General features: G+C 42.8%; 1 protein-coding gene and 1 pseudogene across 6 annotated transcripts; one reads left to right on the forward strand and one right to left on the reverse strand.

Moving 5' to 3' along the window:
* Positions 1–8,738: 8,738 nt before the first annotated feature.
* LOC116631331 lies at positions 8,739–8,970 on the reverse strand (annotated as a pseudogene).
* A 3,132-nt stretch (positions 8,971–12,102) lies between these two features.
* CYSLTR2 (cysteinyl leukotriene receptor 2) lies at positions 12,103–43,011 on the forward strand. Of its 6 annotated transcripts, XM_032403039.1 has the most exons (5): positions 12,103–12,237; positions 31,910–31,982; positions 35,031–35,191; positions 36,491–36,563; positions 39,491–43,011. In XM_032403039.1, exon 5 carries the CDS (start codon positions 39,492–39,494, stop codon positions 40,527–40,529), a length of 1,038 nt encoding a protein of 345 aa, XP_032258930.1. In that variant the 5' UTR covers positions 12,103–12,237; positions 31,910–31,982; positions 35,031–35,191; positions 36,491–36,563; position 39,491; the 3' UTR covers positions 40,530–43,011. The 6 variants fall into 6 exon arrangements, with proteins under 6 accessions (XP_032258930.1, XP_032258931.1, XP_032258933.1 ...); XM_032403040.1 differs by lacking the exon at positions 31,910–31,982; XM_032403041.1 differs by lacking the exons at positions 12,103–12,237; positions 31,910–31,982 and adding an exon at positions 12,283–12,326.
* Positions 43,012–71,917: the final 28,906 nt, after the last annotated feature.

The following is a 71,917-nucleotide window of genomic DNA, read 5'->3' on the forward strand; positions in this document are numbered from 1 at the left end:
CAAAGTAGCTGTACCAACTTGCATTCTCACCAACAGTGTAAGAGGGTTCCCCTTTCTCCACAACCTCTCCAACATTTGTTGCAAAGTATTCTTTAAATACTTGAATACATGACGCATTTTGTGTTAATGTTTTCATGGGCCATCTGCTTTGTTCATTCTACTGAGCATGCCCAATTGAAGAAGAACATGCTGCCCCCCCTTTTCAGGGCTGTTGAGACAGAGAGAAGCCTGATAAATTAAGAAAGCTGTAGTGCCAAATGAATGAGTGCCATGGAAAAGCTCAGCAATGCTAAGAGGAGCCCATCCTTTCTGTAAGTAGAAATCCCCTAATACCGATGGATGGTTTATAATGTCAGAGGGATCTCTGGTGTGTGTCCCAGGCATTTGCTAATGGCAGGAGGATGCATAATTACTTGGCATCTCTGAAATGTGGGCACCTCATTATTTAGGTGATGTCTCATCTGACAATATCTCAAAGGATCATCGCAGTGACTATGTGGATATGTGTGGGGCAGTGCCTGCGTGGGCTGGACGCACGGAGGGTGCCCGGGCACTGACTGTGGGGGCGTCTGTGTGTGGTGAACACATGCCCCTCATGGAGCGAGGAGCTTGTCAGAGAAACCCATCCATCCGCTCACACGGGCGGGGGTGATATAGTTGCCAGAGACCAACCAGGAACACAGAGCCCACTCTGAGCTCTTAAAACACAGAACGTTTACGCTGTGCTGGAGGAGCTGAGACCAGAGGGAGATATGGTAACACACAGATTCGCACAGTGAGAGGCTATTACCATGAAGGCTGCAGGGACAGAGGGAGGACATGGCCTTCCCCGAGCTCAGGGGTCGCCTTGCAGGCCACAGAAGAGACACAACTGCCACCGGAAACACCCCCTGAAGAGCAAATGGGGAGAGATACCCTGGCTCCTCGCTCCCTTCTTCCACACCCCACTTTCCACGAGCGCCAAATCCAGCCAGAAGCTGGGATGACTTGAGGGACTGAGGTGTGTCGCCTCCAGGGCTGAGCCTGCCGCCCCACCACAGAGAGAGCAAAGCAGAAGGCGGGGTGGCAGTGAGGAACGGGGCTGAGGGTAAGCAAGCCCAGGCTCCAGTTGCCCAGTGGGCTTCAGAGCCTGCCTCAGTGGTAAAGGGACCAGGTGAATGGTCTGGCTCAGAGGTCTTCATCTGGGGCGACAGTCTATTTCCAATAGCTCTTGCCCTCTTCTTCTTGTCCCCAACCTTCCCATGCCTCTCTATTTCCTGCTCAAGCTGGGCCGTCCTTCTGTCTCTGGGGGAAGGGAGGAGAGACCACAGGCCCAGGGTGACATCAGGCCATCACCGTGCTGCCATTGTGCCTGTTGTTTAAATGCCTAAGCACAGGTAGGACCTGGGCTGGCCAAGCACAGAGGGGAATCAGGTAACGCCACCACTTCTGCCGCTCTGCCCAGAACTGGGCAGAAATTGCTCACAGGATCTCTCGGGGAACCCCAGGTGCTCTGTCACAGAGCCTGGCCATAGGGTGAGAGATCAAGAGAGTCCCCCCACGCCTTAGCTACCTACATTAATTCTTAAAGCTCTGGCTTCAGACTCAGACTCAACCCAGGGAAGGCAGAGAACAGAACATTCCTTAGGGTTTTCTGGTAGCACATTTGCTATTTTTCTCAAGAGTCTTTCTTCCATCATCCACCACGTTAAACTTCATGTTACAAAATTCCCCCTTACATTCTATTATTGGAACGAACCCAGAGCATCCACAGTGGTCTATCACCCTGAATTTGGGAAAAGCTTTATGCATCAGGGGAACAAAAATAACCCTGACAGCAGTTTAATCTCCCAACTACAGTGCATCCTGTTGACGGAATAGAATTCAATCATTAAAATATTTAATCTCAAGTGGGAAAATGCTTTAAGGTGTTAGTGGGGAAAAAGCAGGATACAAATTTACGTCAAACAAAGGAAACAACAAATGTGCAAATAACAGCACAGAAAAATGCCTAGAAGGGAATGAACTACAATGTTGTCTTTTAGGGGATGGCACTATGATTTTTGTGCAAAGAAACTAAGTTTAGCCCAGAAATTCCTTGTATTATTATCTTTGTGTCCTCCTTCCTTCCCCTCCACCACGGAGAGGGTCCCAGTGTGTTTCTAAGACCATACAACTAACCTGCCAAGATTGGACCAGACTATCTCTTGACTCTTCAGGATTCTTGCCTGGCCACCTACCACCTCAGGCCAAGGTGGGAATTAAGAAGGCACTCACTGCCTGGACCAAAGCCATGGGCTGTAGGTAGGGAGTGTTGAGATCCTGTTAAGCAGGGCTCATGACACCACTGTTGAGATTTGGAAGAAACCAGAAGGGACTGATGAGCAATTACAGATTTGAAACTAAACTAGCAAGTTTCATTGAATTCTCTTCTGTACCATGCATTTTGTTGAGGCTCTAATTCTCTGTTGTTGGTTTGGTTTTTTTTTTTTTTTTTTCTTTTAGGATGCTACATTGTTAGGCACTAATTTATCCCAAGTGACTTGACTATTTGCTTCTTCTGAAAGGCCTAGGATAAGCAGCAAGAGATTTTACGGGTCTTGGTGAGGGGTGGCCGAAAAGGAGAAGAAGGGGTCTGATGGTGGAATGAGGGTGTAAAGATAACTTTGGCCCCCTCCACACAGAAAGCTCAGCCTGAACCCAGTTGTAAGAGCTGTACCATGGGAAATGGACCTGCTCCTTCCCAAAGGCTGTTGACTGGGTCTCTGAAAGTTCGAGTCTATTGACTCTCATTCTCATGCAAATTCTGCAAGGGAAATTCACCTCCTGTTAGAATTTCTAACTTGGCAACTCATCACCAAAGTGTTCAAAAGCACTTTGCAAAGGGGAGGTGTGCGGGTTGGAGGGTGTGCGTCACATGACCAACACACAGCACATTTCTCTCCATCTCCTCCCTGCCCCTCTGATTAAAGCAGACTGGAGTGGCCATTAACGCTCACTCCAGGCCATCTGCCTCTCCAGAGAGCTGATCCCGCTCTGGAAGCTAAGTTGTTCCTTTGAAGGGAGAATCAAATATGAGAGGTTAAAAATCAAAACATTAAAATAGAAGGATTTTTATTTTAGTAAAAAAAAAAAAAATCCACTGTGGATTAGTTAAACCTATTGGTCAACTGATCACTTTCTCCTTGCATTTCAGGTCTTCATGGTTGGGGAAGGTTAGGTGTATGAGTTCCCCAGGGCTGCTGGAACAAATTACCATCACCTTGGTGGTTTAAAACAACAGAAATTAATTCTCTCACAGTTCTGGAGGCCAAAAGTCTGAAATCAAGGTGCTCCGTCTAGAGGCTCTGGGGAATTCCTTCCTCGCCTTTTCCAGTTTCAGGTGGCTTCAGGAATTCCTTGGCTGGTGGTTGCACCTCTGTAACCACTTTACATGGCCTTCTCCTCGGGGTGGCTCTGTCACACGTCCTTCAGCCTCTCTGTTACAGGCATAACTGCGACTGCATTTTGGGCCCACCGGGATAATCCAGGAGAGCCCCTCTCGGGGTTTTTTTTCCAACAATTTTCCTTTTTTTTTTTTTTTTAAGATTTTATTTATTTATTTGACAGAGGGAGAGACAGAGAGAGAGGGAACACAAGCAGGGGGAGTGGGAGAGGGAGAAGCAGGCTTCCCGCCAAGTAGAGAGTCCCCCCACGCCTTAGCTGCCTACATTAATTCTTAAAGCTCTGGCTTCAGACTCAGACTCAACCCAGGGAAGGCAGCTCTGATGCGGGGCTCAAAGCCAAGCAGGGACCCTGGGATCATGACCTGAGCTGAAGGCAGACGCTTAATGACTGAGCCATCCAGGTGTCCCTCTTCTCGGGATTCTTCACTTAGTCACAGCTTTTGCCATATAAGGGCCATATTTGTTAATTTTTCCAAGTACCAGAGAGCCCACACTGGGGAAGGGCAGAACTTCAACTCTCATGGATGCTCTGTGGGTAGTTTTCTTGTTTTGGTTTGGTTTGGGTTGGGTTTTTAAACTTTGAAACATGAATGCTAGGGAGCAGCCCAGTAATTAGATTTTGCAATAGTAAACTAGTAAAGTCCCGGGTAGGCTTTGTTTCACTCAACATCAAGCAATGCCTGAGGAGTGATTGCTCAAAGGATGGCTCGGAGGGAAGGAGGTCCCAGAGGGTAGGGTGTAGGTGGATTTATCCCTCGAAAGCTGCTGGGGCTGTCACCACACTTCGGTCCTAGTAAACCATGCTGGCTTTGCCTTTTGTATATTTAAACTTCTGTGTATCCAGTATAAGTAAGGAATAAACATTAAAACTGACTGTGTTAACATCTATCCAAGGATTATGATTTGTAAGCAGTTGAGCCACTGTGAACACAATTTACTCTGATTCAGAATACTCTGGGATTAGGATGAGGACATAGCTTTGGTGTCACCATTCAGCCCACTACACTGGGTAATTTTTTTTATCTGTTTGTCTTATCATCTGTCCCGTGCATAAACTTTGGTGCTTTCTAAATTCCCTGAGCTTCACTTCTATCCTTTCCCTTTGTTATTGACCTAAATATAAACATGACTCCCACGGACTTCTTCCTTGGTGTTTAATCTTGCATCATGAAAATAAGCTACATTCTCTGATGCCCTAGCATTTTAACAGTAGTTCTGACTTTGTAGGAATCCCAGGTTTGTGTTTACAAGAACATACCTGCTAGATTCAAGCTTATGTCTCTACAGCTCTGAGTAAAAGGTTCTGTGACTGGTGCATCAGTGTAATCAGCAAGAAATTGACCCTGAATTTCCCTAATTCACTTTGTCATCCAGGATCAACTGAGATCTCCTTCAAAATCAGAGCTGATTCCTATCTTTCCTGCAGGAGTTCTGCAGGCCCTGAAGAGTTCCAGACAAGTTCTCTGCACTGAAACATGCTGTGCATGAAACAGGCTGACTTTTTTGTTGTTTTTTCTCAAGGTTGTCAGGAACAACAAATTAGAAAAATATGTTGATTTATTTCTCTGCTCTCTCAGGATTTTATTTTTCTGTTTGAAGAAATGAAACCTTTCCGTTTCTACTCTAAACAAATGCCTTCATTCGCCATCCTGGAAATCTCGTATTACAGTGAGATTTCATCTCTATGTTATCAGGCAAAGTGGTACAAAGAAAGACTTTCTAATGGGTCCTTTGCAGTGAAGTGACTGCCTGCTTTTGGAATGCTTAGAAGTTCCAGACTGGTCTAAAAATAAAAGAAAGTCTTGGGGTGCCTGGGAGGCTCAGTTGTTAAGCATCTGCCTTCAGCTCAGGTCATGATCCCAGGGTCCTGGGATCGAGTCCCACATCGGGCTCCCTGTTCAGAGGGGAGCCTGCTTCTCCCTCTCCCACTCCCCCTGCTTGTGTTCCCTCTCTCACTGTGTCTCTCTCTGTCAAATAAATAAAATCTTAAAAATAAATAAATAAATAAATAAATAAATAAATAAAAATAAAAGAAAGTCTTGATGAGATTTCTCCTCTACCAGAGGTTTACAGAGTTAGAGGTAGAGGGGATAAAAAGAGGTTTTCCTTCCTTGTCTTTCTAACCACTGAAGAGAGTCTTTTTCTGCTCCTTGGAAACCTGATACGCAAGAGTTAGTTCGGGGTGTGTAGGGTTAAATTTTTTTCACTGTTTTTATTTTAATGAGTCGGACATTTGTCAATTTGCTAGATTTTGGGGGGAGGAGAATGAAAACCTACAGTGATTGCTTGTAGACTTTGTTTCTCAAACTGTCTTTTTTTTCCTGAAGGTGAGAATAGTAATGTGATACTTGTACACTGTTAATGTCCACTTGGGTCAATCAAATACTAGAAACAGAGTCCCAGGCCCGGGAATGACCTTGTTCTCCAAGCTGCAGCTGTAGCCGCAGCCCCCTCTCCACAGCTCCACAAAGAAGCGGCACAGATAAGCCCCCACCCTCACCCCCGGGGTTCTGAGGTGTCAAGGTCACCTCACCACACTGTCCTGTGCACAGCCGTTGCTGGAGAGCTGTGGGATAGTCACACAGTGGTTCTAGAAGCCTCTTTCCTCTTCATATTCACAACTGCGGCAGCCCAGAGGTTTTGAGGAAGACCTTTTTTTTTTTTATCCTCCAAGTTTCAAGATTTTTGTCACCTGTGGGACCTACAGATGGGATGAGGAAGGATTTGCCATTCCAGCTCCTATCACCAGGCCAGGGTCAAGGCTGGGAGGGGATGGGGCCAGGTGCTAGAATCAGTGGTTTCCAAGGTTCTAGGAGACCTAGGGTGAGGGTGTAGTCAGAGCCAGCCTGTCTTTACTGTGGCCTTTGGGCTGGCAGAGGACACTGGTGGAATGGGGTCCAACGGGTGGGCCCTGGGAACTGTTTGCAGCTTTTTAGGCCCCCGCCTCGGGTTCTGGGCCAGCACCGAGCTCCTTAGCAGGTCCAAGCCTCCGCTTCTTTGGAAGAATCGTGTTGATTTGTAAGGTCTGTTACAGCTCCAGCAAACAAACTATAAGCAAGCAAAACAAAGTCTGCCTTATTTATTTTCAAGGAAGCATTTTCTGTTTTCTATCCAACACAACTAAACTTACCATTTTGTGCTACTCTTGGGTCCTAAAATAGGGCTCTTTATTTTGGGAGATAAGCAAACAATTCAGTTTGGTGCATGGGAAGGGAGCAAGAGAGCCATGAACAGTACATGTGACTTGGAAGGGAGGCTGGAGCGGGTCCATGAAGGCAGACAGCTCGTACATGGGCATGAGGAACCACTGCTCTGGGAGCCATGCTTTGGAGGACCCCTCACGGGTCCTCCTCTAGCCCTTCCTGTCCCAAGGGCGCCGGGAGTCTGTGGAGCTAACCTCCCCCAACTTTGCTGTCTATAGTGTGCTCAGGATACTTGAGAATTCACCAGCCAAATGTCCCCAAGGGCTGTGTGTCCGCCTCCCCAGCTGTGTCAGAGCATATAGTTTGTGGAGCTGTCTTGTCCTAGTGGTGGTCAAGGGCAGCTCTTTGAAGGGGCAGGGGTATGGACAAAAAAAGGTGGAGTGTCCACAGGCCTAAGTGTGGGGCTCCTGATAACGTGTGCAGGAGCCAAGGGTGGGACCAGGACACAGGCAGCTGCAGACATCTGAGGTGGCCAGAACCCCAAGGAGTCGGAGAAGTCTACACAAACATATTATAGGAGTTCAACAGCTTACAAATATATGATATTAAAGAAGTAGAGATGGTGATGAACACTATAAAGCAAAATAAAGCAGGTTAAGGTGGGGATAGAGTGTGTAGAGTGGGGAGCTCTTTTAGAAAGGGAGATCAGGAGGGGTGCCTGGGTGGCTCAGTCGGTTCATCGATTGCCTTCGGCTCAGGTCATGATCCTAGGGTCCTGGGATCGAGCCCCACATCAGGCTCCCTGCTCTGCGGGAATCTGCTTCTCTCTTTCTCTCTCCCTCTGCCCCTTCCCCCTGTTCGTTTTCTCTCTCTCCCAAACAAATAAAGTCTTTAAAAAAAAGAAAAAGAAAAGAAAGGGAGATCGGGAAAGTCATCTCTGGGATGGTGGCATTTAAGCAGAGACCCAAATGAAGTGAGGGAGTCAAGGGGCAGGGACATTCTGGCCCAGGTGCCTGGAATAGCAGTAGGAAAGGGACAGAGATGAAGTTGTACAGATATGTAGGACGATGGGCTGATAGGTCAGGCCTTTGTAGACTGGAAGGATTTTTTTTTTTTTTTTTTTTTTGATTAAGAGGATTTTTATTCTGAGAATTTCGGGAAATCATTACAGAGTTCTGAGCAGGAGACTGCCATGATTTGATTTACTCTTAAAAAACTTGACAGTAGGGGGCGCCAGGGTGGCTCAGTTGTTAAGCGTCTGCCTTTGGCTCAGGTCATGATCCCAGGGTCCTCTGATCTAGCCCCACATCGGGCTCCCTGCTCCTCAGAGAGTCTGCTTCTCCATCTCCCTCCACCTGCCGCTCCCACTGCTTGTGTGCTCTCTCCCTCTCTCTCTATCAAATAAATAAATAAAATCTTAAAAAAAAAAAAACAACTTAGGGTAGAATAACAAGAGTGGAAATGGGAAGACAGGTAGGATGTTAGACAGCATTCTTTTTTTTAAAGACTTTTCCAATTTATTTAAAAAATTACTTATTTTTAAAAATGTGGTAAAACATACATAACATAAAATTTACCATTTTTAAGTGTACAGTTCAGTGGCGTTGAGTCCATTCACACTGTTGTGCAATCACTATCCATCTCCAAAACTTTCTTCATCTTATAAGACTGAAGCTCTGCACCCATTAAATAACTCCTCACTTCCCCCTTCCTTTAGCTGCTGGCAACCACCCTTCTACTTTCTGTCTCTATGAATTTGACTACTTTAATTTTTTTAAATTTTATTTTTTTAAGAATACGAAAGTATTTTTATTTTTTCATTTAATGATGCAAAACACAAATGCTGATTTGACACCCATTCCCGTATCACTTTTTCTGTCACATTTATGACTCAACAGATTGGTGGATCCAAGGAACTGGTATAATCACTGTACGGGGGCGCCTGGGTGGCTCAGTTGGTTAAGCAACTGCCTTCGGCTCAGGTCATGATCCTGGAGTCCCTGGATCGAGTCCCGCATCGGGCTCCCTGCTCGGCGGGGAGCCTGCTTCTCCCTCTGACCCTCCCCCCTCTCATGTGCTCTCTCTCATTCTCTCTCTCTCAAATAAATAAAATCTTTAAAAAAAAAAAAAAATCACTGTACGGAGCAAACTGCATAGGTGTTTCAGTAGTTTATTCCAACCCACTTCTTCTTTGGTACGCTAAACCATCTTCATCAGGTTGTTTGATGAGATAGATCCGCAAGAAGATGGAGGTGGCCAAAGGTCAGTCCAACTCTCAGCCAGTCGGGTCTGTCATGTGGTGGCTTCTAAATGTAGAACTTTGATCACACTGAGGAGCTGCTTGGGAGCCCAGCCAGACCCAACAGCTTGCGGAAGGGGTGCGATAACGCGGGTGGTGCCATCTTGCCGGGGGGGGGGGGGGGGGGGGGGGGGGCTCCCGAATTTGACTAGTGTAGATACCTCATATAAGTGCAATCATACAGTTTTTGTCTTTTTGTGACTGTCTTATTTCACTTACCATAATGTCTTCAAGGTTCATCCATGTTGTAGCACGTGTCAGGATTTCCTTCCTTTTTTTTTTAAGATTATTCATTTATTTATCTTTGTGAGAGAGAGAGCACAAGCCAAGGGAGGGGCAGAGGGAGAAGTATACTCCCTGCTAAGCAGGGAGCAGAATTTCCTTCCTTTTTACTGATGAATAATATTCCATTGTATGCATATAGTATATTCTGTTTATCCATTCACCCATCAGTGGACACTTGGGTTGCTTCCACCTTTTGGTTATTGTGAATAATGCTACTATGAACATGAGTGTACAAATAGCTCTTCAAATGTACCTGGGTATGCGGTAGATGCTTTCACTTCTTTGGGGTATATACTCAGAAGTGGAATTGCCGGATCACATGGAATGTAATTCTATTTTAAATTTTTTGAGAAACCACACACATCCTACCAGCAATGCACAAGAGTCCAATTTCTTCATATCCAAGAGTCCAATTTCTTCACATCCTTGTTAACACTTGTTATTTTCTTTTTTTGGTAATGGTCATCTTAATGAGTAGGATGTAGTATCTTATTGTGGTTTTGACTTGCATTTCTGTAATGATTAGTGAGGTTGTATATCTTTTCATGTACTTATTGGCCTTTGTATATTTTCTTTGGAGAAATATCTATTCAAGTCCTTTGCCCATTTTTAAATTGGGTTGTTAGTTTTTATTGTTGAGTTTTGGGAGTTCTATTTTTATTCTGGACATTAATCCCTTATCAGATATGTGTTTTGCAAATATTTTCTACCATCGTGTGGATTGCCTTTTTACTCTGTTTATGTGTCCTTTGATGCACAAAAATTTATAGTTTTGATAAAGTCAAATTTGTCTACTTTTTTCTTTTAAAGCCTGTGTCATATTCAAGAAATCATTGCAAAATGCATGAACCTTTCCCCTATATTTTCTTCTAGAGTTTCATAGTTTTAGCTCTTATGTTTAGGTCTTTGATCCATTTTTAATTAATTTTTTGTGTATGGTAATAGGTAAGGGTCCAGCTTCATTCCTTTGCATGTGGATATTCAGTTTTCTCAGAACTATTTGTTGAAAGTGTTTTCTTTTCCCAGTAAATGGTCTTGGCACCCTCATCAAAAGTTATTAGAACATATATGTGAGAGTTTATTTCTGGAATTTCTATTCTACTTCATTAGGCTATATATCTATCTTTATGCCAAGACTATACTGCTTTGATTACTCTGTGTTGTAGTAAGTTTTGAAATCAGGAAGTATCAGTCCTCCAACTTTGTTCTTTTTCAAGATTGTTTTGGCTATCTGGGAGTCCCTTTAGACTTCATATGAATTTTAGAATAGATTTTTCTACGTCTGAGACAAAAAAACATCTTTAGGATTTTGATAGAGATTATATTGCATTTGTAGATTGATTTGGGTAGTATTGATGTCTTAATAATATTAAGTCTTCCAAACCATGAACATGGGATGTCTTTCCATTTATTTATGTCTTCTTTAATTTCTTTCAGCAACGTTTTGCAGTTTTCAGTGTACAAGTCTTTCGTCTCCTAAGTTAATTCTTTTTTTTTAAGTCTTTTTTTTTTTTTAAGATTTTATTTATTTATTTGACAGAGAGAGAGACAGCGAGAGAGGGAACACAAGCAGAGAAATGGGAGAGGGAGAAGCAGGCTTCCTGCTGAGCAGGGAGCCCAATGCGGGGCTCGATCCCAGGACCCTGGGATCACGACCTGAGCCGAAGGCAGACGCTTAACGACTGAGCTACCCAGGCGCCCCTCCTAAGTTAATTCTTAAGTATTGTTTTTGTTTATTCTTCTTGATGTTATTGTAATTAGAATTTTTTTTTAATTTCCTTTTGAAATGTCCATTGTCAGTATATAGAAATGCAACTGATTTTTGTGTGTTAATTTTGTATCCTGCAACTGATGAATTTGTTTATTAGATCCAACAGTTGTTTGTGTGTGGAATCTTAAGGGTTTTCTACATACAAGATTACATCGTCAGCAAACAGACATAGTTTTACCTCTTTCTTTCCAATTTGGATGTCTTTTAGTTCTTGCTTAATGTTACTGCAGCATTCTATCCAAGAAATGATGAAGATTTTAATGGGGGTGGGGGAAGTAAGAAATGGTTGGATTTAGGACACATTTTGCAGGTAGAACGAATAGAATTGGTTGGGCTTGGATATTGGTTGTGGGAGAAAGAGAGGAGTTAAGAATGACTTCTAGGCTTACAGATAGAATAACTGGCTGAATCATTGTGATGCCATTTGATTAGATGGGGTAGATGCTGCTGTGTATGCTTGGGAGGGGCCATGTTAAATGTATCCATGGATGTGGACAATATAAATAAAAGCAAGAGAATACGGTAGGAAGAGGTCAGAAGACAGACTTCTGAGGCAAAGTCACATTTAGAAAAGGAGTAGAAGAAAAGCATCAGAAAGGAAGGCAAGAAGAAGCAGCCCAAGGGGTAGAAAAAGAATGAGGAGAGTCAGAGAAACAAAAAGGAGAAAGTTTCAAGAAAGTGGCCTTTAATTGCACAATGAATTGGGGAAGGAAGATGAGAACTGAGCAGGGACCTTTTATGTGAGCAATGAGGAGGTCATTGGTGACCTCCCACAGAACATTTGTAGTAGAATGGGGAAAGCCTCTGCCCATGTGCAAGTAAATCGGAAAAAGCAAGTCGGTGATGGGAAGTGCTCTAAACAGCTCTAAAGTGCTATACCCATAAGGCATGTAAGGCAGCATTGCTGTTACTGTTGTTACAGACACAAAAACCTTTTAGGAGAACTAATAGCCACTTAATACTCCTGAGTCTAGCCCATCACATCCCCAAGATCTGTTGTGAAAGATGCTAATCAAAACAGTCATTAGAGGGACAGGGTTAATCCAGTCTTCTTCCTTTTAGATGTAGTCCCTAACTGCAATAGTTCCTCTTCTTAAGAAGGAAGCCAGACCAACGCCCCCACCAAGTCCTATAAAGCCCAGACAGACCAGCTGACCAAAGTTCCTTATTCTCTTGCTATTAGCTGAAACTTTTTATAAAATAAATTTGCTGTTTCACTTTTCTTTTAAATAAGCAAGCTGAATTACTTGGAGGAGGAAAGCAGGAGGAATAGAGGAGACAGAGCCAAGGCAGCCGGAACACAGAGACCTTCGGGTGAGCATTTTTATCTTTGTTTCGTTCATTCGTTATTGAGAATTGGACCTTGCTGATCACTTCATGGTCAGAAGCATGCCTTCTGAAAAGTAAGTTTATTTTGTTCTACTGTAAATTTCTTTCTACCATATACATGGCTGTTTAAAAGATATTGGGAAAGTACAAAAAAAGGAGAAGAAAGCAAAACCACCACTGAGCTAATCTCTATTGACATTTGGGGGTGGGTATTTCTTTCCATTCTTTTTTGCATGTCTGCATATAATTTTAGTTTGATTTCCACTGTTGTGTCCATACAGCATGGATTACTTGATGTTCATTTTTTCCATTAGAGCATAAACTGTTTCCACATTGCTGTAAATTCTTCACAATCCTAATTTTAAATTGCTGGATACTGTTGCATTGAGATTTACCATACCTCGCGCAAGCATTCCCCTGGTTTTGACCAGATAGCATCTTTCCTATTTTTCATAGATTGGGTCATTTTATTACGTAAAATGTATTTTTTCCCATTCAGGGGAGAGAAGGTTTTTTGGGGGAGAGGAGGTTAAATTTGAGAATGTAAGTGTCAGTGGTTTTGCTCGGAGGTTAAATGAGAGGGAGAGCATGTGTGAGAGTGTATGTGTGTATCTGTTTATTACCCTTTGGGACCTGAATTTGGTTTAGCTGCACATTCAGCCAGAATCACCTGATTCTGAGGAAATTAAAAAGTATCCCTAGAATAACTGAAACTTTGATTTTGGAGATAAGCCAGTCATCTGTAGTAGTTCTTGTTCTGTTTTGTTTTTTTCAAAAAATTTCCCAGGTTGTTCTAATGGGTGGCCAGCATAATAATAGCTGTCATTCATACCTAGGTCATTTGAAATATTTTCCTGTCTCTGACACATACCTGAGATCAATACATATTAAGGGAAGGAGAGGTACAATTTCAGGCAAGCCACCCAAATCTCCCTTTGTATACTATATTAATAATGCAAAAATAATTTGTAGGAAACATAAAATGAACAAAACCTTTAGAAATTTTTTAAAAGATTTTATTTATTTATATGAGAGAGAGAAAGTGAGAGAGAGAGAGAGTGTGCACGAGTAGGGGGGAGGGGCAGAGGAAGAAGCAGACTCCTGACTGGGCAGGGAGCCCAACCCTCTATCCCAGGACCCCAAGGCTCCATCCCAGGACCCCGGGGTCATGACCTGAGCTGAAGGCAGACAGACGCTTAACCGATTGAGCCGCGCAGGCACCCCAAAACCTCTAGAAATTTCTATCATCCACCTTAACCACATAAACTCTTGTGATGAGAATCTACAAATTTCAATTTACTAATGCTTTAAGGAGATGGATTTGTTTCCAGTGCATTGGCTAAAAGTTAGAGAGGTTGGGGCTCCAGAATGCTCCAAATGAATCAAAATTATGCCCAGCATCTGTTAGTATTCTGCCTTCCTACCAGCCTGGGGTCATAAGGGGTACAACAGAACATAAACAACACCAGTTCTGGAAGAAAAATAACATCTTTTTGCAATGTGCTCATTGCTATGTGTCAGGATCACCTTGGGCATTTTTAGTATCTCATGTGTATTCCAGACTCAGGGACTCCCATTTTTCAAGTTTGTCTTACACACACAGACATCTGAGGCACACTAGTCCTCCAAGGCTAAGCCTGGAAGATAAAAGCCAAACAAGGGCTTGTACCATTATCCAGGGGGCTCTCCTGAATGCAGTAGCCAAGCTGGCTGATGCAGAGAAAGGCAGGCATTTGTTTGGGTTGCTCAGCTTTGCTATAGCGCCTTATCAAATGATTGTCAGAACCTCCAGCACTGCATCCGTGATTTTCTCGGGGCACTGACCGTTGCCTTCTTTGTACTGGACTTACTTATGTGCAGGTCTCAATCCCTCTGCTGACCAAGAATGCTTGAGGATGGAGTCCTTGCACAAAACCTAGCACATGGGTTCCATTAAGAATAGACGGAGGGGCACCCGGGTGGCTCAGTCGTTAAGCGTCTGCCTTCGGCTCGGGTCGTGATCCCAGGGTCCTGGGATCGAGCCCCGCATCGGGCTCCCTGCTCGGCGGGAAGCCTGCTTCTCCCTCTCCCACTCCCCCTGCTTGTGTTCCCTCTCTCGCTGTGTCTCTCTCTGTCAAATAAATAAATAAAATCTTCAAAAAAAAAAAAGAATAGACGGAAAGGTATAAATAAATTAATTCAACAATAAATGTGAAGGTTAGTTAACAGCTTATGTTTATCGCTGTTGAAACTATTAACTTCTTTATATTAACTCAACCATGGAGAAAATGGTACAATGTCTGGCAATATTTAAATGAAAACTTCTCCTATTGGAATGATGACTTGGTGGTGGTTTGGGCTGACGCCCTTGACGAAGAAAGAAACGGAAGCTGGAGCAGTGAGTTGGAACCAAAGAATCACAAAGGTGGAAGGGTCCTTAGGAAGAGCCAGGGTCAGGAAAGAAAGCTTTTTGCATCTCTAGTGTTTGAAGAGAGATTTTAAGGAAAGGGGGAAGCAGATTTGAAGAAGAACAAGAAGGAAGAAAAGAGGAGAAGGGAGGGAGGACAGGCCAGGGGAGGGACAGAGAGAAGAAGCAGGTGGAGGGAAAGAGAGGGGAGTGGAGCCTATTTGCTCCAGAGGTTTTAAGATTAAGCTGGAAGAATTTAAAAGGATCCAGTCCACATACCTTTATTATACATTATAGAAACAAGAATTCTTTATCACTACAGAAAAACTATGTCCCACGTAAGGGTCCTTCTATGAGGCTGTGGAGATAGCATTTTACCTTGTTTGCGCCTCTAGTACGGAAGACGTGATTGTCTACAGAGTACTTGGGGGCATCACAGAATCTTTAAAGGAAGTTGGTTTCTTTTTATTTTGCGTTTTACCTTGACAATAATTTTGTTCTCTTATAAATTCTCTGAGAGAATTGAAGCCAGTTTTCCTTGTTAGCTGTAGCAGACACAGATCCTTACCAGGAACTTGTTTGGCATAGAGTGCGAAAAACAGCTGTCAACCCTCAGATACATAAATAGTGTCCCTTTCTACAGTGTTTAGCACAGAGCACCATTTGGGTCTTTTCTGTCAACCCCCCATTACCCTCATGCTGTTGATTCTGTATTCTTGTCCCTAGAACCTATATTTGAAGAAACAGTAAGTTTGTGAGGAAAAATACGCAAACATCATTTTGCTGCAAAAGACCATTGGGAGTTTTTTTCCTTAGAAGATATTTATTGTGAGACATAAAATGAGGGAGGTGACTAATACCTTCCCCAGCTCATTCATTGGTTGTTTACTGGAGCACATTTATGTGCCACAAGCTGTGCTAGGGCCTGGGAATGCAGCAGTAGACAGGTGAGACCCCATTCCTGCCGTTGGTGGAGAACAATCTGGTGGGTGGGGATAGACAGGAACTATGGCTGCCCCCAGGGGTAAGTGCTGGGACAGGAAGCCCATGGCGCTGCAGGGCCAGGTGGGGTGGCAGCCAGCCAAGACCTGGAGGGGTCAGAGAAGGCTTTTTCTGGAAGAAGTGATGTCTAGAAAGAAACCTGAGGCGTGGTAAGAGATGGCCAGAGGAGCTGGAGCTCGGAGTGAATAGACAAGAGTGAGCCAGGTGTGTTTCGGGCGTTGAAATAAGTTCCATGAGGCTAGAAATGGATTTTAGTGAGGGAAGTTGTGGGGAGAGAACATGCTGGTTGACAAGATCCTCATTGTGATATGCCTGGAGTTGAACTTCATTTTGATGTGATAGTGGGTTTTAAGCAGAAGTCAAATGGTAAGATATGCATTTTGGAAAGGTTACTCTAGCCACTGTGTAGAGAATGGACTGAGAATAGCATGAGTGGAGACAGGAGACCTTGTCCTTTGTGCAGGGGAAAGATGACAACCTGTACTGGGACCACCATCAGCTGGTCCCTGTGATGGAAAAGAGGTGTTAGTGGAGACGGGTGCGTAATGAGGCCGGGTCTGTCTCGGAGGAGACACTGGACAGCAGGGCAGGCCGGGGAAGGAGGAAAGCCCGTGGTTTGCTTTCGTTCCATACTCTCTCCTCTTTAGGTTACAGATGCCCACTGCGCACACGCTACTGGCAGCTTCCTAGGGCACTTTCCTGGCCGATTCCCCTGGTTTTCCATTTTTCCAGACATATCGGAACATTCTCTCCTTATCTGTTGGTTTCTTACTCTCCTATGCAGATGGCCTACACCCGGCATACTAAAAAGTTCTCAGGCTCTTCTTACCTTGGCAACAGACAGGGTTGTATGAAGCATGATAATGCATTGACTGTGTATGAGTGCCAGGCTCGGTGCAGCTGTGTTGGAGGCTTTCACCTGTGTTGCCTCCTTTGGCCTTCTGGATAATTCTAAGAGGTTGAGTACTTGCTGATGCTCACACAGTTCGCAAGGGGTAGAGCTAGGATTTTGCTCTTGTTGTGATTTAAAGCTTTTCTATGATATCACAATACCTCTATATCATTCCAGGAAGCAAAGGCTGTTTAACAAGCTACTTTTGTAAATAATTTCTTGGCTCTTAGAAGTGAATTTAATGGCGGAATATGAAATGCCTCGGTAGGAGGGAAGAGAAAGAGAGGCAGTTTTAATTTGAATGAGTGGGTTTGGGGGAGCCCCTGAGTCATGTCATATAGTCTCTTTGATTGCGGGCAAGGATAGTCCTAAGGCTGACACAATTCCTAGGAAATTATTGGACTGTGTTGGGTGATGGCTTCTGAGATGACACTTGCTGACCTTCTGTCTTCCTTCTGTCTTTGATGAGAAGACTGGAGGATTAGAGGCAGATGTAGAGTGGCCCTGCAGCCTTCCTGAGCTCAGAGACCGGGTTAGCCGCGGATACCACCACATCTTCCCAGATACACTGGTGAAGTGCACTAGGGGACAAAACATTGTTGAGATATTTTTATAAAATTAAATCCATAATCAGTGTCATAAGTTCATTTGTTCTATTAACAAACAAGGACTGAGAAGTTACAAGAGCCAGGGAAAAGACAGCACTTAGTCAAAATAATGCCTAAAGAAAATGAAGTCATATCTTCAAGGGGCTCAGAGCAGCCCTTACACACTCAGTTCTTTGCATTCAATTTGTCTTTGTCGTGGTGGCTGAGTGTTACTGGTTAGGAAGAACACGGAAGAAAAGCTAGCTTTGGGAGAACATTAGAGAATGAAACAAGGAGATTAAGAAGACAGAGGTGGGAAGAAGGATGTGAGAGATAATGCCATGCATCTCACTCTTGCGGGCGGAGAGAGGCCCCCTCACATGCTCGGATGCCAACTTTCTGCTAGGGTTCAGCTACCACTATGCCCCTGGGGATAAATTGTTCTCTGGAAGCATTTGTACCCTCAAAATACACAGGAAAGAATGAAATTGTGAAAAGAGTCCAATTTTAAGGGGCAGTTATCCCCAAATATGTCCAAAATACATCGGCACCTTTTTGCACAGGAAAATTATCCAGAAAGGAACTTCACAGGGAGAATGTGCAAACAAGAGGAGAAGAGCAAGCAAGCAAACAGTGGAAGAAAGCTTGTCAGCAAAGGGTAGAAAAAAGGCAAATCTTGCTAACCCGTAAGTCTGATGCTGATATCTGACCTCTGACACTTTCGACATGGTCACTTTTCAGCCATGCGGACCTTTGCCCAAATGTGGCGATACACATTATGTTCTTAAGGTGCCTCTTCTTCTGTCTGTCCATGTACGTCAGTGGTGGTGGTTGTCATTTTACCATACATTCTGTGGTCTGAGCAAGGTTCTCCTTTCGGTGGAAGAAGGCCACAGCCAGTGGGTGCTGCATGTCTAGCCCCACCCCCAAACTGGGCCTAATAGTCAACATTTCAAGAAGGCCCAGCAGCTTTAGGCAGAGCCCAGGCCAGGAAGGCTCTGGTGGCTTCCCTGAGCTCTCAGAAGTCGGGGAAAGTGCTAGAAGGAGAGGAAGGCAAATGCAAACTGAAGGGCACATGAGGATCCGCAGCTGGGCGAAATCATCGAAAAGCTAACAACCCAACTGCTGTGATTTTAAGAAAATGTTCTAATTAGGAAACTTAATACGATAAGGTGTCTGGTCTTTAGAACTAAAATTAGAAACCAAATTAATGAAATGCAGAATTTTGGGGGTTTCTGAACTTTCTTGGAACATTCTGGAATTTAGTCAGCAGGCAGTTCAGGGAGACGGACCAATCAGCAGTATCCTCCTTTCCGATCCCGGCGGGTTGCTGAAGAATCTGAGGAGAGATGGCAATGGGGGCTGGAAAGTCTGGTTACAAAAGAAACCACTTAGGTCAGACAATTACAAGGGAGAAAGTGCTCAGCACGCTCGGGAGCCCACAGAGATCCCCGGCCTATTGTGACAACTGCTTGTGAAAGCTTTCCCATCCTTGCGGTAAGGGCTCACTCAGGTCTTCCCCAGATGGGAAATGGGCCAGATCCAAAGACTCTTGCTCAGGGATTGCAAGCTACTCCAGAAACCCGCAGCAATCCTATGAACAACCACACGTTGAATTTTCTGCCGGCCGAGCTCCAGGGCGAGTCAGGCACAGGTTGGTGGGATCTGGGAGGACAGAGCTCTGTGAGCTTTCCAACTTCCAAATGTGGAGTCCTAACTAGAGGATGAAAACTAGACAGTAAGACTCTGCATCGGTCACGGAGCAGAAACTCCAATTATCCTTCAGGGTGAATTATCAGGCCCTAGGACTCTGGCTGAAAAGTCCCCCTGGCCCCAAAGCTGTTAAGGAGAATCTCTGCAGTACAGAGAAAATGAATTAGAGAATTTCCTCCTCAGGGAACTTGCAGAGCCATAAACACTATTCAGCGTTTACTGGTTTACAGCAGATCTGGGCCAAGGTGTTGACTTCTCAGTGGCTATGAGGCATGGGGAAATAAATGGCATTTGGAAAACAACGGGGCATTAGCTTGGTGGTTCGTGAACTGACTTGCACTTTGGGGCACTTTGAGGCACTTTGGGAGAGACAGGGCAGAGGAGAGATGGGAGCAGCAGAATGCTCCAAAGTGCTGACTCCATGGAAGCGGGCCCCTCTGTGGTTCACCCCTCCTCCCCGCCCCCCATTTATTCTGGAAGCCTGGGGACCAGCTCAGTTCCTCATTCAAAAGATCTTGTAATCTCAGTTCTTTTTGTCTCTATTTCTATTTTGGTCTCTAAAACTTAATTTACTTTATCCCTTTGGAAAAATTCTGAAAGCATAAGACTGTTCTGAGGAGGCAAGAAAGTATATGAAGCTTTACGTGTCTGCCATGACATTTGGGGCCAGTTTCAAGTAAGAACTAAGCTAGCGGTCTTGCATTTCAAGAATCAGGCACTCGATGATACTTCCCTGTTTGGGGGGATGTATCAGTTCAGCACTCTGGGGCCTCTGGGATTTCGAGGGACAAACATGTTGTAGAATCTTCTGATCCAAAGGGTTGCATCCTCTCTGCACAACTTGGGGGGCTCAGTCTGTGATCCACACGGTGCTTTCTCTCGCCCCAGCCCTGGTCTGGGCGCCATTCAAGCATCATTGCCCTTCAACCTCATAGTAACCCTGTGAAGGGGTGGCTAGTATTATCACTGCCCCCATTTTACTGAGGAGGAGTGGAGGCACAGGGCGATGCAGTTACTTGCTAGTAACTAGTCACAGCGCTAGTGAGTGAAAGAACCAGTGCTCACATCCGGAGTCTCTGCCTGCACCTGCTGCCCTCCACTGCTTCCCCGCAGCACAGACACCATATTTATTTACTTTTAAATCAAATCATCTCTCAGGCTCGCTTTTATATTTTTACTAATACTCTGAGAGCCTTTTCGCCTTTTAAATCGTTTCTCTAGGCCCCAAATTTGAAGTTTAATCATAATAGTTAACATTGTTGAGTGCTCAAACTGTGTGAAATACTTCACACTCATCGTGCCATTTACAGACAAGGAAAGTGAGGCGCAGAGAAGATAAATCACCTGCAAAAAGATCCCCACGCTCGTAAGTGGCAGATCTAGCTCCAGACCTCACCCCAACTCCCTCCTCTGAATATTTCTGTGAGCTATATAAAGAATGTCCTATTTGCCATTCCACAGTATGCAGTAGCTCTGGGGGCTAAAATCTAAGTTATACTCTAAAGTCGTCAGAGAAAACGAAGAGCATGGGGGGGGGGGTTGTGAACTGCAGGGTGATTATTAAAGCAGAAGCCTCATACTGTGGAGAACTTCAAACTCATGGTGACATGGGGGAGGATGTAGACATAAGTGAGGGGGAGAGGGAGAGGTCTGACGGGGCCGAGAATTCCCCTGGACCATCAAATCTCATGGTTCTGTGATGTTTTAGCTGCTTTACTCTTGCAATGGTATACAGGTCAGGAGATGCTAATGGCTTCTAGGCATCAGCTAACAAAACCCAAGGTTACAGTCGTGACTTTGTACGTAGAGAGGAAGGATAGAATTCAAGGCACATCATATAAAAATAATGGAGATAACTCTGTCCATTGATTGGATGTGAGATATAAAAGAAAGAGAAAAATGAAAGAAAACATCCCCCAAATGGTCACCAGCTATATTGGTCCACTCCAGCTGCCATAAGGAAATATCACAGACTGGGTGGTTTAAATAACAAAAATTTATTTCTCACAGTTCTGGAGCCTGGAAGTCCAAGATCAAGATGCTGACATGATAGGTTTTATTCTGAGACCTTTCCTCTTGGCTTGTAGGTGGCCACCATCTGGCTGTGTCCTCACATGGCAGAGTGTGCTTCTTCTCCTAGGACACTAGTCCTACTGGATCAGAACGCTACCGTATCACCTCATTTAACTTCAATTACCTCCATAAAAGCCCTGTCTCCAAATACAGTCACATTGGAGGTTGGAGCTTCAACATATAAATTTTGGGGGCACACACACATTCAGTCCCTAACACCAGCTGAGTGGGATTGATTTGAGAGGGAGGATAGACCCAAGTAAGATTTGAGGTAGAGACAGAATCTCCAAATAAGGCTCTCCTGTGGACGACTAGAAATGTAGGAGTATAGCTTAGGTTAGAATTTGGGAGAAACCACTTACATTTTCTAGATCTCAGAGTTCTTTTTCTTTATTTGTAAAATTGGGATAAAAATGCCAACTCAGCCTATCTCAAAAGATAGTCAAGTGGAACAAATGAGGTAACTGAGAAAAAAAAATTCTTTGTAAATTTTAAGATGAAAATATGGTATTTTCATATGTAAGAGACCTCTGGGAGTCGGAGGCAGAGAGATGGGGTATCGTCTCCATGGTGGGTGAGTTCTTGGGGGGTTACAGAGAGTGGTGAGCTGAGGACCCCAGTGGGGCTCCAGTGGTGGTCCACAATTGGGTAAAGAAGAGATAACAGTGGATTCAGAAGGGCTGAACAATCAGGAAATGGAAAACCACAAGTACTCAGGACCACAGAAGACAGAGAAAGAGTGGAGGTTTCACTGATAAGACCTGAAGATCAAATTCTAGAGTAACTGAGAAGGAAGTTTGAGAAAGAGCAGTAGAACCAGCTGTTGAACAAGAACAGACGACCTTATCCCAGTCCTGTATGATTCACAGGCAGCTCTGAGATGGTGGGGATGGGGCAGGGCAGCTATTGCCGTATATTAAAAAGAGGAAGATGAGAAAGACATGACAACAGTGAGCCCAGAAGTTCAGGGAGTTTAAGTGTGAGAGGACAAGCAAAAACAAAAAGTCGAATAGGTTGCAGAATTAGGTAGAAGAGAACACTGGCATTTGCTTGACCACCCGCTGTGTGGAGTGAGCACATTCTTGATTTACAACTCAGAACAATCCTACAGGCTCTCTTTTTTAGCCACACTTTGAGGGTGAGGAAGTTGAAGGGCAGAGAGTAAGAGTTATGCAGCTAGAAAGTGGGAGAGTTGGGAGTCAGACCAGGTCTGCTAGCCTTCAGGTACAGAGAGTACATTCTAGTCTAGAAGTTCAGGCGGATGAAGTTGGAAGAGAGAAGGAGAAATGAAGAGAGGAAGAGACCCAAGTCACTGGAGGGAGTTTGGCTGAGAGTCATAATCAAGGTGTCTCCAGAGAAAAGAAGACATGCAGCTTCTTTCCCGGACTCAAAATCTTCCTCCAGCAACATGCCCTTCACAGCTGCAGAACTGGAAAGTGTCCTCTCCCAGCTCAGCAGTCATGCTCTCCACTGATGCACCTGTCCTTGGGCTTCCACCCCACCCCTCTGGTCACTGATAGCCTTCTTATTGCAGAGTCCCCTGAGACTTTTTGTCCCCACTGACCACCTGCTCCTTCAACAATTCTTTCTCCTGGCCTCCTTGACACTGTATTCTTGATTTGTCTCTTCTGGTTTGGGGTTTGACCAGCCTTTGTCAACCATCTTTCCAGGCTCCTGTTCTCTGCCTGTCTCTTAATTGGTGATGTCACCCCAAGGTCTTGTCTCTGGCCCTCTTTCCTTCTTTGTTCTCATGCCCCTGTGTGAGGTCTTCCAACTTTTCTGGCTTCAGTCACCATCAAGTGCTGATGAGCCATACATTCAGCAGGCTCCCTTAGCCCCTCCACCCCAGCTCTAGACTGCAAGGGGACAGTTCCATTTACATGTGTCACAAAAGCCTCAAATTCAAACTCATTCCCCCTCAAACTCAAATTGAACTCATCCCCCGCCCAAAAAACAGCATCTTCCTCTTATGTTCTTTTTATTAGTGGAAGGCACCATTCTCCCAGCAAAGACCTGAGAAGATCCACGCCCCCCCCCGCCCCGCCCACTTTCCTTGACATTCCATAACTGGTCCATCAGCAACTCTGGCCACCTCTCATTTTTCTTTATATCTCTCAGTCCCATCCAGCTATGTCCACCCCCTCTGCCCTGGACAAGCACAGGAGCATCCCTTGCAGTCTCTCCGAACCTAGGCTTGCCTCCTTCCCAACTGTCCTCCACCCGCTGCCAGAATCACCCTTCTAAAAAATACACATCTGCTTTCTGCAATTCAAGGGCCCTCATTGCCCTCAGAATAAAACCCAAACTCCTTTGTGTGGATGTAGGTCACTCTCAAACCACCCTCTGCCCACCTCATCCTCCCTTTCATGCTTCACCTAGACTGTTATCACTTGCCATTCCCCAAACTTGCCCTGTGCTCTCAGCAGCCAGTCTCTTCATATAGCCTGGTGCTCTGTCTGGAACCCCTGGCCCCTCTCCCTAGCCGACCTTTCCCCTTAGTACCTTAAAAACGCTCTTGTTCCCCAAGGCCGTTCCCTATGTCATTTCATTCTGATGGCCCTTCTCGCCTGGCTTTGTCTGATTTATTCACCACTCTGGAGGTTCCTTTAGGTCTGAGGTTGTATTTTCTTCCCCATCAGGTACCCAGGACCCGGTATGTGCTGCGCAGAGAGAGACAGAGGAGCTTTGTGACAGAGGGCTGGAGCTGGGTTTAAGCCCCATCCCACCACTAAGTGACAAGTGAACTTGGGCACACAAGCTATTCCATATCTTTGCACTTTAATTTTCCTCATCTATAAAAGAGCCAATTCAGATTACCTAGGGCTGTTTGGGGACTAATTGAGCTAACACACAGAAGGAGCTTTGCAGAGCGCCGACCGCATGCTGCTCATTTTGAATGGGCAAACATCTGTGGCTGATAGAGGACGTGTGCTTTCCCGGAACCCTCAGGCAGGCCTGGCCCAGGCGGGTAGCTTGAAGTGAGGGAAGTGAGGGTAGCTGACGAAATCAGACAGCCAAGGGCCTGCTGTTAACTTGCTGGAAGGATTCTCGGTGTGGGAGTTCGAAGTCCCAGAGACAGTGGCCAAACGGAGGACCCAGGACGTCACCTAGTGGTAATCTGGGAGGCTGCGGCGGTCTAGCTCTCCTGTCCTGGGGCTGACAGCTTAGGTGCTGCACCAAAATCCCATCATTAATTCCTCGTAAAGATGATGCGGACTGCACCGACCTTTATTCTCCAGAAGATTCTCTGTTCTTCAGCGGTGTATCGTGATCTCACAGCCTCCCGTTGTGTAATGCTTGTCGCTTGTTGCTCCCCGGGGCACGTCTGTGTCGGCGTGTCTGAGTGTCTCGGGCTTCAGGTTCTGAGACGGGTCACAGGCCCCGAGCTCAGCACTGAAGGGGAGCACACCTGCGGGTGCACAGTCCCAGGCAGGGCTGATGGGGGCGGCGGAGGGGTGGGGCGAGGGGGGAGGGACTCTGTGACAGGAGGTCCTTAGGCCCTGTCCAAAAATGTATTTTTCTTAAAAAAAAAAAAAAAAGGTATTTTTCTAAGTACACATGAAAATAATCTCTGCGATGTTCTGGACGGTTGCAGCTTTGCTCCGACCACGCAGACATTCCAAGCATCAGTGGAAGCTATTTGTCCACAGCAGATTCTAACCGGCCATGCAACACATTTGGTTTTCTTCATAACCGAAATATGGAATCCCTGTCTCCTGCTGCTTCTCGCTGTTTCTTCTTTGTTGTTTTGTTACCAGCAAAGCCGCAGGAGACAAAGCCTCATTCTTTCTTTGTCCCCGGCTCCTTTTCAGTACAGGAGCTGTGCACGTGCTCTTTCTCCTCTCCCGCCAAGGCAGTGGAAATTAGGCTGTCCATTTATTTCCTAATTTTCCTTGAATGTACCCCTTCGTGTACTTCTCAGCTTCCTGGCACGTACTTAATTGGTCTGGCTGATTTCTACAGTCACGTATAGCAGGCAGTTTCTTTTTCTTTTTCTTTTTAAAAACAGTCTAAAATGTTGAAGTGTGATGTGGTCAGATGTATGTTATATGGGCGGGAAAGAACAATCAAAATGTTTTAAAGGATTCTCTAGAGAAAGTATTGAGCTAAACGGAATTTTGGAACTGAGCTAGTCCTGCTTTTAGCCTGTGGCTGTTAGTTAGACGAGGCTTCTAGGAAGGGAATCTGTATTTTCTTTCTTAAGCTTTCCAGGGATTAAGATGCTCTTGGAATCAAAGCTCCAGCTTCTGTAGGGTATCCTTCCCCTGCAACTGAGGCTGTTTGTCAGCCTTCGGCCACTCCCACTCCAGTCCCCTCCAGGGCCCAGAACCAATCCCAATCTCAGGCAGAGGCATAGAAGCAGCTCTGGGAACTCAGTTACCCTAGGGGGTGATCTGATCCTGACTTTGTGCCTTGACTCTAAAGTTGGGCATCTCTCTTTTTCATGAGATTTGGTCTCCACCTCATTAGGGAAAATGGACCCCTGTCTTGGCATCCCTGGCCTGAGTCTCTGTGCCCAAGCCCTTGGGCTCTCCAAGACCCAGGGCCTCCAGACTCAGGGCCTCTAGGACTCAAAGCCTCCAAAACCCAGGGTCTCCAAAACCCAGGGCCTCCAGACTCTAGGATTCAGGGCCTCCAGGATTCAGGGCCTGTAGGACTCAAACCCAGGGCCTCTAGGACTCAGGGTCTCCAAAACCCAGGGCCTCCAGACTCCAGGATTCAGGGCCTCCAGGACTCAGGGCCTCCAAAACCCAGGGCCTCTAGGACTCGGGGATCTCAGGACTCAGGGACCCCAGGATTCAGGGCCTCTAGGACTCAGGGATCTCAGGACTCAGGACCTCTAGGACCAGGGCCTCCAGGACTCAGGGTCTCTAGGATTCAGGAATCTCAGGACTCATGGCCTCCAGGATTCAGGCCTCCAGATTCAGGGCCTCCAAAACCCAGGGCCTCCAGGAATCAAGGACATCAGGACTCAGGACCTTCAGAACTCAGGGCCTCCAGGATTCAGGGCCTGCCTATACTGACCCTCTTCTTGCACTGTGGTCTGGCTCTAAATGGTCTTACAGCTTACAGACGAGCTTCCCCATGAGTTCTGCCTTGCTGCCCAGTTGCTCAGGAGTCCCTGTTCCTAGGGTGTGCTTTTGGTTCCCCCACACCCCTCAACTTCCTGGTGGAACACCTGTTACCATCTTTTTTTGATGACCTCTTGTCTGTGGTCATACCTGCTGGATTCCATGCTCTGCCTATGATAAGGGACTTTCCTCAGCATCCGTAGCTGACAGTGTCCCTGAAGGCTTGCTACACCCTAGTCAGGGAGGAGTGCAGGCTGCTTCCAAACCTTCCCAGGCTGCCCTTCTCATTGCAATTCGCAAGTCCTGTGGGTCTTGAGATAGGAGAAGTGGACTTCATGGTCAAAAAGTCTAAGGACTTGATTGTTTTTAGGTCTATTTTTACTTTTTTCAGATTCTTCCCTGCTCTGTTAGATATAAGCTTTCCCTAAGATTCTATCAGAATCCTGGCTCCAAAGTCAGGGTCTTTAAGACTAGAGTAGGTTCTCTGTGGCCATATGGATAGGACTCCATCCCTTAAAAAAAAAAAAAAAAAAAAAGGCCATTTGTAATGAAACCCATGGGAACATGAAAATTCCTCTGGCTAGTCACGTACCAGTCTTATTTCTCTCATGCCTTGTCTCTTTGTCCCCTGAGGCTCTGTTTGTTGACCCTGGTTCTAGTGCTCCGCCCTTCCAGATACATAATTGTGACATTTAATCCAGCTCCATGCTTGCTTCATGGGCTTGGGTTGTGCTGCCTGGACTACCTCTAGCATTTCCGATTTGGAGTCTGATCCTTCTGTCCTAGCCCTGCCAACCAATAGAAAGTTTTTTTAAAATTTTTTATTGTTATGTTAATCACCATACATTACATCATCAGTTTTTGATGTAGTGTTCCATGATTCACTGTTTGCATATAATGCCCAGTGCTCCATGCAGAACGTGCCCTCCTCAATACCCATCACCAGGCTAACCCATCCTCCCACCCCCTTCCCTCTAGAACCCTCAGTTTGTTTCTCAGAGTCCATCGTCTCTCATGGTTCGTCTCCCCCTCCGATTTCCCCCCCTTCATTCTTCCCTTCCTGCTATCTTCTTTTTTTTTTTCTTAACATATATTGCATTATTTGTTTCAGAGGGACAGATCTGTGATTCAACAGTCTTGCACAATTCACAGTGCTCACCATAGCACACACCCTCTCCAATGTCTGTCACCCAGCCACTCCATCCATCCCACCCCTCCCCACTCCAGCAACCCTCAGTTTGTTTCCTGAGATTAAGAATTCCTCATATCAGTGAGGTCATATGATACATGTCTTTCTCTGATTGACTTATTTTGCTCAGCATAACACCCTCCAGTTCCATCCACGTCGTTGCAAATGGCAAGAGCTCATTCCTTTTGATGGCTGCATAATATTCCATTGTATATATATACCACATCTTCTTTATCCATTCATCTGTCGAGGGACATCTTGGCTCTTTCCACAGTTTGGCTATTGTGGACATTGCTGCTATAAACATCGGGGTGCACGTACCCCTTCAGATCCCTACATTTGTATCTTTGGGTAAATACCCAGTAGTGCAATTGCTGGATTGTATGGTAGCTCTATTTTCAACTTTTTGAGTTGAAATCTGTCCCTCCATACTGTTTTCCAGAGTGGTTGCACCAGCTTGCATTCCCACCAACAGTGTAGGAGGGTTCCCCTTTCTCCGCATCCCCGCCAACATCTGTCGTTTCCTGACTTGTTAATTTTAGCCATTCTGACTGGTGTGAGGTGGTATCTCATTGAGGTTTTGATTTGGATTTCCCTGATGCCGAGCGATGTTGAACACTTTTTCATGTGTCTGTTGGCCATTTGGATGTCTTCTTTGGAAAAATGTCTGTTCATGTCTTCTGCCCATTTCTTGATTGGATTCTTTGTTCTTTGGGTGTTGAGTTTGATAAGTTCTTTATAGATTTTGGATACTAGCCCTTTATCTGATATGTCATTTGCAAATATCTTCTCCCATTCTGTTGGTTGTCTTTTGGTTTTGTTGACTGTTTCTTTTGCTGTGCAAAAGCTTTTTATCTTGATGAAGTCACAATAGTTCATTTTTGCCCTTGCTTCCCTTGCCTTTGGTGATGTTTCAACCAATAGAAATTTTAATTCTCTATAAGACTGAGTTAAAACACTATCTCCAAGTTCCTTGTTTTGCTATATTCCCTTTCCCGTTAGGCTTACAGACTTCCAGACTCTGTGTGACCATCTTTCTGAACTGCTTCTGTACCCTTGACCTTTCTCCTGAGCTCTAGAGTGTGTTCTCCTCATCCCAGCTATGGCCTCACCATTCTCCCTATAACCCAAGCAAGAAAACTCAGACTTGCTGTTGAGACAGATCAAAAGCAGAGAGCCATTATTCATGTCATCAGAACTAAGGCCCTATAGTCATCTCTGAAATAAGAGGTGGCCCTCAGCTCTGCATTATGAGAACTCTCATCTTGTCAGTCTACTCCTAGGCCTAAAGAAATCAATTTACACAAGTCAAACTCACCAGGAAATAATTTTTAACCCAGAATTCTGGTTATTCTGGCTTAAACATTTATAATGGGGGGTTCTACATTCCCTTTATTGTAATCTTCCAGTTCACGATTCAAAGTCCCCCCTTCCAGAGAGGCCTGTTGAAGCAGGTTATTAGAAGGTTGCCTGGTAGAAATAGACTGAAAGCAAAAGAGTGGGGTGGTTTTGAGAGATTTTCATCATAAACATGTCAGAATAATCCAAGAGTTATCAGTATTTCTGTACAGTATGCCCTTCTAGCAAACACGAAGAGGAGTCTCCTTTTTATACTTCATATGAACATGAGAACTGAGTTCATCATCCTCATGGTCAGTTGAAGCGAGGTCATTTCTACATACATTCCTGAGGGTGGAGGAGCTGGGGGGCATTTACTCAGTACCAAGTACTGTGTGAAGAAGCTCTCTCTCTTTCTCATTTAATGCTTACAACAACCCCATGAAATTGATGTTAGATATCCTTGTTGTGGGTTGAATTATGTCCCCCCAAAAAGACATATCCAAGTCCTAATCCCAGATACCTGTGAATGTGACCTTATTTGGAAATAGGATCTTTGTAGATGGATTTAGTTAAGATGAGGTCATACTGGATTAAGATAGGCCCTAAGCTGAATGACCTGTGTTCTTGTAAGAAGAGAAGAGACACAGAAACTCAGAATACATAGTAGGAAGATGATGTGAAGACACGGAAGAAAATACCATGGGAAAGTCAAAAGATTGGAGTGATGCATCCACAAGCCAAGGAATGCCAAAGATTGCTGGTAACCACTAGAAGCTAGAAAAGGCAAATGAGAATTCTTCCCTAGGGGATTCTAAGGGAGCGTGGTCCTACTGACACCTGGATTTCAGACTTCTAGCCTCCAGAACTGTGAGAGAATAAATTTCTGTTGTTTAAGCTTCCAGGTTTGTGGTACTTTGTTAAGGCAGCCCTAGGAAATGAATACACTCTCCATTTTATAAATGAAGTAATGGATGCTCAGAAATGCTAATTTACCCAAAAGTAAGTGCTTAGAACTCCCTGACTCCAAACACTTTAACACTTGCTGGTTGAACTGGCCCATTACGTGGGGGTTCTCTTTCTCTTCTATAAGAATTCTGTTCCAGAAAAATTATATAATAACATCAGCATTTCCATAAGATTGTATAGAACATTAGTTCTATGGGGTATTAGAATGTGTTAATGAGCACAAGAGTTTTTAGGATCAAAAAAAGGGAGGGATACCGTGTGTAAAAAATTTACTGTGTGTAAATTTTTTCTTCTGTCTTCCTGCAGGACCCCCATAGAGCCTTTAATGTGCATTATGAGTCCCCAAGAGAGGAATACTGGAGTTTACAGTATTTCTCAAGCTGATTTAAACATGGAAGGCTTGTCTTTTACAGAGCATCTTATGGAATTCATATTCTGTGGAAGATACTTTGGGAAGTGCTGAATTAAAGAAAAAAGTTTTTCTTTTTTGACATCATTTACATGTCAACCATGTTTTCTGAGTTACACCTTCACATAAGTGTCTGAAGGAGAATTGAAAAAGATCCTTGCTGCATCAGAAATATATTAACAAGCCATCTCTTTGGGTAGCTCAATATTACTAATGTTTTACCCTACCTTTTTTATTGTTTAGATCATTACGTGGATTCTCAGAGTCAGTGTCTTCTAGTCAAAGGCCATTGGGAACATACCTGTAGTTGAACAAAGTTGGGTCTATTGACTTGTGTCAAGGGGGAATGCACATGAAGGGAAACTGGGGCATCTCAGAAAGAGGATGTTAGGAATTATAATAGGATTTATGCCTGCATTAGATAATTTGGGGGTAAGATTCAAGGAAGCAGGACTTTGCAGGAACAAAAATGGTTATTAGTTCGTATAACAGACTCTGAAAAACAGGGACCCATACTATCATACTCTGATAATGAAAACATGTCCCCTGAAATCCTCCTGTTCTTTTCTAGACATCCAGGAAGCTTCCCTCCACCCATACCTCAAGTCATAGGCTGTTAATGTAATATTTATCCAGCTGCAGTAATAAGTGTTTACTCTAGCAGAAAATTCTCTTTGGCTAGGCAAGGAGAAATTAAGGACTGTGTTATTATCCATGACAACTCTACCTAACGAATTTACATTTAAACCTGGGCTTTGCCAAAGATAAACAAAGCCACATGCTAGTTAAAGGAAGGAGAGATTTTAATCGGTAATATACTATTGCAGTAGAGAAGAGTCCAACATGAACTGAACTCAACTTCATTTTTTACAGAGGTGAGTGGATGTTTTTAAGGAAGAATGAAGGAATAGAGAGGGGGTAAACAAGTGCTCGGCAGAGTCAGGGAAGTGAAAAATTACAAAAAATGGGAAGGGGAGGTTGGCCCATGTGAATTGCATCTGGGTTTGATAACTGACACTTTTGAAGCTTAGGATCCTACCCTCCCACAGAGGCTGGGAGACAGGAGCCGTATCTTCAGGTGTTGTCTGGAACAAACAGTAAGTTCTTTTGATAGCCTTGAGTTTTTTCAGGCTCTACAAGAAGAGGAGGTTTTGGTCATCCTAGAGATGTAGCCCTGAACTGTTAAAAAAAAAAAAACAAAAAAACCGTTAGTCCTTCATTAAGGAAGGCATGTGATGTAATGAGCACTGGGTATAAGACCGATGAATCACAGACCTGTACCTCTCAAACCAATAATACATTATATGTTAATTAATTGAATTTAAATAAAAAATGTTTAAAAAAATAAGAAGAGGGTGGCAAACACAGGTTGAGAAGCCCTCATAAACTGTATGAACAGTTGTTGCATATTTATGTGGTTAGGCTAGGCCATCTACCCCTTCAGAAATGCTTTCTCCTCCATCCTACCATTAATCCTTATGTGTTTGGGCATGAGGCAGAGTTCTCTGGCTTAGAGTCATGTTATATCCTTACCATTTACATAAGCAATCTTTTTTTATCTTGTAGTAGAAAATCTATTGAATGGGAAAATGATCATGACATTTTGTTTATAGAAAAATTGTTTATAGACTACAAAAGCATTTACAATCTACTGTCATTTTTATAATTTAAAAAAATGTTAACACTGAAAAACAAAAAACAAAAAACTGTTAATCCTTTATTCAAGTCTTTATAGAGCAGGTTGGAAGCCTATCAGGAAGAGGGCTCAGAGGAGCCTGGCTAGAGTTTGATCAAGGAGCAAGTCTTTGTCAGCTTCCAGAGCAGAAGTTGTACACTTTAAATAAATAAGACTCTTGCCAGGGTCAGAAATAAGTTATGAGTGATTCTTTCCAGTTGCATTATTCCAACTCTGGTAGTTGTTGCTTACACAGTATGCACACCAGGCAATTGGTTCTCTCTCCTGAGAGAGACTTCTCTCAATTAGCCTGTACCTGCCTCTCTCAGATGTCTCTGTGTATTCTTTTTAGGGAAACACGATTCCTGGAGGGGTGGTAATTTTAAACATCTGACATCCTCTAACAATGACCTTGAGTACCCAGGGTAAGTTAGTGTGTGGCAGGTGGGTGTAAGCCCGATGTCCACATAAGAAGTAGACGAGTGGTAACTGGGAATTTAAGAATCATTTCTCACAATAGGAATGAGCCCTTTTCTTTATTTGAGCATCTGTGGGTGGAAAGTCATTTGAGGTGGGCAGATGCCTTTAGTGGAGTCAAACAGGTCCTGCAAAGCAGGCTGGAAAGTTGTTGAAGAAAATAAAGTAATGATTTCTATCCGGGTTAGACCCAATCTTTGTTCCCACTCCCAAAGGGTTAGGTTTTGCCGATAGGGTCGTAAGGACTTCAGCAGAAGCATTTTGTTGATATGGGGTCAATATACAATTTTTATAAGACTGAAATTGGGGTTAATTATGTGAGGGGAAACTTAACTATCAGAAGGGATACGGAGAAGAAAATTTACATCTTGAAGTGTTTTTTTATTTATTTGTTTTTTGTTTGGTTGGTTTTAGTTATTAAATGCTGTCAGCAATCAGTTAAATTCAGAACAGTAGCTATGATCCAAGAAAAAACAAACAACCCAGAGGGGTGCCTGCATGGCTCAGTCAGTTAAGTATCCGACTCTTGAGCTCAGGTCTTGGTCTCAGGGTTGTGAGTTCAAGCCCCACATTGAGCTCCATGCTGGGTGTGGTGCCTACTTGAAAAAAAAAGAAAAAACAACTCAGAGAATTCTGTTTTCTCTTAAGTGGCAAAGACTGTAATGGGTCCCAGGATGAAGATAAGGGAGATCATATTAGTTAATAGACAGGGTAAAAGTACAATGATGAACAAAATGAGTAGTAAGGAGAAAGAAAAGGGTGCTAAAGAATTAGAAAATTAATTTTGTTCTGTCTTGTGTGAAAGCTGTCTGCTTCTGTAGTCAATAATCTGCCCTTCTATAAATCAACAGCTTCTGGAGAATTTCTAAAAATCTTGTTTGAGGTCTTTCAAAGGAATGGACTTCCAGTACTTGAGGGAAAGTTCTGTGTGTCTTTTTAGTTGGGAGACATGAGTCCAAAAGTTAAAATATTGGAGTGTTAATACAGTGTCCATTGTTAAAGATAGCAATAGGGTCCTCTCCATCTAGGGTCAAGAGAAGTTTTTCTCTGATGTCTTTTGTGGAAGACCAAATATCTAGGTTTCAGATCACACGGAGACTGCTTTGGAGAATATTTTGGAAATGCAACTTCCCTGTAGTCATCACATTAGATCACAATAGAATAGGATCAAGGATTGGAAGTAATCCCCAAATGCACAAGGCAGCTTGTTATGTACTCGGGAGGAGATAATTTCTGGGTTCCAGGGGGGATTGATCTCATTGCCTGTAATCAAAGCCAATGGAAATACTTCAATCCTTAGAAGTTCGAGGGTGTTAGATTTCCATTAGTTCTTGTTACATTCCCTGTTGCCTGTGGATAAGGACAGCAACGTTTCTAAGTAAAAGTTAAAGCTTTACTGTTCTTTGATAACTCTATCAGTGAAATGTGTGTCTCTTACAGAAGAGACAAGCTGGGATTCCCAAATTAAGCAATTATTTTTTTTCTACCATACAGACAGAGCTCTGTAGCAAAGAAAAGCCTTAACACGCTCTGAGAATAAACAATAACCAGAACACATTCATAGACCTTCTGGAGATGTTCAAAGGAGCCTTGGGACTGTGGTTGTCCATGTTCTACCTTTACAGACTTGCTAGCATTGTGTTGACGGCAGATGGGGCATGCATGGGAGCATCCTTAGCAGTAGCCTTCAGATTACCCTGCCAGTGTTGGTTTAATACCATCGCCAGTTTATCTCGGTTGTTGTAGGTAATATCATGAAGCAGCCTTGCTAAACTCTACTTTTATTATGGCTGTTTCTTTGAGTAGTAGCAAAGCATCTGAGGGTTCTCTGATTCATTGTTTACTTTATAGGGAGTCTTGTAGTGTCAGGAAATCTCTATTTCTAATGTATTTTGAATTCATGGATGAATCCAAAATCATATTCCGTGTATCAGTATAAATATTTGTTCTTTTATCCTTTTGTCAGCAAGTCTGGGTAAAGGCAATTAACTTAGTCATCTGACTTTATTTTATTTCAAGGTAAAGCTTATATTTCAAGAGTAAATTCAAATCAGAGATAGCATAGCCTGCTTGGCAATTTTCTCTTTCTTTCTAGTATGAACCAACAAAATTAAATCAGGGATATGCAAGGGAGAATCTAGAAGGTCCATGCAAGGTATGGACACCTCGGTTACTAAGGTAACCAGTCACGGGCTTTTACACACACACACACACACACACACACACACACACACATGAGGAAATTAGGGTAGCTTGGTTTAATGTTACAGTAATGGATCATTATGTTTTAAGGGAAACCAACAGAATTGTATAGGAGCTTATGTGATTGGCTGAGAAGTCCCAAGTCATATCTAATAAAAGGAACAGAGGGAAACTATTTATTTTTTTTAAGTAATCCCTACACCCAATGTGGGGTTTGAACTCAGAACCCAGAGATCAAGAGTCCCACGCCCTGCCTACTGAGCCAGCCAGGTGCCCCCAACAGGGAGACTATTAAGTTTAGTGGAGACCATAGAACTAAGTTGACAAAGTTGACTTAAGGCTTCTAGAAGCCTTGCTGGAGCTGCTATAGCTCTTAAACAAGATGGTTACATGTGGCTGCTAGGTCTAATGAAAGACTGAAATCAAAAGTTGACCTCTGACAATTCCCATGTAACTGAATCAGAAAGTCTACTGCTTGTTCAGATTGGTCATGACCAAAAAGGAGAAAGGGTTCGTGAATCTAGAAACCTGGGAAAAAATCTTTTTATCTCGGTTATAGTAATCTTTGCATTTAAATGCAAACATGCTTCTTTTAACTTAAAAAGTATGTAATCCCTGAAAGATATTTGCATTAGCATATTTTACCTAAGTATAATCAACTTTTTTGGGGTAACTTATCGGCTTTTTTATTGTTTGTTTGGCAAACCAAAACGCTCTCGCAATAGTTTTAGATTAATTAAAATTCAGAGGATTTTTAGAAATCTAATTATTCCCATTGTTCCTTCCTTTCATAGGATGAAGAAACAAAACTTGTATTACCCCTTGGCCATTTTAGTAAAACCCCAAGATGGTTTGGGCACAAAAAACAAATTAATGGCTTTATCCTGAATTTGGGGGTCTGAATTTGGGAAAGAAAGAATCAGGAATAGTTGCTTAAGGAGAGAAGATATAACTCGTAAGTATTTAGAGTCAAGAAATAATTATAGGAAACATTGTAAAAACACTGAGAAATTAACAATAGTTATTAAAAACTTTATTTTGAAAGCAAGGAATCTTTTAAAAAATGACTTGAAAGTATATCAGAAGCACTGAAATTTAACAGAATATTTTATTGATGAAAAGAAATCTTTACTACTGAGTATAAAATAACCTAATTATTTTATGTTATAATTTTACTCTTTTTGTACATTATTCATGTTTAACAACCTACAGTTAAGGATTTATTAATATGTCCTCATATGTATGCATTTAGGCATTCACAAATATATAAATACACTAATAAGTAATGAATTTAAAGTGTTAAACTATAGCTTTAAAATTAAGTCTATTAAATAAAACATTGTGTGTATAAATTAAATTTGCCCTCTGAATAAACTATTCCAGCTTTCTTAATAAACAAACAGAAAATCATATTCATTATCTTGTATACATATTTGTATTTCTCTGTATTAACTATATTAATTATCATCTTGACCAAAGTAATCAACCTTTCTTTTCATCAAGCGTAAGAACAGTTAGAGAGAAAATAAAGACTAATTTAGATATTTTTCTGTCTACTAGCATTTGTCATACAATCTAAACAATTTTAAAATATAATAGAATTAAAAAATATAATCCAAAGGCATTTACACATTTTGTTCATCTATTACCCTTGTAAAAAATAAAGTAAAAATTTATATTCATTCAATTCATTATATTGAATAACCACTCTTTTGTATCTATTTCTTATTTAGAAATTGTTTGGGCATCCAAAGATTATTTATTAACTATTTGTCTAAGGTCTTTAAGTTAGTTAAGGATCAGGAAATTATAGTTTTAGTTAAAACATTAAATTCTTATGATTTGTCCCAAAGTAAGAATGTCATAAAATTAAATCTTTAAAAAGGATTCATTGTTATCATTCATTTTAGTTAAATTAAAATTTTATATGTATAATTTTAAATTTTAAACAAGTTATGGAAATAGTGGAATATTGCTTAATTCATAAATCCCATGCAGGAAATTCAGTTTAATCAAAGGAAATTTAACCCTGGCCTTGTTCAGATCAAAATATTGTGCTGACACTTGTTATCATACAATAAATTAATTTTTTAAAGACTTTGAAACATGCCAAAATTGGTATCTTCTTTTAACTTGAAAAGAATGCCCTTTCTTTTTTTCTTACAACTGTAATAATAAAAGCTATTATGTAAATACACTTTTAGTGTCCACAAAATGAAATACCTCTTAATAACTTTGTCTTCCTTTATTTCAGACATTGTGCCTGTTTATTTAGACCATATGTTCCTAGAACGTGCACATAAAGAGTGAGGGACTCTTTTGATCAGGTAATCATTCATTTCCTAAGAGAGGGAAAAAGAGAAAGAGGAATTGAAAGAAGGAAAAAAAGGAAGAGGAAACTGCTTTAGATGAATATGACATTAACACTAAAAAAAGACAATTTTTACGTGAAATATATTGAATATTGAACCAGACTTGAATGCATGAAATAAACCCTACTTGGTTGTGGTGCATAATTCTTTTTGTAATATTGCTAAATTTTATTTGCTAATATTTTGCTAAGAGATTTTGTGTCTATATTCATAAGGAATATTGGTTTGTAGTCTTTTGTTTTATACTGTGTCTGGTTTTAGTATCAAGGTAATACTAGCTTCATAAAATAAATTGGGATGTGTATCCTCCTCTCCTATTTTCTGGAAGAGATTATATGGAACTGGTGTTAATTCTTATTTAAATATGGTAGAATTTGGTAGAATTCTCCAGTGATACCACCTGGACTTGGAGATTCCTTTTTAGAGTTTTAAATTGTAATTTTCTCAGTAGTTCTAATTATCATTTTGTATGTGGTGAGTTGGGGTAGTTTTTTTTTTTTTTAAGGAATTAGTCCGTTTCACTTAAGTTATCAAATTTATGCGTATAGAGGTGTTCATACTATTCCCTTATACTACTGATGTGTGCAGTGTCTATAATTACGTCCCCTGTTTCATTCCTGATAATGGCAATTTGTGTCTGCTCTAGTTTTACTTTTGTCTGTCTTGCTACAGGTTTGTCAATTGTATTGATCTTTTCAGAGAACAGTTCTTTCTTTCATTGGTTTTTCTCTGTTTTGTTTTGTTTTTAATTTCCTTGATTTCTGCTTTTTATTTCCCTTCTTTTGCTTGCTTTGGGTTTATTTCACTTTTTTTTTTTTTTTTAAGTAGGCTCCATGCTCAATGCGGAGCCCCATGCAGGGCTTGAACTCATAACCCTGAGATCAAGACCTGAGCTGAGATCAAGATTTAAACACCTAACCAACTGAGCCACCCAGGTTACCCAAGTTTATTTTACTTTTAAAGGATTTTTTTTAGCTTCTTGAGATGGTAGCTTAGAGGACTGATTTAAAACTTTTTCTTTGGTAATGTATGCATTTAGTATTACACAGTTTCCTCTCAGCACTGCTTTTGCTATACCCCACAAGTTTTGATATGGTGCATTTTCATTTTTATTCAGTTCAGTATATTATTTGGTTTCCCTTGAGACTTCCTCTTTGAGCCATGGAATATTTAGAAGTGTGTTGTTTAGTTTCCAAGTATTTGGGGATTTTCTATATTTCTGCTATTGACTTCCAGTTTGATTCCATAGTAGTTAGAGAGCACACTCTGTATGATTTCAATTCTTTTAAATCTGTTAAGGTTTGTTTTATGGCCCAGGATGTGGTTTGTTTGGGTATATGTTCTGTGGGCACTTGAAAAGAGTGTGTCTTCTGCTTTCGTTGAATAGAGTATTTTATAAATGTCAATTGGTTCTTGTTGGTTGATGTTGTATTTGAGGTTTTCCATATTCCTACTGAGTTTTTGTCTATTTGCTCTATCAGTTATTGAGACAAAGTTTTGAAATTACCAACTATAACTGTGGACTTGTGTATTTCTCCTTTCAATTCTATCAGTTTTTCCCTCACATAGTTTGCAACTCTGTTGTTTGGTGCAAACACATTTAGAACCTGTGTGTCTTTTTGGCAGATGAACTATTTTATGATTATATAATGTCCCTCTCTCAGAATGTTCTCTGTTCTGAAGTTTACTTTATTTGATATTAAGAGCCATCCCTGATTTCCTTTGATTAATGTTTGTATGACATATATGTTTTTCATCCTTCTACTTTCAACCTGCCAATACTGTTATTTGAAGTGAATTTCTTATATACAGTATATAATTTATATATATAATATATATATATTCCAGTCTGCCAATCTATATTTTAGTTGGTATATTTAGACTATTTATATTTAATGTTAATTATTGATTTGTCAGGGATAAGTCTGCCATTTTTTTGTATTTTTCTGTTTGCATGATCTATTTTCTTTTTCCTATCTTCCTGTTGGTGACATGAACACTTTTCAGAATTACATTTTGATTTATCTCTAGTGTTTTTGAGCATATCTCTTTGTATAGCTTTTTAATGGCTGCTCTAGGTGTTACATTACACATACATCATTTACCACAGTCTATTGGTGTCATCATTTTACCAACTCAAGTAGAGTGTGGAAACCTTACCTCCTTTGTGTCCCTTTACCCTCCCCCATTTACAATATAATTATCTTTAAAACTTCCCCTACATCATATCAGATCACATCAGGCAATGTTGGAATTTTTGTTTCAGTCATCAAACATAACTTAGACTCAAAAAGAGAAGAAAATCCTATTGTACTTACCCATATTTTTGCTTTTCATGATCTACGTCTTTTTTGATGTTCCTAGGTTCCTTCTTTTATTGATTCCTTTCTGTCTAGAGGACTTCTTTTAGCCATTCATTTAGGGTAGGTTTGTTGCTGGCAACAAATTCTCTTAGTTTTCTATCATCTGAGAATGTCTTGACTTCTCCTTCATATTTGAAGGGTACTTTTGCTGGATAAAGAGCTCCGGGTTGGTAGATTTTTGTTTTAGCACTTGAAAATGTTGTGCCACTTCCTTTTGTCTTCCATACATTCTGATGAGACATCTGCTGTTTGGTAGATTTAGACTGCAGTATTAACATAAGCACTGGGCCAAAGGTCCCCCAAGTTTGAGGCTTCAGCTTCGGTCAAAGAAAATTAATGTTTAGTTTGCATTCTAGAAATTTATCATGAAATATAATGGAGCATACAGTAAAGACTTTTCTGGTATTTTTGGACTCAAGTAGCAAAGAAAAACTAGTATTTCTCCGTTTCATTAAAATCTGGAAAGATGTAGGTAGTGAGCAAGAAGTAACTTCTTATGTCTGTTTCTTTTTAATCCAGCATGGAGAGAAAGCTTCTGTCCTTGCCTCCATCCATCTCCATGCCAGAAATGGAACCCAATGGCACCTTCAGCAGTAACGGCAGCAACGGGAACTGTACAATTGAAAACTTCAAAAGGGACTTTTACCCCTTTGCGTACCTGATAATATTTGTCTGGGGAACCTTGGGAAATGGCTTTTCCATCTATGTTTTCCTGCAGTCTTATAAGAAGTCCACGTCTGTGAATGTTTTCATGCTCAACCTGGCCATTTCAGATTTCTTATTCACAAGTACACTACCCTTCAGAGCTGACTATTACCTCAGAGGTTCCAATTGGATATTTGGGGACCTGGCCTGCAGGATTATGTCTTATTCTATGTATGTCAACATGTACAGCAGCATTTATTTCCTGACTGTGCTGAGCATCGTGCGTTTCCTGGCAACTGTTCACCCCTTCCGGCTCCTCCATGTCACCAGCATCAGGACTGCCTGGACTCTGTGTGGGATCATATGGATCCTTATCATGGCTTCCTCGATAGTGCTTCTGAAAAATGGCTCTGAGCAGAAGGGCAGTGCCATATCATGCTTAGAGTTGAATATTGATAAAATTGTTAAACTGCAGACCATGAACTACATTGCCTTGGTGATGGGCTTCCTGCTGCCATTCTTCCTGCTCAGCATTTGTTACCTGCTGATCATTCGAGCTCTGTTAAAGGTGGAGGTCCCAGAATCGGGTCTGCGGGTTTCTCACAAGAAGGCACTTATCACCATCATCATTGCCTTGATCATCTTCCTCCTGTGTTTCCTGCCCTATCACGTCCTGAGGACCCTGCACCTGCTTGTGTGGAAAGTGAATAAATGCCAAGACAACCTGCATAAAGCTGTGGTCATCACACTGGCCTTGGCAGCAGCCAATAGCTGCCTCAATCCTTTGCTGTATTACTTTGCTGGGGAAAATTTTAAGGACAGACTAAGGTCCACACTCCTAAAAGATCACCTACAGAAGAAAAAGTGCAGCATTCCTGTCTGCATGTGGTTGAAAAAGGAAACACAAGTTTAAGGGGTTAGGAGGTGAGGCCTGTTCTTGTATCCTTATGCTGACCTTCATTCACATATAGTCTCAAATGACCATGTATTTACACCATTTCCACGAAGGTCAGTCAAGTCCTACTCCAAACATTTTATTAGGTGTGTTTTCAGTGGTTGAGTCTAGATGAGAAATGTAGCAGGCAAAATCTCCACTAGTCTTGCAACCTAAAATGTTAGACTGGGAAAAAATACTTAGCAATTGTGTGCTTCTTTTCATCAGATTCTGTACCAGATCTTGGTCCCACCAGGCATTCTAAATTAACTTTAAGATAACCTCAGATTCCCCAGCTTCTCCAGTTCCTCTTGCATCTTCAATCCCCTAAGATATAGCCAGTTAACAAAGCTAAAGGAGGTTCCAGAGCAGATAAGAAAAGCATCCTAAGAATTCACTGAAAAGACTTTGTGAAGAAGGCTGCCCTTTGACGAAGCAGAGTCAAGGTCCCAAACAAGAACAGTGAGAGAAAAAGGGAGAGAAGGACTGGGGCAAGAAAGAGCTGGTGAAAAGTAGGGAGAAGGAGAAATTTCATTTTGCACTGGGAAAGAGGCTCTAGTACACTGAAGGCAAGAAGGTTCTCTTTGCCTGTCTCTTTCCAGGGGGCTAGAAAAGATAGGAAGAGTAAGAGGAGGAACTGGGCCATTGCCTAGGGGTGGCGGGATTATGTGTGAAATAGCCGAGAAGAGGGGGTCAATTTTACTCTTGGGATTTAGGTTTGGACTGACTTCACTGCAGTTCTCAGTCTTGCACATTAATCTATTGGGATGGGAGGCAGAAGAGAGGTGGTTGCTCTAAGTGTTTGGCTGGGCACTGAGAGAGAGGGTGGGGTAGAGGACAAGTTGTAAAGGTTGTTGTACCCCTGAAGTTCTATTAATATTTTGGCAAAATATGAATAGGGTGGCTTTCCTTTTGAGGGAGTACAGAAAAGAACTGGATCGTGGGAAGGGGTTCTTTCTGTCCACTGAAACAAAGCTAGGGAGACTACCAACTTCTTCCTCCAGACCCCAGACCACTGTACCACCAACAACTGAATGCTCTCTCCATGCTGGGCAGACTGTGCCAGACACTTCACATTCAGTAACCCCACTTAACCCTCACACCAAAGTCTTATGTTTCTACTTTACGAATGAAGAACCTGAAGCTCAGAGAAATTAAGAAGCTTGTTCAAGTTCACACAGCTTGTAAGGGTTTAAAAAATATCTGTGGAGAAGGGTTAGCTGGTGCTTACGCCACCGCTCTCCCTACAAATCTCCAGGAAGATTGGTAGAAAGTGAATAAAAGTTCCCTTTCCCCACCAAGCACCTACTTCTCCTCATTCTCACAAGATTTTCTCTTTGGAGTTATTGACCTCAGGCGGAGTGGAGTGTGGGAGGGAGGTGGTCACCTCAAGCTAGGGAGAAAGGGAATATCTTCATAGTAAACAAGAGCCCCAGGGCCCTTCCCTTACTCAGCTGTCAGAATGCTGATAGACTCATATCCTGTCAAAACAGGAGCCCGCAGGATCCCCCTGTGGGGAAACTGTCCGACCCAAGAAAAAGACTAACAGATACAGACTGTTGAGGATTTCCCAACACAAAAGCCAGCACCTGCCCTATTACCTACCTGAAAGGGAAGCCCACAGTGCAACTAATCCCTTCCATTCAGAGAGCATCTAGTCAACCTGTTAGAGCCTCACTCTTAATTATGAATAGTCAATGACCACTACACTTTGGGGGCAGGGGGCGAAGGCCCAAACATGAAAAACACCTACAAATAAATGAGAGGGTAGACAGAGACATTTTCAGTATGAAAGGTCTCAACACTTTTATCACCCTTGCACTTTTTATCAGAAACCCACGGGAGCATTTGCTCCTCCAAAATAAATGATTAAGCCAAGATAGAAGAAAACATGGCATCTAAGAAACAAGGAATCCAACACAGGAGAAAGGTGAACAACATAAGATGTTGGTGGTAGCAGAAAAAAAAGAAACTAATTGATTTGCGTGCATTGGAGGGATTTGTACTTTTCTTGAAGAACTTGGGATGAAGTAGTGAAAATACATAGAAAAATAAGCAAGGGAAAAGACACTGTGATCAATGAATGCTAGCAGAAAAACAGTTGTTTAAGAACAGAAATATAATCGTAGTACACTACATGGCTCAGCTGTGACTAATGTTTACAGAGAATAATGTAAATAACAAAATACTGTGATATAACTTTTTTAAGAAATGAGAGGATATGTATGTGGGAGAGGGGTGTAAGAAGTCTAGGTCTCCATCTGCCATCACAGAAAATGCATAACAACTAAAGCTAGAGAATGATAAAAGCTGTAGAAAAATCTTATTTAGCAATAGGAGCTACAGTCCAGAAGAAACCATGAAAAGGACGGACAGGGATGGCCTCTGGAGAGTTTGGGGTGGGACAATACAGTGGAGATTTCCCTTTTCCTTTTAAGAACTTTTTAGCCATCTAACTTGTAAATATGTATCGTTGAAATAAAAATTAAGTTTAAATTAAACTTTAAAAGTCGAATTAATTCTGTGGGTTTTGTTTGTTTGTATGTTCGTTTTTTAAGAAATGAGACAGAAAATAAAGGTCACCAGAAATGGGCACTGAACACTGACAGGAGAAAAGAAAGCAGGAAATGGCTAGACTTGGATTTGGGCCTCTGAGGGAGGCCCACCCAGCCCTGCCATGGGAAGGGAGGCCCCTCTTGGGATGATTGGAGTCACTTCCCAGGATCAGAGATGATTTAGTGTATCAGGATATTTTTTAGTCACAAGCAGCAAAAAACCCAAGTCCAAGTGGCTTAAACAATCACTATCTCACATAACATCCTGAGAGAAGTTGGACTTCAAGCTACTGAGCAGGGGCTTCTGTGAGCCTTCTCCAGGTATTGGCTTGGTCTGATGGCTGAATCCCCTCATGGGAACAAGCTGATTACAAGCAGCCTGAGGCTACATGCTTCCCTACTTATATCCAGGAGAAGAAACAGGGTATCTCCTGCTCTAAGCATTTAACCAAAGTCATTGGGCTTCCTTTTGACCAGAACTACACAGATTACACCCTGGCTCCTAAACTAGACCAAGGAAGGGATTGCTCTGATGGAACAAGGATGGTCAGAGTCTACACCGGCAGGAGGGTTAAACCCACTGAAATCGCAGCTGGGAGAAGAGGTGAAATGGAACTTGCAGAGGCCCCATATCTTGCACTGCAAGTGAGGTGGAAAAGAACTGCCAGCCAGCCAGGCATCCGAGCCTAATGTGGCTGGTACCTACGCAGCAGCCCCGGCAGCTCAGGAGTGTGAAGGAATGATGTGTTAGAGGAAGGATGAAAGGTAAAATATGAGTTTATATTGTAAAGTCATAAGGATTTTCAAAGGGTGATTAGAAATCTCAACAACTCTCCAAGGGTAGTTGGGATAAAGATAAAGATAAAGTTGGGAGGGCGCCTGGGTGGCTCAGTCGTTGGGCGTCTGCCTTCGGCTCAGGTCATGATCCCAGGGTCCTGGGATCGAGTCCCACATCGGGCTCCCTTCTCAGGGGGAAGCCTGCTTCTACCTCTCTCACTCCCCCTGCTTGTGTTCCTGCTCTCGCTATCTCTGTCTCTGTCAAATAAATAAATAAAATCTTAAAAAAAAAAAAAAGATAAAGTTGGGTTACCTGAGAGCAATCAACGTCCTCGGGGTGAACAGTAATGGAGGCGTGTGAGTCACTGTGTCTTTAAATCTATGGTGCCTGGGCGTGCGTGTATGTGTGTGTGAGAGAGAGAGTGCACGCTTAATGACTTACTTTTTCTTTTTCCAAGACTTTCCCTTTCTCCAGTCAGGGTGAAGCATCTCATCTGGTAAAGAATGTTGTCCCTGAGGAAGAAAATAAAATGGAATTCTTTATTTACTAAAGTGAAAGCCGAGAGTGTCCCGAAGTTTTAGATACAGTTTTTTGTTGGAGAGATTAGATAGCCCCTCAAGCAAGTACATAAATTGTTCAACTGGGAGAAAGGATGTTTGTTGTGTCAGCTTTAGAGGAATTATGATACTGCAACCCTACTTTTTCAGTGGGGACCTAAGAAGCAAATGGCATTAAGTTTTGTAACTATTTTGAATGACCGATTCTCTGTGTTGGATTTAATTAAGATGATTTACAATTTATTCTGCAGCAGAAATGATGTCAAACTGGCCAAAAACAGGTTTAGGAAGAGAGATTGACAAGGGAGATGGCTTTCTATAGAGATTTCATTTTTCTTCCTGGAAAAGGGCTTGAAAATACAGACCCCGTCAGGGGAGAATGGGGGTGAGGTGGGGATGGGGTAATCCAGAGGATATGGTGATAGGAGATCCTTCTTCTGAGACATTTTGTCCCCAAGTGGATAGGGGAAGCTACTCAAGGCTAATAAAAGCCACAAGGAGAATTTTAACAATAGAGAACTTATTAAAAAGTTAGTGTGTATTTGAAAGCTCTAATGAGGAAAGAGTATAGCAATGACATGAGAATCCACAGAGAGTTCAAAGATACACAGCCAGGAATGGAGGCTAATTTACATGGGGAGTTGGAAAGGTCTCAGAAGGTTTAGCTGCATGATATGCTGAGGAAGCTAAATTCTAAGCCCAGGGACCCCTGGCCCCTCCCCTGCTCCCTTGTCCCCAAACATCCTTGCATGCCAAGCATGGGGCAGACATAGCAGGGCCTGTGGGACATGGAAGGAAGCTACTACATCCTGGGCCAGAGGGGCCTCCTTGATGTGTTGGCTCATGTAGAACATCAGGACCTTTGGATAACCCTCAAGTTAGGGAAAAACAAACTGTTGTATAACTCTCAAATTGGAGAGCTCGTATAACAGCCAAGGTGGAATTTTCTATTAGCCTTGTGGGATGGATGCTTCAAGTCTGATGTAAATTAATTTTCTTAAAACGAAGCATGAAGCTTTCTTTATTCACAAGCTCTTTCATACAAACAAAAATGTTTGAATTAAGGAAGAATAAAACTGTTGCCTCAGTTCTTACTCCCTAGCCTAAGAATTAGATTTTTTTTTTAAGATTTTATTTTAAGTAATCTTTATACCCAATGTGGGGCTCGAACTCACAACCTCCGAGATCAAGAGTCACATGCTCCACCGACCGAGCCAGCCAGGCACCCCAGAAATAGAATCTTATTAGTACCACCACACTTATTTATGTACCCCTGATCCTGGAGGTAACCATTATTCTGAATTTTGTGTTAATAATTCCTTTACCATGTAAGTGTATCTCCAAGCAACACTTAAACAGCATAGGTTTGAACCATGTGGGTCCACTTATATGTGGAGTTTTTTCTATAAATACAGTACAGTACTGGAAATGTATTTTTCTTTTCCTTATGATTTTCTTAATAAGATTTTCTTTTCTCTCACTTACTTTATTGTGAGGATTCAGTATGTAATACATATAATATACAAAATATGTATTACACACCGTTTATATTTTATCAGTAAGACTTCTGGTCAAGAGTAGGCTATTAGTTAAGTTTTGAGGGAGTCAAAAGTTATACATGGATTTTCAGCTGTGCGAGAGGTCAGCGCCCCCAATACTCACATTGTTCATGGGTCAACTGAATTTAGTTTTGCATGTTTTTGCACTTTCTAGATATGGAATCATATGGTAACTTTTTTTTTCCATTCAGCTTTATCTTTTTGAGGTTCAATCTTGATAGTGCTGCTGGTACGAGCATAACATTTAATTATCCATACTTCTGTTAATGGAGACAGATTATTGTCAGATTTTATCTATTAGAAACAATGCTTCTAAGAATATTCTCATACATGTCTATCAGTGCACACATGTAAAAACTTGTCTAGATTATGTATTTAGGAATGTATTCATGATCAACAATTCTATGTAATACCCAACTTTTTTCCAAACTGGCTTTACAAATTCAAACCCCTGACAGTGCTGTATGAGAATTTCCATATACCTGTCTCTTTGGAAGCATTTGAGATGGTTAGACTTTTAACCTGTTGAAACCTGATGAGTTTCAAATGACTTTCACTGTGGTGTTCATGTTTCACTGTGATTTTCATATACTATTTACACTTAGGGGAGTTAACAACCAATGAACTCTCACAAAAGGAAATTTAAAGATTGTACTTTTGGCAAAAGAAAAACGGTAACAGAAAGGCATTCTGAAATGCAAGAAGGAATAGTGAACAAAGATATAGGTAAATAATGGGTAAATCAAGAGTTCTCGGTTGACAGCTAGATTGACTGTCTTCTGCTTTCTGTTGTTGCTAATGAGAAGTCAGCTGTCCAATTCCTTTAATAATAATAGCTACCATTTTTAAATGCTAGATACTCTTCTAGGAAATATGTGTGCATTTTTCATGTAGTACAAAAAATTGAAAATGGTATTAATCATATTTTATAGATGAAAAAACTAAGCCATAGAGAGGTAAAGTAACTTGCCAAAATGTACTTGCAAAGGATAGAACGCGCATTGAAACTCAGTCAGCGCATCCCAGAGCTCATGCCCTTAGCCACTGCACTTGCCACTTAGACCTTATTTGCTTATGTACTGCACTAAACTATAGTGTGATATTGCTTCGTAAGTGAGTTGACTTTCTTTCTGGTTGGTCTTGAGATCTTCTCTCTATCTCTTGTATTCTGAATTACTTTGATGCATACCATTTTTGCTGCCTCTCATCCATGGTGATTTGGTATGTCTTGTGATTTTTGACTCCAGGCCCCTCTTCTTTGGAACTTCATGAGTGGGAATTTTTCGAGACTTATGTGGCTTTCCTCCAGAGAGGTTTTATGTTTATTTTTGCCAGGTTCCTGGATGCATTCCAATCCTGGGACCACATTAAATTAAATTCACTACTTGATTTTTTTTATACCACATAACACCAAGACATAAGTGAGAAACTGATGGGTGCTATAAGCAAGGAACAGACAGAGGAACCACCAACAGAACACAAAGAAGAAAGAATTCTAGTTCAAGTGATGGTTTTATGGAAAATGAGCTATTTATCTTAACCCTTAAAGAAAAGGCACAGTTTAACAGACAGACATTGAGGAAGGGAAAAGGGAAGGGCATTTCAGTTGAGGGACATGGATAGAGACCCAACCCAACAAAATCTAGTGCTTTTTGAGAATTGTAAGCACTCTGATGTGGACTGGTGAGCATATAGCTTCCTGGGGTGGGGGACAGTGGTAGTGCATAAAGCCTGTAAAAGCAGGTTGGGTGGGGTCATGAATGATTGTGAACATGATTTGAGAGGCACTGGGGAGTCATGGAAGACTTCTGAGGAAGACTATATAATGACTAGAGTCATCTGCATGTGAGAAACATTACTCTATAAGGAACGTGTAGACTAGATCTTCAATATAAATATAGAACAATGCCCTACAGCCAAGCGGAATTTATTCTTGATTATCTTCAATTGTATATGATTCACTCTGTCTTTTCTGCTGGAGGAGATAAGTACAAATTAATTTTATTAGGTTTGCCTGCAAGGAAATGGCATAAGTCTTTTTTTTTTTTTTTTTTAAGATTTTACTTACTTATTTGAGAGAGAGTGTGCAAGCAGGGAAAGGGGCAGAGGGGAGAGGGAGAAGCAGACTCCGCACTCCCCCCCAGCAGGGAGCCCAACACAGAGCTCAATCCCAGAACGCCGGAGTCATGACCCAAGTGGAAGGCAGATACTTAACCGACTGAGCCACTCAGGAGCCCCATGAAATGGCATAAGTCTTTGAGCACTCTTCGAAAATCGATGACTCTCTTCACTAGTCCTCAGTTGCCTAACGTTGGCCGCATTTGAACTTGTGCTTGTTAGTTTGGGCTGAATCAACTCTTCAGCTTTTAAAACAAACAAACAAACAAACAAACCCACACCTGGAAATTCTTATTGAATATATTTATAGTCATGCTTGATTATCTGTGTTTTTTAAAAGCTTCGCTAGGGCTCCTGATGGTGTGTATCTTCAGATACTCTCTTCAGAATGTTGCAGACCTCCAAGTGCCCTCTTTGGAAAAAATCAAATCATTTCTTAGAAACAGTTCTCCATTTCAGATTTGAATATATGCCAAAATAGCTCCTGAGTATCTGAGTTCTATTTCAAAGGAAAATACAAATCTGAAAAAGAAGCATGTTTATAAAGGATAGAGTGTTTTAACACTGAGTTAAATGAGCTGAGACCCAGCCTCAGCTCGGACACTTTCCAGCTCTGTGACCTTGAGCAAAGAACTTAGCTGTCTTTGCCTTAGTTTTCTCATCTGTAACATGGGAGTGACACACTTGCCCCATCTTGCAAAGTAGTGGTGAGGACAAAATAAAATATGAAAACACATGGCAATCCTCTTGGAATCTATAAAACCCTGCAGAAACACAAGCTATCATGTGCTACTAGATGTTTTGTGTAAACTGAGCTTTTATTATTTACTTTTAATTAATTATGAGTCGGTCCCTAATTTGTTCTTCATAGTTGAATTTTGTTATTTTGAGTGTTCTGAAAACGCATACTCATGTTCCTACTTAAAAGAATGCAGTGATTATGCTAAGCATAATGCAGCGAGGGACGGTAGGGAGCCCAGAAGACAGCACTGGCCCTCGTGATGAGGGGGACGCAAGCATCCTGGAACTGCTCCAGGTGGCCCCCCAGAGGCTGTCAGAAAAAATGACTTTAATCCTCTGTGTAAGAAGTGAAGCCAAATTCATCATGACTCAAAGCGACGCTGGGTCTCCTTCACCTCTCAAATGCAGACATCTATAAACAGCTTCTTACATAAATATATTTCATTACTTCCAGAAATAAGGGAACAAAGCCAGAATCTCAGAAGATAAAGGTTAGAGATCAGAGATGTGTGCTAGAAATCAAGAATAACCCAAAACCTGGTTCTGACTGAGAACCCGGTCCTGACTACCTGTTCTTTAGGGATGGTTGAAATTCACAAGCTTAAACTAAAGGTTAGGGGTTTTACCTTGTGGTTTGTTTCATTTTGTCACAAGACCCCAAGAAAGAGAAAGCCACAGAATGGTGAGGACTAGGCTATGGGTCACAAACAAGACCCAAGGCTAAGGTTTAGTGCAACAGGGAGGCCATGGGCTCACAGTCTGGGAGTTCTCTGTCCGAACTCTGGCTCTGGAGTTCTCAGGCAATCTCGAAATTTCAATTTTCTAGTCGGTAAGCCTGAAAATATTAAGCTCTTTCTCATAGTGCTGTGAAGATGACCGAAGACAACATATGGAAAAGCACCTAGCAAAGTACTAGGCGCAGGGTAGGCCTCACAGAGATGTTCTCCCCTAAACACCACCATCTGCCGCCTATAAGCCAACTTGGACAAGTCACATTGCAGACATTTTAAGTTTAGTCTGTCCTTACTTCCCAGAAGGGAAGCCTTTGGGCTATTTGAATAATAATGCAGAGAAAACTGCTTCATTTTAATAATTCTGTGCATTGACCTTGCACATTTGCTCCTGTAACCCGTGTGAAGTCAGGTACTTGTGTGGTCCAGTTACAGCATGGAGGCACATTCAAAGAAACACCAGAAAGAGTAATTAAGCAATTAGAATCTTTATTACATCCCTTCAAGAAAATGCCCAAGAGGATTTGTTTTCTTTGCATACAGCAAGTCTCCCCCCATCCTTCTTTCTGTCATTACCTCTCAAACATTTGGCAGCTCCTCTGGAGTCTCGCTATACACCCCCTACTCTGCACTGTTAACAGCCCCCCGCTTCTTCCCATTGTTTTGTTACCTTGGGGTGGTACATAATGTTGTAATCTTACGTATACATTTATTAAATGATTAGCATTTCCTTGAACATTAAATAATCAACAGCCTCCCAAATATTCTCAGACTATGTACATAACTAATAAATAAAAATACATAAATTTAATAAGGTAATTTTTTCTAAATATTTAAACACTGCAAACCTAATCCAATACTTTTAAATTTTTAATTAAATTCACAAATATATTAGAGTCTTGTAAATATTTTACCACCATAAGAGACAATACTTAGAAGGCGATAATGATTACAAAAATCAGTGCATTTACATTAAACGAATAACAAGATTATTAACATTATAGGAAAAAACCCGCCTCATCTAAAAATGTGACACTCCCAAAATGCTTTCACAACTATTTTATACACATACATTATTACTGAGAAAAATTTCCCATAACAGATCACACACGCGTACACTTAAATTCTTGCCAGTACAACACTTACCCATAAATAATGTCAGCAACTATTTAATCAGTTGAATTGTATACTTAAGACTTCCCCCACAGCACTGGTAGGATCATTTCCATTTTACAGATGGAGATACAGAGCCACAAATAAGTTAAGGCATCTTGGACTCTGAACTCTGCCCTCCTTAGCCCTTCTGCAAGCAAAACTGCCTTTCCCAGGAGTCGGAGGGCATGCTCCTCTCCAATCTGGCCCACCGTCGGACTGGAGAGGTAGGCCATGGCCAGGCCTGCTCCAGGTCCAATGATGTGACGGAAAACAGAAGTGATTCGTTGGAGTGTACGCTAGTCATCAGCTCAGATTGCCATAACAAAATACCACAGACTGTGTAGCCTCAAACACAGACATTTATTTTCTCACAGTTTTGGAGGCTGCAAGTCCAAGATCAAGGTGATCAAGGTGCCCTCGGGGTTGGTTACTGATGAGGCCTCTCTTCCAGACTAGTAGAGAGCTACCACCTCCCTGTGCCCTCACATGGCCTCTTCTCTGTATATACAAACAGAAAGACAGAGAGACTGAGAGAGAGAGACAGACACAGGGAGAGAACTCTCTCTGGTGCCTCTTCTTCTTATGAGGATACCAGTCCTATCAGATTAGGGTCCTACCCTTATGACCTTAATTACCTCTCTAAAGGCCCCTTCTCCAAATATAGTTGCATTTGGGGTTAGGGCCTCAACATAAATTTGGGGGGTGACACAGTTCAGTCCATAGAATAATGCAGCAATACATTTGAGGCAACAGGACCTTCCTCAGCCCAATGGTTCCGGGCTCTCCTCGTGGCAGATTCCTCTCTTCTCGTGGGCTATGTGAACTCAGAACCTGGGGAACCCCTACGGGAAGAATAAGGGAGGTGTTAGGAAGCTTGGTGCTTTGTATTCTTGATCTTGTACATGATCTTCCCTCTGACTGTTGGTTGGCTTGCAAGTGAATTGAAGGGAAGCAAACGTCAAGACAGTCCAAACTGTCACTTTTTCTGACCTTCAAAACCAGACTATCTCTTAGGAAAACTCCTTCAAGAAGCAGTGTGGTGCAACGTAAAGAGCTCTATATCTGGAATCAGAAGTCCTGGGTTCAAATCCCAACAGCTTATCATGGCCTATGAGCTCCCTCATGATTGGAGCTCTGGCTCTCCCCACCTCACCCCTTATCTCCACCACCCCCCTTACTCTCTCCAGCAATGCTGGCTTCCTGCTTCTACTCAAAACCCACAAGCGCATGCCCACCTCAGGGCTTTTGCAACAGGTGCTTCTTCTGTCTGGAAATCTCTCTCTCAGGTATGCACTTGGACCATTCTCTTACTTCATTTATTACTTTACTTAAATGCTGCCCCTCCCATAAAGCTCTTCTCTGACCGTACTATGTAACATGGCGCCCACTCCTCCTTTCCATCAGATCCATCCCCAATACTGCTTGATTCCTCTTTACAATATTTATCACCAACTGATGTTATCATACACATTTATTTGCTTGTGGCTTGTCTTTCCCAATATATTGCAAATTCCACCAGGGCAGGCTCATTAGTCCGTGCCAAGAATAGACCTGGAAGCAAAGAAGCCACTCCATACATATTTTGAATGAATGATTATGAATGAATGAGGCACCTAACCTTAGTTTCTGCTTCCCGAACTTGACTCTTCCTTACTTAGGCCTAGCGCTCTGGGGGCCTCTGGCCTGTCCTTGGCCTCACGGGTGTAAGCATCTCAGTGGACCCCAAGGGGCCGTCACCCTGCAGCTCCCACAGCCATGCCAACTGTGGCCACTTTCAGCTTTCGGCAGACAGTGGGGGGCCAGGCTGCCGTGGGCACATGAGAGGTTCCAGAAAGGACAGCTACCCCGAAACGGTACAGAGGGTCTGGGTGAGGAAAAGCAGAGAGGCTCAGGGACAGCTAACATCTTAAAGGCTGGGAACCATAGCGCATTGCATGCAGAGGGACCTTTGCAAGAAGAAAGGCTGGGAGGGGTTTGCTAAACTTTGTGCCCAAGATGAAAGTGTTTCTGGGCTAATGGCAGAAGACAGATGAAGCAAAGGAGCCTGAACGAGCCCCACTGTCAGGGCAGAAAGGAGAGAGTGACCGTCCTTGCGATAAGTCCGGCTCACTGCCCTCTCTCTGGGGACGAGAGTGGTTCCTGGCACATCACAGGTACCCGGTGAATTTGTAGTTTGCTTGAAGATGCGTCCAGAGGGCATATCGTAGGGGTGTGTGTGGTGAGACCTAGCGAAGGTGGCGCATGGGAAAGACAGAGAACACGGACAGCATCAGATGAAGAAGCTACTTAGAAGAGGCATCAGTGATGAGATGGAAAGCCAGGTGGCCACAGGGTCACTCCCTGGTCCCAGCGGTAACTGGCTTTGGGAACCTGGGCAAGCTGCTTACTTCTTCTGTGCCTTATTTTTCTCACCTGGAAAGTGAGTCAAAATGCTACTGACTTTGTAGATTGTCTCTGAATCATATGCGTGAGAGTCCAGCATGGCCCCAGCACAGGAAGGTGTGCAATGCATGAAGGAGAGGGGAGGGAAAAAGGGTCTAAATGGAGAGGTAGGACTGGCCGGGAAGAGAGCGGTGGGTCAGTACGGAGGATGCGGGTAGGGCAGACTGAGGAAACTCCAGAGAAATGAGGGTCACAAAGAGGGCTGAGCCTCCAAAGGCTCAAGAAGAGGGGGCTTTGTAAGGGGATGGCCTGGAGGGAGCAGCCGAGGAGGAGGAGAGTGGAGGGGGAGGAAGAAGGAATCTGGCAGAGACCCTCAGACACAGCAGCCCGCCCCACTGCTGCAGAGCTGGCTGGTGTCACCCCCCCTGCCAAAGGCGCCTGGGGAAGCCCTGTGCCCACCTGGGCAGACACGGGGCAATCAAGGCCCAGGGAAGTCTCACAGGTCTCTGCAGGAGATTAACAAGGATTCATCAGGCTTTGATGCCTGCTGGGGAGGAGATGGAAACACAGTTAATGCGTCTCATCATCAAAAGCAGGAAGGAAACGAAACATTTTGGAAGTCAGTGCAAGATAGACTTTATGTAAATTTGAAATCAAGTGTTTGGTTAAACAGTTGCTCTCGGAGGGACTTCTTGATTTTGTATGTTCAAGATAGACATCACCTGGCATACACAAGAAGGCCCATGAGCTCAGGCTTGTCCAACTGTGCAAAGTCTGACCCATCTCATAGATTAGTCCACCTCTCATCAGGTTCTTTGCATGCTGAGTAATAATCCTCATAACCCTCTTGTCAGACTCTTTCTCTAAGAACCAGGTTACCTCTTAGAGCATCCCATGTTACAGGCTGGAGTTGCTACCCAGAAATTTGGAATGAACTCTCTCAGGGAACAATGTAATCACTATCACTTACTGAGTTCTGGATGGAAACTATTTTCGTAGAACACTAAGATGTTATTTGCATTTTTCACTCTCATTCTTTCCTGGCTGCACGGAAGAGTTTTCTAGAAGCTACATAATGTGCGATATCACAACAATCTGGATGAAGACATATAAGCGAATGCCAGATATTAAAGAGATTGGCAAAAATGGAAAATGCTGTCATTCTTCTAGCTTTTTTTTATTTTGAAATACAGTTTTTTTCATAAAAACATGTTTTTAAAGTTAGCATGTGATGGGCTTATTATTTTCTAATGAAATGAATATTTTAATGAGAAATTTAATTGAAAAGTAAATTTTAGTTTTTAATGTGGTAAATATCTGCATAAACAAAGCTTTTTAAGTCTTCAATAACTTGTAAGAGTTAAAGGGACTGTAAGACCAAAATAATTGCAAAGGGCATAAGATCAAGACTTACCTTTTCTGTACATTATCTTTAGTCTTCAGAACAGACCCCTAAGATAAAGCCTTTCCAGCATACAGCAAACAAAAAGGAGCCTCAGAAAACACAAAACCTACGCCTTTAATAAGAGCAAATCTGGGACTGCACGTGCTCACTTTTCCGCCCTGCCTCCCGACATCTGCTGTGTTGCGAAAGCTCATTTTAAGTCAGTGAAAGAAAACCACAATTAGTGATTTGCAAGAGGCAAACTTCACTCTCCACTGCTTTCTGAAAAATATTCTCTGCGTTACTTTGTCTCAAGGGAAGGAAACCAATTTAGTTCAAAAAGGCATTTCTCCATCCCTGGCTTCGCTCCGAGCACTGCTCTGGGCATTGCTGGGAGAGCTGGGCCAGGCCTCTGAAAGACCTGGGCCACCACATCAGCACAGTGCCCTCTGCTGGCCCCTCGCGGGTCTGGTCCTGCGGCTTGCCCTGGCTCCCCTTTATGGGGAGAGCCCCAGGGACGGCTGGCATCTTACCAGGTTGGGAATGCCTCCAGCGGCAACCAGTCTTTGATGGGACAACACGAGGCTGCCTTCAACAGTGAGTCCTCCCTTGGAACCTCTCCTGGTTTGCAGGGCCATCTTGCTGCATCACTCCCCACATCCGAAGCTCAAAATACACACAGAACTGCTCTTCTCTACTCTTGTCGCTTGGCGAGGAAGAGTGGCATGAGCTTTGGACCCACATAAACCTGGATTTGAATCCGGGCCCTTCAACCTGTAGCTCAATAAATTGCTTAGCCTTTCTGGGCCCCACTCATCTCATTTTCAAAATGGAAGTGTTAATATTCACGTTGTGGGGTTCTTTCGAGCCTGGCGTCGGATAATCAGAAGTACCTGGCACAGGGCTGAACGAACAGTACTGCCTTCTGGCTCCCCCTCTCCTGCTCTGGGCCGCAAAAGGAGCCATCACACTGCAAAAGGACTCACTGTCACTGAGGGGGGCCGTGGGCTGCGTGAGGCTTCACCACCACCTGCTCACACGCTGGTCCTCACTGAGGTTTAGCTCCCACATGGGCGGGCATTAGTGCCGCTCCCAGGATAGAAGGTCGAATTGTGAGGTCTCCTCTCTCAAGGAGCTAACAGTTTAGTGCAAATAAATCCTTCCAAGAACATTGCTCAGATCATTCTTTCCTTAAAAGACTTTATTTATTTATTTTTAATTTTTTTAAAGCAGCTTTAGGTTCACAGCAAAATTGAGCAGAAAGTACAGAGATTTCCCATTTATTCCCTTCGCTCAGATATGTATGGCTTCCCCCATTACCAACATCCTGCACCTGCTCATGAAGCTGCTTGGGCACATCACAATCACCCAAAGCCCATACTTTACCTTAGGGTTCGCTCTTGCTGTTGTACTTTCTATGGGTTTGGGCAAATGTGTGTACACCAGATGCGTGTGGACTAAACTGGAAGCATGGGTCAGAGTGAGAGAGAGATTTGAAGCTGTTACGTTGCTGGCTTTGAAGAAGGAGGAGGGGGCCATGAGCCAGAAATGTAGATGGCTTCTGGAAGTTGGAAAAGGCAAAGAAATGATTCTCCCCTAGAGTCTCCAAATGGAACACAGGCTTGCCGTGATTTTAGCCCAGTGAGACTTGTATTGGGACTTCTGATCTACAGAAGCAAAGGGAGTAAAAATCTGTGTTGTTAATAGGTTTATGGTAATTTCTTACAGCTGCAGCAGGAATTGAATACTCAGAGAAGTATATTCCTCTGGGGATCAGAACACCCCAGTTGGACGGAATGTGAGAACAAACCCAGTGTTGAGAAGCAGGAGTCTCACCAATGGGGCCTTCAGGGCCGCACTTTATTATCATTAACACCATTCACATGATAAACTCGGTTTTGTTTTTTGTTTGTTTGTTTGTTTGTTTTTACATTTCAGCCATCCTCAAAATAAGGCATCTGTAGCACTAAAATGGTTCCTTTCCTTATGTAAAGGGTTATTTATCACATTATCCTATTTGAAGTGATTATTGTCATTCATCAAACTGAATTTAATTAATTTTCATATTTCAAGGGCCTGATAGCTGTTAACTATATCCACTTGGCCGATGGCTCCATAAAACAGTCTGGGTTTTTCCCTCTTGCATTTAGTTGCATTTTAAAAGGCTATATTGACTTCTCTAGAGTAAAACTGCTCTGTATGCCAGGCCATATTGGCAAATTCTCTGGTGGGAAGAGAATCCTCTAGTAAGACACAGATCAAGAATGTGTGGCAAACAGATGAACAGTAAGAATGCTGTGTTAGCTGATGGAAGAGGGTGGAAGAGCGAAGGCATTTGGTGAGCAGTGTCTTTCCCTTTAGGCTCTGCGAGGTTCCCGCAGGTGGGGCTGGGCTGCCAGACGGCCGAGCGGAAACCGTAACCACCAGCATCTGCCAACAACCTCAAAGGTGCTTTCCGCTCTGCGGAGCCTATTCCTGACCTTATGTGTCTGGGGAAACTTGCAAATGGCTTTTTCATATTTGTTGTCCAGTCACCTCAGAGCAAGCTCATGTCTGTGAATGCCTTCATACCAACCGTGGCCGTTTGAGATCTCCCGTTCAGGGGCACGCTGCCTTCGGGCCTAGCTGTGACCTTGGGGCTCCGTCTGGGTGTCTGGTGACCCAGCTTGCAGCGTCATGGTTTATTTTTGTGAATCAGCATAGACAGTAGGACTTATTCCCAGATTGGCCTGAGGGTAGCGCTGGAAAGTGCTTCAAAGCAGAGGAACAAGTCTATTGCTGGATTTGCGTGATGCATAATTAGACTGATAGCATCATATAATGTATTACGACACTGACCTAGAAAATTTAAGTGTCTATTTACATATATACACACTACTAGACATACAGAGAATTTGAGGCGAAATTTTTTTACAGCTCCAGCAAGATTCTGCCATCAACATTCTAGAACCTGTGAGTAGTACTGCGATCAATAGCTTTGTAACTGTAAACCGCAACAACCTCTGGACTCATCCTGCACGTCCAAATATCCACCACAGCTGCATATTGACGCAGCCTTTCCCACGTGACAAGGCACTTTCACATGCATTATCTCACTTGATCCTCACATAACACTCTGGTTTTAAAGTGAGGAACCTAAGGCTAAGCGGGTAAGTGATGTGCCCGAGATTACAGACCTACCAAATGGTGGAGCTGAAGTCAGCAGATAAGATTTGCTATTTCTTCGGTATGGTTACACCTTTTGGGAACTCAAAAATATCAAGAAGTTGTGATGGTCATAAAAAAAATGGTTATCATTGACTCAGCGTATTACTGTCCCCCAGGCTTTGCATTGGGCACTTCTGTGCACTTCTCAAGTGATCTTCCTGCTCACTTTATAGATGAGGCATCTCAGGCTCAGAGAAGTGAACCAACAAGCCTGAGGCCACACAGCTCACATCTGTAGAGCCAAGTCTGAACTCAGTTCTGACTCCAAAGCCCATGCTCTTCTCTTTTGACTGTGTAACCCATTTGCATGTTCTTGCAAATTTAAATCCATGTTGCTACCTTCTGTAACAGTATTTGCCTTTTGCAACATGTCTGGTTATGGAATAAAAGGACTTGTTCCTTATTAGAAAAAAAAATCCAAGCCTTAGGGAATAGGTGGGCTGGAGAGTCTAAGGGTCAGCGGACAGCTCCCTTAGTGTCTGAATCACACCAGATAGCTGGCCAGCCTGAGGCTGTTGGAGGCGCGACTTCAACTCCGGGAGGATGAACAGGGTCTTCTGGAAAGTGTTGCATCTTCCCCACAGCAGAGAAACGATGAGTTCTAGAGGCAGGACACCTGAGCGTGAATGGCCCTGCTCTTTAGGAGCTGTGTGGCCTTGATGATTTCCTTACCCTCTCATGGACTCTGCGGAAAACAGGGATTAAACCAGATAATGTTGGGGGGGGGTGCAGGAGGGGGGTTGCAAGGCAAAAAGGGAAAGTATTCTTATGACTCCCTTCTGGTGAGTCAAGTCTCCTTTTGTCGTCTCTGAGCGAGCACTCGGAGCCACTTTCTTATGTGCCTTCTGGAGGGCTTGTGCTCTGCTGGGACATGTCATTTCCTGCGAGAGTTTCCAAACCTATTCGCCAAGAAGCTACCTTACATGAAACAGCTGTTGTTTGTGTTAGGAAACAACTTGGCTAATCTCAGGAACAGGCCCTGTTCTACAGGCCACAAGGGCATGGATCTGCGTGCAGATTTTCAGGACCCGAGGCACTGGAGGCCACACAGAGTGAGCTTCCGAGGTGGGCGGGGTCCAGCTCCGTAGATTCCCAGCTGGAATATCAGCCCAGCTGGCCTTGCCTCTTTAAGCCTCAGGGTCCTTATTTACATAATGAACTTAATAGTGGGCCACCTTCCAGGGCACCCGTAGGAACTGCAGATAATGTGAATGAACTGCTGAACAAAAAGTCCAGAATATAATAGGTAGTTAGTAAGAGTTGTCTGGGGGCACCTGGGTGGCTCAGGAGGTTAAACATGCGACTCTTGATTTGGGCTCAGGTCATGATCTCAGGGTTGTGAGAGGGAGCTCCGCATGGCACAGGGGAGGGCTCCACGCCCTGTGGGGAGTCTGCTTAGGATTCTCTTTCCCTCGCCATCTGTCCCCTCCCCACCCCTGCGCTCTCTCTTCCTCACGCCCATGTTTAGAGATATGCGTCTATAACAGACACAAGGGCAAAAGTGCAGCGGATGAAGAAAGGCTGAGTGAGAGGCTCCTCACTGGGCTCCGCCCACTCTGGAAGAGTTGCCTGGGTCCACCCACATTGGAGGTTCAGATATTCCACCCACACTGGAGAATTTATGAAGATGACTAAGGGATTTGCCGAAGATGGCCAAACCTACCTGTATTAATGAGAACAATATTCAGACACTGCTGTGTGGTGACCCCTACTGGATTCTGGCATCAAACTCCTATTTATCCTCAGGACTGGGGGACTGCCCTGGTGTGTCAGAGGCCATCGAGCGGCCCTCACTGTAATGTTTCTTTGCCACATCCTAGGGACCGTCTTGTGTCTGATGTTGGATTTTCCCTCATTGCCTCTACTGAAGTGCCTACTTCCTGCTTCAGAGCTGGTAATGCTGACTTCTTAGCCTTTGTTTATTCAATTGCTAAAAGTACAATTTTTAAGTCCTACATCTTCATCGAACTGATTTCTGTAAAACGCTTTACTTCCCTTGCCAATGCTGTGTGGACACCGGTCGCCGCTTCTCAGGCTGGACAGAGGTAGACCTCATTTGGCCGAACCGTGGTGCTTCTTGAGAAGCAGTGTTTCAGTGATTTCTGGGAAGCAGCTTTGCCAGCATGACTGTTCATCACTTCATATCCAGTTTTCAGTGGTTTCATTAGAGTCTGTATGACTTTGGCCTCAAGTTTAAGGAAAAATGAAACAGATGCAGCCATGTGCCCTGAAATAATGTCTATCATTCAGGCACATAAGTGAGCGAGAGCTATGTCCTGAGCTCTGGTTACACGCAGGGGGCTGTGCTAGGCAAGCTGGGGACTATGTATCCGTACAGAGCGTTTCCTGACCTCTGGAACCTGTGCTAGGATGTGGATGCAGGTGTGACATGCTGAAGTGGCGACGGCAAACCTGATCAATGTTTGCAGTGTGCCAAGTGAGAGATAAATCAACACACCTGCAGGCTCGGGGACGGTATCTGGAAACTAAGAATTAAGTGAGGGGTATTCAAGGATCTACAGGAATCGAGGAAACGAACATCAATGTGGGAAGCATCCTGGATGGAGGAAACAGCTCAAGTGAAGGCACGGAAGTGAGAATTTGCCCAATGTGTTTAGGACGTGGAGAGTGTGCCTACATATTTGCTTCATTTCTTTTAGAAGAGTGGGAATCAAGTTGGTAAAGATAAATTGGGGTCAGTGAAAGGGAGGTTGAGTTCTATGCTGGGGAGTTTGGGGTTATTCCTTTACGTAGTGAAGTCACTGCAAGTTTTCAAGCAGACAAATGGCGTACTGAAAGTGGTGTTTTAGGAAATGATATCGGTGGCGGGGTGCGGAGCGGTGTCATCAAGGAGCACAAGAGCAGACTGAGGGTGGGGGAGTAATTTGAGGTCTACTGCCAGGAGCTGATATAAAATCATAAGAACCTGAACTAGGATACTTGTGGAGGGAAAGAGGAATAAAGGGCAAGTTAAATACAAGTTGGAGGGCAAAAAAATATGGACTTAGATGACAGGAGAAGCAATGGCATCATGGTGTGAAGGCAGGAAATTGGAACTTGTCTGCAGGCAATGTATCGTCTGCTTAACCAAGTTAAATTTGAGGTCTGGTGTCACGACCAGCAGATAAAGGTGAAAATGGCCAGCAAGTTACTGGAGATAGGACACAGGGGTTGAGAATGAATTCTGGGCTGCAAACCCGATTTGGATGGCATTTGCATGGAGTGGATGGTGAAGTTATGTTGGCTTTTCTCCAGATTGTGTGTGCCTGTGTGAGATTTAAGGCAGAGGAGAAGACTGAGGAGATGCTGAAAGTCTTCAGAGAGATCAGGGCAATGGAAGGAGCAGGGAGGAAAAGCCAGGAGGATGGGACGAAGAGAATAGGCCAGGGTGTTAACTTTGAAAAGGAGGGCTCCACGGCAAGGCACGCTGGTCCCTTGGCAGCAGGATGGGGTATGGGTGGGGAGAGAGAGGGCAGTAAGTCAGGAAAAGAAAAGCAGTCTACAGAACTATTTTGGCTGTGAGCCTGGCCGCCTAAGTAGGGTAGTCCAAGAGTTGTGGCAAATGGAGGACTAGCTCAGGCTGATGATGGTATAAGGGTATCCCAGCAGGTTGGGTGGAGGGGGGACCCATGGAATCAGAAGCTGGACCTAAAGCATCTGTGCTTCAGAGGGTCCATCCGAGAAAACAGGACTCCAGAAAGAAGTGGGGTATGGACAGGATCTGAATTCAGGTCAGAAAAGATCAGGTGATGGCCCAGGAATCACAAGGCATAAGACTATGGTTTTCTGTTTTTGTTTCCTAAACCCTAATGGTTCAGAGATGCTTCAGGGACTCCAAGCTCCCCACCCCCATTCAACCTGAGCAGGTCTTTGTGTTTTATTTATTGAGTTTTACGATAGGATTTAATTTGAAAAGAAGGTTCCACTACTAAAATAAAGTTTGAGAATCACTGGTGGGGGATCCGGCCTACCAGAAATAAAAGCAGAGGCATTATTATTGCTAGTGACAAAAAAACTCGAGACAACCTGAAAGTCAATCATTAAAAGAACAATTGAATAAAACGTGGCATAGCTATTGTGCCCAAAACACTGCAGCCATTAAACATAATCAGCTAGACCTATGTTTATAAATTGACCTAATGTCAGAGCGATGTCCAGGGAATATTCTTAAGGGCTAGAAACAAGTTTCAGAATAATGCATGTGGTATGTATACTTGTAAACAAATAAACAAAGAGGAAAAAAGACGCCTACCCCCTCCAATCCAAAGAAACAGAAACCAGTACGTTTTTGTTTGTGTTGATAGGAAAGATAAGGAAGCTTTACACAGTAGACTTTGGCTTCTTCAGAGACTGGATCTGAAAGGACATAGGGAATTATCACAGTTTTAAGAGAAACTTTTGTAGTATATAAGTGGTTACTCTGAGCCACTATTTTTCTTTTTATACTTATTCGAAAATAACTATAGATTCACCGGAAGTTGCAAAAATAGTACAGAGAATCCTGTGCTCCCTTCATCTACTTTTCCCCAATAGTAACGTCTTACATAATGATAGTACAATATCAAAGCCAGGAAATTTACATTGGCACAATCCATAGACAATATTCAGTTCTCACTAGTTTTATATGCACTTGTGTATGCGTGTGTGCATATATATAGTTCTATACAATTTTATCACGTGTGTAGATTTGTGTAATCACCATCACAATCAAGATACACCATGGTTCCATCACCACAAAGATCCCTCATGCTACCCCTCTATAGCCGTACCCATTTCCTGCCCCTCCTCCCACTGCCTGATACCTAGCAACCAGTAATCCGTTCTATAATTTTGTCATTTCAAGAAAGTTATATAAATGGAACCATATGGTATGTAACCTCTTGAGATTGACTTTTTTTGTTCAGCATAACTTCCTTGAGATTCATTCAAGCTGTTGCATGTACCGGTAGTTAATTCCTTTTTATTCCTGAGTAGTAGTCCCTGGTATGAATGAACTACCATCTGCCCACCAAAGGATATATGGGTTGTCTCCAATGTGGGACTATTACAAATAAAGTTTTTATGAACATTTGTGTACACATTTTTGTGTGGAAATAATTTTTCATTTCTCTGGTATAAATGTCCAGGTTTGTGATTGCTGGGTTATTAGGTAAGCATATGTTTAGTTTTATAAGAAACTGTCAAACTATTTTCCAGAGTGACTGTATCATTTGCATTCCTACCAGCAATGTTCAAATAATCCAGCTGCTAGGCTCCTTGCCAACATTTGATATCACTATTTTTTCTTTTTAGCTGTTCTAATAGATGTGTAGTGATATTTAATTTCATTTCCCTAATGGTTAATTATAGTGAACAGATTTTCATGTTCTTATTTGCCATCTGTATATCTTCTTTGATGAAATGTCTGTTCATGTCTTTTGCTCATTTTCTAATTGTATTTTTTGTATTTTTTTTATTCTTCAGTTTTGAGATTATTTTTTCTAGATGTAAATCTTTTGTCAGATATGTGATTTGCAAATATTTCCTTCCAGACTGGATCTTCAGTTTTCATCATTTTAATAGAGTCTTTTGCAGAGTAAAAGTTTTTCATTTTGATGAAGTCCACTTTATTGATTTTTTTCCTTTTATGAATTGTGCTTTTTGGTATCACATCTAAGAACTTCACATTTAGCCCTAGGTCCCGAAGATTTCCTCGTATGTTTTCTTCTAAATGTTCTATAGTTTGATGTTTTATATTTAAATCTATGATCTATTTTGACCTAAATTTTCATCTAAAGTATGAGGTTTGGGTCAAGGCTCCTTCCTTCCTTCCTTCCTTCCTTCCTTTCTTCCTTCCTTCCTACCTTCCTTCTTTCCTTTCTGTCTTTCTGTCTTTTTTTGCTTATAGATGTCTGATTGTTCCAGTACCATTTGTTGAAAAGACTATCCTTCCTCCATTGAATTGCTTTTGCATCTTTGTAAAAAAAATCAGATGAGCATATGTGTAGGTCTCTTTCTTGATTCTCTGTTCTGTTCCATTGATCTGTTTCTGCCTTTTTACCAACACCACACAGTCTCAATTACTATAGTAAGTCTTAGAATTGAGTAGAGTGACTCCCACTATATTCTTTTGCAAAATTGTTCTAGCTATTCTAATTCTTTTGTCTTTCCATATAAATTTTAGAATAAACTTGTCTATATCTACTAAAAAAATTCTTGCTGGGATTTTGATAGGAATTGTGTTAATAAATCAGTTTGGGCACAACTGACATCTTTATTATGTTGAGTCTTCCAATCCATGAACATGATATGTCTTTCCACTTGTTTAAATATTGTTTGATTTCATTCATCAATATTTTGTAGTTTTCAGCATACAAGTTCTATACATATTTTATTTTATTGGAAAAACCCAATAAAGCAATTTTAAAATCATCAGTAGAGATGATAAGTACTGTGACAAAGGGTTTTGAAATGGAACTAGGTGTCAAAAGCACATGTTCCATATTTATCTTTTCTCTCCAAGGCAGCAAGAAAGAAAGGAAAGAAGTGAAAGCTGCCAAGGGTAAGGCCCAACATAAAAGGGCTCTGGACAGCCCCCAACTCCACAGGAGTGGGGAGCCCAGAGTGGGGCAAAGGGCCCCTGAGAGGGATGTGGAGGAATACGGCCTCTACCTACTGCATAGTGCTGTCAAGAAGCACCCAGCTCAGGGTGAGGCATGGAGGCCTTTTGCCAAGGAGTATATGAGATTCCCTAGTTTCCCATCCAATGATGGAAAGGTAGTGTTATGAATTTGAAACCACCCAATGACTAGGGGACTCAATCCTAGAAAGTGCACCTATTGCGACCTGCTCAGATGTCACATCCACTGTGTTAATGGGCTCCTCTTAACAGCTCAGAGTATTTCTCCTTGTTGCCAAACAGCTGTGGCAGTAAACAAAGATGCCATTACTTATTCTTACCATTTCTTAACTGCAAAGTCACCAGGACATGGACTCCAGTTAAGTCTACAGTGGTCCCTTCTACAGGGCGGGGTGGGGGGCGGGGGGACGGGGACTAGCAACAGGAAAAGCCATTTTATCTCTTACACTTTTGCAAAGATAAAAGTAAGCTGAGCTCAAGTATTGAGAGTTTTTGCCTTCAATTCTCATCTTCTCTACAATAAACAGAGAGAACCAGAATATTAGCATTCAGAAAAACAAAGATGAAAATGCAATATCCATAAGGAAAATGACAAATCAAACTATGTTATATCTGAAAGAAATAAAATTTTGTTTTTAAAGGCAAATATTATCTTTCTCCAGCAGGATATAATTTTTGGCTCTTTTGTCACAAATAAATCACGAAGAAACAATAGCATTTCATTATTGCACAGAGCCATTCCTGAAGAGAAGGAAATGATGGGGGTACAGTGCTATGTCGGGTTTTTGTTCAGGTTTATGGAATATATGGAAAACACCAACAGAGACATCTATCCCAATTCCATTCAGAAACCCACAAATGAATGCAGCAGACCACAAGACCCAAAAGTGGAAAATGGCACACTAGAATATTGGTCTCCATGAGCATAAATTACAAATTTTAATAGAAAGCTATCTAATATAAACTGGTTACACCTACTATTCGAGCTTACTTGAGAGGGCTCAGAACTAACACTAAAGATGAAATGAGCACAATAGCCAGAAGAGTCTTCAGTTGGGCCTTTGGAAGGTGGCCCTAGAGAAACTAGAGTATAATTTTGTCGAGTAGGAGGAATGAGTGGAGAGCGGGCACACTGTCCTATGGTCTTTCTGGAATCTTGGGGAAGTCACTGTGAAGGAATGCCGCTTCCCAAATGAAAACCGCGAACTCCTTGGCAACGCATTTCTGTACGCAAATGTTAACTAAGTAGGACATGGGGGAAATAACGGATGATTTGTTCATGTCTGGAGGAAGCACAGGAAGGAGGCAGACAAGAGCACAGGAGCTGTGACCAGAACAAAGCCAACACTCAGCAGCTCTTGCTCGGGGCCCGGCGCTGTCTCAGTGCCGTGCAGCCGTAGCTCACCAGTTCTCAGGACAACCCCATGAGCCAAGTGCCGTTAGGGTGCCAGTTTATAGATGAAGAAAGTGAGGCACAAAGAGGTTAAGTAACTAAGATTATTCAAGTAAGACAGTGGCAGAGCTAGAGTCCGTGTTGGGACCCAGCACACTAGGAACGTGGTTTAGCAGGATGCTAAATATGAGTCAGAAATAGAAAAATGGTGCCAGGTCCTCCCATGTTCCATAGCCAGATGCCACAGCAATTTCCCCTGTGTTGGACCCATGTGATATGTCCCCCACCACTGCCACTGATGGGAGACTCCCATGGCTGCTACAAAGACTTAAACAAAGGAATGTGATCTCTGAGAGAGAAATTCCCTATGAGGAAAGAAAGGGCCGGGGAGGGGAGATTGGGTTAAGAGACACAGAAAAATGCTAAAGAAACCTCAGGTTGGAATTCAGGAGGCTATGGAACGACAGTTCAGCCCGTACCGTTCAACCTGTACCAAGTCTGGAAGGTCTATCGAGGAAGTCCAAAGTGTCTCCCAGCGCCCAGATGAAGTGACCTAATTAGGCAGGTGGCCAACAGAAAAGACCAAAATGACCAGGCAAGAGCCCAATCATTGTGTGAAACCAAATCCTGTTGACTAAATACATCGCATGCCTGGAAATTACCTTCCTCGTGGTTTACTAATATTTTGGTAAAATGGCTTTGCCCAATAAGCATACAACTAACATAGTTGTTCTGAAGACCATGAGGAGGGCAGTCCCATGGAGAAACAAAGGGAAAGCTGACTTTCCCAAAGCCTCACCCCTTAGAGAAGAGCCTGTGCCTCCTCCACACCGTCTGCGGAAGGTACTAGCAACACACAACAGGGAGTGTTCTCTTCAGTCGTTCCGTTGCAGTGATCTCCTTCTTCTCTGCAGTCATGTTTAATAGGAAAACAAGGTTCGTCTTCCCCAATTTTGGCTTTGAGATTGCATCAGGATGTATATAATGTCTGGACCACATGACATTGGTCAGCCTGCCAGGTCGACCATAGCTGAGCCCGGAGCTTTGTAACAGAGCACCATTACCAGGCTTCTCAGAACTTCCCAGAGAGCCCAGGACAGCATTTATACATCCATTTCAGGCCACGGGGTAGGGGGTTGGGGAGTGGAGCTTTCTTCTTACCTCTCTCAAAGCTCCTTTGCAAAGTGGTGTTCTTTTCAGAATGAGGTAGCCAGCACCTTGCTGGACACAGAAGACAAAGTCAGCCCCCAAATGAGCCAACTCTTTGATCCCTCACTGAAACTCTCCAATCACGAAAGAGTTTCCCACGCCTCAGCACCCACCCAGGGCCTCTGGTTCCTCATCTGTTGCTTATTCTGCCTGACACGTCCTTCTCTAATCCCCTCCTTCCTTAGCACCTGCCTAATTCCCACCCGTTTTATAGGAATTGCCTTGGTCACCTTCTCCAGGAATTCCACCCTGACTGCCCCAAGGTTACACCATAAACCACTTATATATATGGCCCCCAACACCCTGTGCTCACTATAACATTTACCAAGCTCTATTACAATTTCTTATTTACTTTTCCTTTTTCTCCCAATAGACTATAAACTCCATGAAGGAAGGGTCTATGTTGGGATCATGGCTCAACCAGTGCTCAATAGAGTGCACATTCTGGACCTTGACAGACATTTGCAGGATGAGCTAATGTTGGAATCTAGCAGGTATAGAGAAGTGAAGCCATTATTCCGGAGTAGAGTGGGCAAGAACACAGTTAATGATGTCAGACAGGCCTGGGTTAGAATACCAGTTACCAGAATACCACTTCCTAGCTAAGTGATACTAGAACTACCCGAACCTTAATTCCCTCATTTATAAAATAACAACCACAACAATGGCAATAGATCATAATTACTGGTCTTGTTTTTATTATAGTACTTACCTCAGGATTGAAATAAGGATTAAGGAAGATATTCCTAGTGCTTTCAACAGAACTTGGCACATTCTAAAGTTTTGGCAAATATTAGCAGCACGTCCTCACCTCCCCTGACATGAGCCAGTCCTTTCTCTGCCAGGGTGGGTTTTGAAAAGAAAAGTCATTAATATGTTTAGAAAACCCTGGAATTTATATTTGAAGAAAACAAAATAGAATTATTTTCCAAAGACAGGCTCCAATCGGCCGGAAACACTTAGTCATCTTTTACAAAGACGAGTAAAGATCTACCACACTCTCCTCCCAGGATGACTCACACCAGCCGAGGGTCTCATCTCCAAGGACGCATTTCAAGTGTTTCTCAAGAGCTGTTTTTTATTCACAAAATTCACCATTAGGTGGCATCTGAGCCAGGGTCCCTCAGCGAGAAGAGCAGCCTGACCCTTAAAAGCAGGGCTGTTTGCAGAGGCCGCGCTGCTTAGAAGCGAGTATCTGACTCATCCACGGAGTGTTAGCCCAGAAAATGACAAGGGCTTATTTCAACAGCGTGTAAAATAGAACATCTTTGGGCCCACAGTAGTACAATAGACATGGTAAGCCTGAATGTAATCTCCCCGGAAATAAAAAATTATGGTGGTTGACAAATGAAGACGTCAGAGCTCACAAAATATTTTGGACACGTTAAAATTTTGATATCAAGATAATGAAATCATATTGCAAACAGCCTCATCTAGTCCTGCGTCTCCCTTTTAAAAGCCTGCAATGATCCCATGGGGTTTCTCAACCACCGGGGGGGTGTGTGTATGTGCGGTGGGGGAGGGTGCTTGAGACTGATGTCAGAATTTCCAGGGGGGCAGACATGGCTTGAGAAAGAACATTTAATATGTCTATTCTTTTCATAATACAAACTCAGGAAGGAAAGCTTGATGAAATCTGTCTGGTAGCTGTATGCAGAAGATAGAATGAAAAAGCATTGCAAGGGCATGAATTTTTTAAGAAAGGTATCAGACATAAATATAATAACAATGAACATTTATTAGGTACTTGATGTGCACAGTGTGATCTGCCTTACATGCTTTATTTCAGGTAGCTCTTACAAGCACCTCACGAGATGGGAATTACTAATATTCCCACTTGACAAATAAGAAAACTAAAGCTCAGAGAGTTTACATAATTTGTCTCAGGGCACACAGCTAGAATCCAGAGACAGAGTGCGTATCTCAGCATTTTGAATCCATAACGTACAGGAAAGCTGAGGTGGTGAGCAGGTCTCCTGCATGCTCTGGAGTGGCCTTTCCTGCCTCCTCTCCTCCCAAGTGCACCCAGACCTCTTAGTGAGCTAGGCTGCCTGCACCAGAGCAGCCTCCTGGGGTGCCTGGACATTCCAGGATCTGAGGTGCACTTAAGGTTACATTGAAGTTGGGGAGGGACTAAGGGATAAACAACTCCTTCAAATAGGTGGGTGCAAATCAAAGCATTCACTGATCCAAGATGGAAGCCTCCAAATTTAGAAATCTCCAGCCCAAACGGTCTTCAACTCGTGGTTGTTAAAATACAGTACTGCTTGCCTTGAAAGTGTTGGGAATCTCTCTTTTCCATCTTTCTTGGTTTAAGGGCAGAAACTTGAGCTCACCGTGCTCTCTCACACGCCAGGCTTTGCACATGCCCCCTTTGCCACTTGTCATGAGCTCAGATCCTGCTTCCTCTGCAGAACCGCACTCGTGCTCACCATGTTCCCTGCGCCCACCTCTCCGCTCCCAGGGGAGTCTGTAACCACCAGCACCAGAACACTTCTCTTACTGCGTCTTACCGTTTTGTCTGCCTCCCACACTAGACTACAAGCTTCCTAAGGGCCCAGACTTGCCCTCAGTCATCCTCGGCTGCCCAGTCCAGCCCGCTGCCTGGCACAAAAAAGACACTCTCCGTTCTGAGTGTTCACCGAATGAATGAATTCTTAAATACCCTCTTTGTTCGGAGGTTAGAGAGTGGGACATCTTAAGCTGTAAAACTGGTTCGTATTTAAAAGCAGAAACAATCTCTATGCAATCAGTTCTTGGCTCCAAGATCCGTTCCAAGATAGGACACACTGGATATTGCTGAGGCTTTTATTTTATTTTATTATTTTTTTAAATTTTAATTTAAATTCTTGTTAGTGAACATACAGTGCAATATTGGTTTCAGGAGTAGAATTCAGTGATTCTTCACTTATGTACAAAACCCAGTGCTCATCACAACAACTGCCCTCTTTAATCCCCATCCCCCATCTAGCCCATTCTCCACCCACCTCCCTCCATCACCCCGGTTCTCTATCGTTCAGAGTCTCTTACGGTTTGTTTCCCTCTCTCTTTTTCCCTATCTCCCACATATTCATCTGTTTTGTTTCTTAAATTCCACATATGAGTGAAATAGTATGGGATTTGTCTGTCTCTGACTGATTTATTTTGCTTAGCATTATACTCTCTAGCTCCATCCATGTTGTTGCAAATGGTTAGATTTCATTCTTTTGGATGGCTGAGTAATATTCCATTATATGTAGATACCACATCTTCTTCATCCATTTGTTGGTCGATGGACATTTGGGCTCTCTCCATAGTTTGGCTATTGTTGATAATGCTGCTATAAACACTGGGTGCATATATCCCTTTGAATCTGTATTTTTGCGTCCTTTGGGTAAATATCTATTAGTACAGTTGCTGGGTCATAAGGTTAGCTCTATTTTTAACTTTTTGAGGAACCTCCATACTGTTCTCCAGAGTGGGTGCACCAGTTTGCATTCCCACCAACAGTGTAGGAGGGTTCCCCTTTCTCCCTGTCCTCACCAACATCTGTTGTTTCTTGTGTTGTTAATTTTAGCCATTCTGACAGGTGTGAGGTGGTATCTCACCATGGTTTTGATTTGCATTTCCCTGATGATGAGTGATGTTGAGCATCCTCTCATGTGTCTGTTAGCCATCTGGATGTCTTCTTTGGAAAATTGTCTATTCATGTCTTCTGCCCATTTCTTAACTGGATTATTTGTTTTGGGGATGTTGAGTTTTGTAAGTTCTTTATAGATTTTGGATACCAAGCCTTTATCAGATATGTCATTTGCAAATATCTTCCCCCATTCTGTAGGCTGCCTTTTCGTTTTGTTGTTTCCTTCCTGTGCAGAAGCTTTTTATCTGATGAAGTCCCAATAGTTCATGTTTGCTTTCATTTCCTTTGCCTCCGGCAACGTGTCTAGTAGGAAGTTGCTACAGTCCAGGTCAAAGAGGTTGCTGCCTGTGTTCTCCTCTAGGATTTTGATGGTTTCCTGTCTCACATTTAGGTCTTGCTGAGGTTTTTAAAGGGAAATCTGGTACGTCACCCACAGGGCTTCCTCAAGAGCCTGTGGGTGCTTGACTGGAGATCCCTGTTTGTAGCAAGGTATTGGGGTGTAGTCCCTCCGGCCCCCATCTTGATGCTCCCTCTGATTCTCAGTAATAGCTAGGGGTTCTTCCTGAGGAAAATCCAGCTGTAAGCAGGTCTGTTTTATTCACAATTAACTTTCAGGCCATTTGTCTTTCTTTAACCATGTGGTTCTGCAGGGCTGTAGCTCACACCCACTGTTCTTTCTCTTGCAGATACGCATGCACACATTTTTAAACTACAGAGATGTAGCATTTTAGTTTCAACTCATTGCTCATAGTGTCAATTCAGCGCTCTCCATGGGCACAAAACCACCCCAGCAATCTTGTTGCCTTGAAAGAAATACCTTCTGAAATTAGCCTCTCCTGAGAGCTCCATCTCCTGAATTTAGAGCAAGTTTCTAGCATGCCCCCTATAGAAGCAAAATAAAATACATATTTTCCAGTCCTGTCTTGCCAAAGATTTCAAAAATATATTGTGAATATTTTATGCTTACAGTAAAGAAGAAAGAGTAATATAACAAACATCTGTTCTCTACCACCCAGATTTGTGATGTGTTAACGTTTTGCTATATTGTCCCCAAATTATTTTTTTAAGAATTACAGATACAGTGGAAGATCCCCATTTAGGGAGGGAGGGAGGGCATCCACAATCACATTTCCTCTCTCTCTTTCTCTCTCTCTCTACTGTCTTGAATTTCAGTATTTATCATCCATCCCTAATATTTTTAACATTGACTGCGTATGTGTGGATCCATAAATAAGATCCATAAATAAGAATATGTATGGATCCATAAATAAATAAATAAAATATTGTTTTGAACTATTTTAACAGTGTGAAAATGATATACTACTGCACTGATCCTTCTGTAAATTGTTTTCTTCACTCA

The sequence above is a fragment of the Phoca vitulina genome, unplaced genomic scaffold, assembly GCF_004348235.1.
Source record: "Phoca vitulina isolate PV1807 unplaced genomic scaffold, GSC_HSeal_1.0 scaffold5, whole genome shotgun sequence".
Classification (NCBI taxonomy): domain Eukaryota; kingdom Metazoa; phylum Chordata; class Mammalia; order Carnivora; family Phocidae; genus Phoca; species Phoca vitulina.

What these genes read in the sequence shown, in the direction of transcription:
- CYSLTR2 (XM_032403038.1), top strand. Translation starts at nt 12,301, where the DNA reads ATGGTCAGAAGCATGCCTTCTGAAAA. An exon ending in AGAAGCATGCCTTCTGAAAA is followed by an intron (nt 12,327 to 39,490) that starts GTAAGTTTATTT and finishes TTTTTAATCCAG; the next exon opens with CATGGAGAGAAAGCTTCTGT.